We start from the raw sequence: 72,089 nt of genomic DNA, 5'->3' as shown, positions 1-72,089 counted from the left end.
TGTCTTTTTTTGTTTTCATTTGGTTCATTATTGCAGAAGGTTCATTATAATGAAGGGAGCTACAGTGAGAGTGTACTGTATAGATATATCCTTGCAGCACTGATACAGTGTATGCCGACTCCACAGGGCGGTGTCCTTTTCAGGCTTATGTTTAATAAGAGCAAATATTCTTCCTGGAAAATTCCCGATAGGCAAATTCAGAACATTCAATAATTCATTAATTATTAGTTTTCCTTTTCTTCAATGACAATCCCAGTAAATGGATCTCTTTCTAAGTCCTTAAACAATATTTGAGTTTTCTTCCAAGTTTGTTGCATCATTTAGGGAGTTTTCAGATGTTACTGGTAGCTAGCAGTTCCAGATGTTAAACGCTGCTCTCCATTTCTCTGACTGACTTGACAAAACAAAGAAAAGCATTTTTCCTTGTAACCTTGACTTGTTTTTTCAAACCTACAAACATATATCATTACTAAATAGTTAGATGGAAGAGCCAGTACAATGCTTAATGTTATTCCTTGTATTTATAGACTGTCACTTCTTCAAATCCCTTAAATGCTATTTATAGAGATCCAGTCAGGTTATAATTTTGCTTTCATTGAATAGTACTCCAGTCTTTCACCATTCATTATTGTGTTATTAATGCTACATGGAAAAGGCCGCTGTTGTCTTATTTAGCTTTTTGTCTCTTTGCATAACAAACGTGATGTTTTGCAGATTCAGAGAAATGTATATATACTCAGTAGGTTCAAAAGGGGATTTTGCTGGACTATGTAGTGAATTATAAACATTTTCTGTTGAGTGTTGTTCTGCGCTATAACCAAATAAATCCCCACTTAGGATGCAATGGATTGCACAATGGCATGAACCGGGTAATTTTTTAATTATTACGTTGAGTATTGTGCATTCTGTTTACAGATGACTGGGTGGTGTATTTTAGTTTCTATAATGTACTCTGTCCTTACTATAATCTTGTGATAGGAGAACAGGGTCTTCTGGTGTTATTCAGCCTCCCGACAACAGAGGGCACTAGGCCAAGCCATGGATCCCCTCACAAAGATCACGTGACCGTGACAGAAGTCACATTTTTCCGGGACGCCATCTTTGTGTGTGGCAACAGTGTAGATATGCTAAACCCAGTCACATAGGTCATTGTTAAAAACACCTGCTGTTCGCGGATGGGTGTTTTACTGATCTCAGGACATATATTACAGAAGGGTCCTGCAAGTAAGAAATGGAAGGATGGCAGACGAGCTGTGGCGTCCCTGTCCCTAACCAGATTGTGTTTTGATTTTGATTAAATCCTCACATCTTGACCCTGCACGTTTTGTTAACATTTTTAATTTATTTTGTAAATAAAATGTCCCCTATCCTGGACGAGCAAGCAGGGTTTAGGAAAAACAGAGGCACGAGGGACCACATTTGCAACATGAGGTGGATCATCGAAACCAGCAGAGAAAGAAATGGAAAAGTTCACATGTGCTTCATTGATTATGCCAAAGCATTTGATTGTGTAGACTGGGCACTCCTCTGGGAAATCTTGAAGGGGATGGGAGCCCCGGCGCATGTGATCGGTCTACTAAGTGAGCTTTACAGAGACCAGGAAGCGACTATAAGAACATCAGACCTGGTAACAGAGAAATTCAAAATCGGCAAAGGCGTCAGACAGGGCTGTGTCCTGTCTCCGGCCCTGTTCAATCTATATGCGGAAGAAATCATCAGACAATCCTTAGAGGGTCTGGACTTCGGAATAAGGATTGGCGGGATGAAAATAAACAATCTCCACTATGCAGATGACCCTACCCTGCGAGCAGACAACATCGAAGACCTGGAGAAAGCTTTAACAGGCTTGCGCAGAGAAAGCGCAAAGAAAGGTCTTCTTCTGAATACGAAGAAAACTGTATTCATGTCCACAGTGCCTGACGTTGATCTGAGAATAGAAGGCGAAAGGGTCGAAAGGGTGGCACAATTCGAATTCCTCGGCTCAGTGTTAATGGACAATGGTGATATCAAACCCGAGATCACCAGGAGGTTGGCCAAGGGGAGACAAGTCATGTCAGGCTTGCCGAAACTCTGGATGGACAAAAATATATCCACACAGACAAAAGCAAGGCTAGTGAGATCCCTAGTTCACCCAGTAGTAACCTACGCGAGCGAGAGTTGGACAACAACCAAGACTCTAAGAAGGAAAATCCAGGCATTCGAAATGTGGTGCTGGAGGAGAATGCTCAGAGTCCCGTGGACCAAAAGGAGATCCAACGTAGAAATTCTTCAGCAAGTAGGAAATCCGATACCTCTGGATGGAACAATCATAAGACAGAAGCTGGTCTACCTTGGGCATATTACAAGGGGCAATCAACCCTAAAAAGTTGTCATGACAGGCATGGCCAGTGAGAAAAGAGGGCGTGGAAGGCCCAAAACGAGATGGCTACAGGAAGCCAAGGAAGCCCTGAATATGAGTCTCCAAGAAATCCTACAAGCCACGAGGAATAGAGAAAGGTGGTGTGGACTCTGTCATAAGGTCGCTATGAGTCGCCCGCGACTCGACAGACGAACATCCTGGATTAGTTACACCTGAAAATCTGTTTTGATTCTGTCATTTCTCCACTTGGTCACATTTGGTGGCTGAAGTGGGATTCCAAAACCCCGGAATGGATCCAGAAACCATTCTTCAGATGTTTCGTAATCAGTGAGCTCAGCTGGAGGAACCAGAGGCCAGCCGACAGAAACAGCTAGCACAGTTCTTTGGCCAGCTGGTGAAGAAATTATCACCTGCTATAGGATTTGAGACAGCGATTGTCCGGGTGTTCGTGGTCCAACCGAAGCTATAGAAGATGGCACCAGGCGATGATCCCCTGTTGTTTTTGGTCACCTTAGAGAGGGAGGTGAATCAGCAATGTGGCCCAAGGAGAACTGGGCCACCAAACTGGCACCATGTCTGACAAGAGAGTCGCAAGTGGCTTATCGGGCCCTTCTGTCCGTCATCCTCCAGCGCCTCTGGATTACAGAGGACACCTACCATCGCCACTTCAGAGTCTACCAGATTCCGATGGGTACACAGCCCCGGGTACCTGGCCAATATTTGATAGATCAGGCTACTTGATGGTTGTGTCCAGAAGAAAGGACGGCCGAAGAACTGATGCACACATAGTCATGGAGCAACTCACCGCTAATTTGCTGGCAGGGAAAAGGGAATGGTTGAAGAAACTTCATCCCACCACCTTGGAGGAAGCCAGTTGCCCACGACCTGGCCCCTGCTCACAAACCATTGAACACCAGCCCCGAAGTACAGTGCAGTTCCCTTTGTACTCGCAACACTACCCTGAGATCAGTGAAACCCCAATCCGTGAACAGCAGGTGTTTTTAATAAACACTTGACCTAAGTGACCGGGTTTAGCGTACCTACACTGTTGCCCCACACAAAGATGGCATCCTGGAAAAAAGGGACTTCCGTCATAGTCACGTGATCTTTGTGAGGGGATCCTTAGCTTGGCCCAGCACCCTCTGTTGTCGGGAGGCTGAATAACAACACAAGAGCCTTTTCTCCTATCACAAATGTAATAAAAGACAACCAATGGCAATGTTTAGTTTGACTGCAGTAGAACAGTACAACTTTAAGTTAAGATGTTTTATTTATTTTTTTTGTATTTTGTTACGGTCAGTATCAATTTGGTGACATTATTATTATTATTATTATTATTATTATTATTATTATTATTATTATTATTATTATTATTTTATTTAGCTGATGCCTTTATCCAAAGCGACTTACAAAAAAATAAACAAAATATAAAAGTATATGCATTACAGACAATAAAATATAAATAAAGGAAAAATACAAAAAGATATATAAATAGGAATTTACAAATTATTAACTATATAGTATCTACTAAATCATTGCATTTGAATGCATAAAACTTAATTAGTGATACGTTCAGATCAAGTATTAATGGACAATGGAATTGGGATAACATTTGTAAAGTGTTTTTCAAAAGCAGGATTTTATTTGAATTTGTGCACATTACTACTAGCAAAAGGTCAATCATTTTTCTTCAAATCTGATCATTTTTAGTCTGCCAAAATAATATCTGGCCACTTAGGTCCCAAATAGCCAAACCTATTATTGCTAGATATTGCCATATGAAGTTTTCCACAAATTCCACAAAGAATGACACTTTGTATCAAATATAAACCAATGACCATAAACTGCTAAATAAGCACCACATTCCTGTGAATTGTGAAAAGTAGACATATTTAGCAAAATTTTAAATAACATGTTTACACAGATAATCACGAATAAACAAAAATAAAACAGTGGAAAATTTATCATCACCAGCCTGTACTTGTCTAATGCTTTTGTTTGTTGGGTTAACTCGCAATAACCAAAATATCTTTCAACTTCCTATCCACAGTAGCTGTATGCAGATATGTTTTGACCCTTTTTAGTGCACAAAAAAGAATCTTTAATTTGTTGAACTAAACCAACATTTGGGTACGGCAAAAATCTGCTAGAAAAATAAATCCATTGATTTTCATTTATAATATTGCCTAAACATTTCTTTCTATATAAATGCATACTTAAGAAATGTGACATTTTGAAGCAGTAATTATAGGAGTACATTTCAACCAGAGTGTATCTAGTACTGTAGTGTACCCCCTTTAATTTAAATGTAATGTTCCGGCGATCCACTGTGAAAAAGACATTATAGAGCAGCTATGCATTTCGGTACAAAACCAGAAAATGGACAGAATAGCCCTACACGTGAGCCTAAATCAAATTTAAATCTATGGTACTTTTTCTTTAGAGCAAGTATAAATAATGTTACCTGGGCATCAGCAATATTAATAGTTTCTTCCCCAAGTGAATCCTTCATTGTTGTTTCGCTGTGTCTAATTTCTTTTGTTTTCCACCTGCTGTGGCAAACATAGCCGACATTTTCCTTATGTTATATTATAGAAACAATAAAATGCAGTGCCATTCTGCATTGTCGATTATAATCACTGGACAACAATGGACTGTCAATCAAAATGAATGAATACAGCCAACGCCTTGAGACTGAGCCTGCAAGAGCAATTACATCACCATGGCAACCGTGGCCAACTTCATTCCAGATCCGGGTTAGATTAGAAAATAATTATATTTGAAAAACGTATTTTATTTGTTTGAGAAAAAAACTTTGACCAACTTATATGTGATTATATTAGGTGTCTGGGGTGGTCACAAAGTGGATGACATAACATCATGTAGATTGTCTGGGAGGGGCAACTGCTCCCCTGCCCTATAACAAATAACTGCCATGATGATAGACTTATACAGATTTGTCGGACACCTCGTCTATTTCAGCAAAAACATTACTTGGGAATGACTCTATAATGTTCATATGTGAATTAACCTATGAAGAACTGCTGACATGGGCATAAATATCGACATGCATTTGCTTCCAGTTTTCTCGCTCTTAGTACAATATTTTTTATTGTTATGCTTTTTTTTTTTTTCTTTTTTAAGGTAAACTTCCCACATGGACATGTATCCCTTATTAATTCCAATTATTCAAAATATTCAGATGTTATGCCTCAGCTATATTTAAATATATTTAAATATATATATTTAAACTTAGCTATCATTTTTTAAAACAGACCTTCAATATACCAATAAACAAAATATTGATCCACAAAATGCATTAGCCATCAGTAATGTCAGGTATTTGAGCAATATTTGATTTTCTTTTCTAGTTACCTGGCCCTGCAAAGCAGTCGCTCTTGTAGATATTGTTACAGTTGTTTGTTTCCACAAAGGGACAGCTAAAGTTGTTTAAACTATTTGATTGCCAGCCATCCAAGAAGTGAGTGCTGTGTATATTGTACTATTATTACAGCTGCGACCGGATGTCTGCTTATTTATTTAGCATAAGAAATGACTACATGTGGCTGTGGTTTTCTTTGCTGAACCCAAAATATATGCTATGAAGACATCATTTATACATGTTTCATTAAGTCATTCATCCATTTATTCGTAACACTTTTTTGCTCTTTCACAAAGAACATTCTTTTTCAGTTGACGTTCTGTCTGGCTGAACAAATATCATGACAGTTAATGACAGTGGGCTTTGTGGCAGATGAAAAGACTGTCAATTCAGTTGTGCTTTTGTCATAAAGATTCACTCCACAGTTAGTATCTATTTTGACCTTTCTTTGAAGAAATGTACTGTGGATTATAAACCTCATTTGAACATGTCAGCCAATCCCGTTTCAGGTGGAATGTCATTACTGAACTGCTGGATGATGTCTAAAAAAGACTTCTTGACGCTTTAACAGACCATTAGACCATATTTCAAGGAGAATTCAATGTGATCCAGTCTATAATATAAACTTCAAAAGCAAAAACAGTTTATAAGATAGATAGATAGATAGATAGAGAGAGAGAGAGAGAGAGAGAGAGAGAGAGAGAGAATTATTGTTCCTGTTGCACTCTATGACTGTATAGTATAGTCTTCCACACCCTACCAGGGGTACGTTTAAATAACAAACACCGACAACAGTAGAACAGTTACCCTCCGTCGGTTGTATTTATTTTTGAAAACAAAATCAAACAATACCTAACCCTAGGTAACCCTAATGAACAAACAATACCTAACTCTTTCTTGGGTCCTAAACAAAACATTTATTTTTCCCTCTAAACTAACAGGAGCAGGCTAATTCTGCTTAACCTGAAACAAACGATTCATTCAGTTTTAAAGTCCTTTTTACCTCAGTGTTTGGTCACTTCTCTTTGTTCTCCCCTCCCCCCTGGTTCTTCCATGTGCTTATTTTATTCAAGTCCCACAGTTGCCCTTCATTACCCAATCAATAAAACCATTAACCCATTTTGTAAGACCTTTAGCAATATGGCTGCTGGTTCCACCAGTTCCTTCACCAAGATGGCGTATAGATTGCTCAACCCCAGGATCCTAATGCCTTGAATTAATTGTTAGGAATGTATACTCCATAACTATATATATATATATATATATATATATATATATATATATATATATATATATATATATATATATATATATATTATATTATTATTAAAATATCTTCTACAGCAGTGTAAGGATATCTATAAACTCTGTGACGTACGTCGGCAGATTAAATGTACTTATTTTTATCATACCACAATTGAGTAGACAAAGTGAATTATAATTGACAAATCACACTGCTTTGGTAAAACAATTACCATATTCAGTTATGTTTCTGTAAGAGTTTGGGAGGCTTGATATTTCTGTGTCCTCTGAGAATGACCATTATCTTGGCATTGTGGACAATGTTGTTCACCTTGGTAATGCATCTGTTGGCATGGTAGCATCACTGAAATTCTGCCCACTGTCGTCCAACTTGAACACTATTGATGCTTCATGGGATGTTTTAATTGAATTACAAAGTTCTGTGTAGTGTGAAAGGTATATTTGTATTTGGACTGGTTTAAATTGTAATAATAAAATACCTTGTTTTGAATTTAAGTCATGTAGAACCCAACCTCTATCGAAATAATCAGACCAGACAACGTTTCTACTGAATACAATGGAAGTTTTATTAGAAATAAAACTAAATAAACGAAATTAACTAAAATAAGAAGAACACATTAATTAAACTAAGCAGTACAGAAAAGTAAATATAAACCATGACACCCCACTCCCACTGGTTGATTAGCGATCCAACACAATCTATGGGAGATTCCCTTAAGGTTACAGCTGCATTCCTGACAGCTGTTTAAGACAAAGGTTAGTCTTAACAGGGGTATCGTTAGTAAGACAAATATTTACTTTCATTAATTTTTGACAGTCAAAGCATTGTTAAATCAGTTTCATATATATAGTTTTGGTTCCGAAGGCAATTCTCACTCTTGCGAGATAAAGATGCTGTTTGCGTCCAGACAACCGATAGAGAATTATCTATTATCAAGACAGCTAAATTTGGATTCTAGCTTCTAACACAGAATGACAATTGGCTTGTAAAAACCACATCAATTTGTATAAATCACATACAAACAAATGCTATAGTGTTCATTAACTTAAAGCATGAATTGAAAGCAATAATACTTTTCTTACATTCCACTTAAAAAACAAACATTAATTTTACTTTAAGGTCTGCTTATTCTCAAGATCATAAGAGGATTAAAACACTACTCTTTGAATAATTAATGGACTTGGGCAGCCTCCTCCAGCTGTTCCGTGTCTTCAACAAAACAGGCGCTCGAAGGCTCTCCTGCTGTCAAGGAAAAGGTCCAGATTCTAGATTCTGCCTTCTTTGCCTTTTATCTCCACTTCAGGATACAAAATAAATGTCTTTGAAATGAACTAGAGTCATTAACTATTTAGGTATTCCACTGCACTCTTCGTCGGTTATGTCTGGGATATTCCACTGCAACCTCCGGCCCTGCTAGCTCAATAAATTCAGTGTATTTAAATTTATGTCGACTTCAAATGTTCATCCAACTCCGGTGATCAATCAGGGCTAAGTTAGAGATTTAATCACAAGTACTTTTATGATTTTAGACGTCTTACGTAGCAGACTCCGACACCAAGGCAAACACTATAGAATAGTTATCTTGTATTAGAGTGTCCGAAAACGGTATCTCTGTTCCAGCTGGTCACAGGCTGGATCTCCAGATTGTCACAGTTCAAAGACTGGTTTGTGTATTGGAACCTTGGATTTCGTGTTCGGAGCCCTGTTTGAGTGTCAACCCTGTGATTGGATAGTTTGGTTATTTTGGGTGCTGCCTGAGGAAAAACGTGGAGTGTTTTTCATTGGTTGTTCTCATTCCGACACAGTCCCTTGTTCTCCATTGGTCCTCTATTCCGCTCCTGTCGGCTGGATTTATGTGATGGACTGGTTCTTGTCTAAGGTGTCAAAGCACTCAGAACTGTCTGGGTTGTGGCACCGAAAGTGTCATTTAGCCATCGTGAAGATAAACCATGTGTCCAACATTTAGTTTATGACTCTTTTTAAAAGCCTTTTTTGTCAGTGGGGGAGTTTGTGACCAGAAACCAAGTAGACACAGAGAATGGTTTAAGATTCCGCCTCTGTATCTTTCAATTCTATTACTTTCACACACAGAATGATATTATGACCCACTCTGATGCTACACCTGTACCAATATGAGTTTGGAGCACGCCTTTCAAGAGAAATGCAACCACAGACCAGAAGCCAATACTTTTATTAAATCTCTCAGATGGGTTTCTTGGTTTTTTTTGTGTTTCTTAAGATGTAGTTTATTAGCATTTAAAATTCCAAGTGCAATCTCGTTGTTTAAAAAATAGTCTACACTGATAATTAGCTGTAATTTATGGCCGGTGAAAACAAAACGTCAAGAAAATCACAGTGAGCAATCACAATTCACTTTAATGTTTCTGCGCTCTATTTACAGGTATACAGGTGAAAGGAATATTGCATGCAGGTGGCTTTACAGGCACTAATGACAATTTACTTGCATGGTTTAAAGTAGTTGCTTTATAATTGCTTAGGTAATTATTGCAATTACCATACAATTAATGTCACAGAAAGAGTAACCCTGACACAATTAAATGAATAGCCAAGGACAGAGTAAGTGTGTAAGAGTAAAAAAAGAATATATGGAAATGACCCTTTTTCCAGTCTGTCACTTTAAATGCAACTAGTACAAACTGCTACCATTAGTTAAACATTTAAAACTTGTCATTAATAATCATTCTTAATAAATCCATGTTGTATGGTAAGATAAAACTATAAGTCAAATCGGCAAACAGTTTGGCTGATTTCTTTTTAAAAATTAGTTATAGTCTTACCTTATGTTCATGTTTAAAATGTTGTTCAAAAAATAAATAAATAACAGATTGTGTCAGATAGCAATTACATTTTATATGTTCTGTTGAAATGCTTTGCAATACTGGTACAATAGGTATAAATTCAATCAAAAAACATCTCTCGACGATGCAATGAATCAAAGAACCCCTTACCAACTTTTACAATCTGCTGGATTCAGTATGAACTGTAGGGGGTCCCTTCAAGGTCTAAACTTAATCTTTCATTATGGCACAATTATTTCAGATCTTTTCCTTTTGAAAATTTGCCTACCATGACACACACCCTCAAAAAAATGCTGCTGGTAAACAAAACATTTTATAGTCTTGGATATTTTTGTTATCAGAAGAGTCTGCTTCCCTGGCTTTTGGAATCGTTAACAAAACTCCACCAAAGGAATGTGAATTTGAAAAGAAACATTGGGAGTGGGTGTCCTTGTGTTTTTAATAAATTCAGCTCATAAACATTGATTACAATGTCCTCAATGTCATTGATTATTTAAATAATATATGCCTTGGACTGTTGGCTTGTATAAAAGTTTTCCATAGTAAAAGCATAGCAAAGTGTAATAAAGTACAGTGAAAGCATGGTAAAGCATACAGTAGGTAAGCATGTAAAGTCCTGAAAGGTACAGTTAAGCATAGGTAAACTTTTATAAGGGGAACACTGGAACTTCCTCCAAAGGCCATACTTTATATGTTTTGGGTGGTTATATTGGAAGTTAAAGGACAGTATTTGATGTACCACTGTAGTTGTGAGATGGACTAAAAAGCAAATAGCAGCCTGTATTCTGGACTTATTTTTTTATAGAAATACATGTTACTGAATACAGTTGTTAATTTTTATTCTTCACCAACTCTTTTATGTGTTCTTGAATTATATATAAGTTTGATAAGACTTGAGAAGTTTAGTAGATTTGTCTATGAATCTATCAGCAAAAATAATGTCTGATGTCCCTCCAGGAACTCCACTAAACCAAGGTGTTATATCACATGCAAGATTCAAATAGTACATACATACATACTGGATGTTAGAGTATTCTATCTTTAAACAACTTTACCCCCTTTTACTGTGGTAAGTTATAAAGGCATAGTTTTTAAAGGTTTTCAGCCTTATATCACTGACAGTGCTGAAGGCTTTAAAATCAGTTTCCAGTTCTGTGTAAATTCGTTTCCAGTGCTGTGTAAACCCTAAGCATCTGCCAGTAAAACTACTGAGGGTGAGGTTTCCCCTGGGCTATAACCAAATCTCACAAAAGAGAAAGCTTGAGAGTGAATGTTCCTAAAAATCTTGTCATTCTTGTTTAGGCATAAATGTTTAACACTAATAATATAATCTTTTGTATTTTTCCACAGTGCTGACAATGAGAAATACATGTCTATACTTACAATATATGAGCATAAAAGTGCATGTGATTGGAAAAGCAACCTTTAATGAACACAGTATGAACTTTAGTCAATGTAACACCAATCAAGACAATTTTTGAGTCTGGTGTGGTAAACCAGAACGTCAAACAGATTTTAGGTGCGTCTATGCTGACATCTGGTGGTCTGAAGCATACTGTAGTTTTTTTTTTTAATTATTATTTTTTTTTATTTTTTTTTTAATATTGAACAAACTATAGTTTTCAAAATTTTTCAATATGATTTATGATACTGCTGCCCATTTAAAAAGGTGACCTTGTATTTTAAAGACACCGAAACAGCAGTTTTAAGCAGCTTAATGAATATTAAACTTGATTTAATCCATAGACTTCAATACCATTCTTTAAATAACTGGATATTTGAAAATAAATATTTGTGCATATATATATATATATATATATATATATATATATATATATATATATATATATATATATATATATATATATATATATATATATGAACATACAAACCTGTACAACTGAAATGATGTAAATATCTTTATTTTTTTAATTTTTTTTAAATAAATGGGTTTATGTTGCCTACATAACAAAGCACATCTACAGTACGCAGCCAAAGCTATGCATTTATACACAGACATACTATAATCAAAATGGCATGAATAAACATTTGAACAGAATGAGCTTCATTTACAATGGTTTACAAAGTCTGAGTGCTGGCATGAATCATACAGATCCTGTGCTTTTCTAAATATATAGTGCACTCACTGCAGACTTACAGCTATCAACAGTAACCCAGGCTTCTGGCACCAAATGCTCCACAGGCATATAGTAGTGCAATGAAAGCATCTAATTCCTCCAAGGGCATTGACCAGGAATCATCTTGTAGTTGTCAGTGGGCTTCTGCTTCAGTGCAATGTTGTATGTGGTGAAGTGTATGCATGTCAATCAATAGACAAAAAGCACTCAATGCACCCTCATCAGTGTTGTGCTTTGCATATGCCGTGGGCCCTGGAACTTCCCTCAAAATATTATGCCGACCATTTCAACCTGCAGCTTCAACATCTATATTTATAGTGTTCCAAACAGTGCCATCATTACCAGCCTCTCTAGTGCCAGGTGGTGCTGGCTGTACCACTGGAGAAGTGACTGCCTCAGATGAAGTAGCGGCTGGATCAGGTGCAGGGGCTGATGCAGGTGGAGTGGCTTGCATCCTTGCAGGGAGTGCCACAGGATTGCGTCTTCTCCCACGGGATCTTCTGCGCCCTCTTCACACACTCGGTCCTGGCTCCATATGTTAAACACACGCACCACGATTTAAATTTAGATTCCAAAAATGGTTAAAATGACTGCCTTGGTCGTTCTAGTGTTATTAGTAACATGCTTATCGACCTGAACATAGCGCTTGTGTATATGCTTCACAGGACTGTCAATTATACAATTTGAAAAATAAAGATGCAAGCTTGTGGAAGTGTAATCAATTTAAATGTATAGGCTATATTTTTTAATCTGTATGAACATAAGTGCCGTGATGCGAATACAGTGCTCCCTCACTATAACACAGGTCTCAGGGAACACACAATATGAGCGATATACCCGAAGAGTGTTAGAAACGGGGGAGAGTGGAAAAGCACAGCTTTTCTTCAGTTCAGATACTGTATCAAAAAGGAGAGAGAAACGGAAGTTAGACTGAGAAGTTGTTTACAGTTTGAACAACACCGGTACTGTATTTACTGTAGAAATATTGCATGAATCACTAGTATAGGGAATTGGGGGACATGCTGTAGGAGTGTTATATCTGAGGTGCGTTATAACCGAGAGCCTTCTAGCGAGGGAGCACTGTATGTATAAGGCACTAACTTCAGAAAAGGAAGCTCTTTACTTTTAAACAAAGGACTATATTCACCTCAGAAATCTTATGAGAGGCTTTATTTTTTAAATTGTGTCATCAATAGTACTGTGATGCATTGTTGGTATATTGTGAATAAACTTGAGTTCTGGGGGAGGGGTATAAAACAGGAGTTGTTCTTTACATTTACTTACAAAAGTGACCTGTTTCTTCATACCACTGAAGAAGACATTTTGGAAGAGGACTTTTAAAGTCACAGGTGTTATTTACATATAGGAATCTGACAAATAAACAGTACCAATATGGAAGTTTTAAATGCTTTGCTCAATTTAAAAAAATAAAATATTAAAAAGCATGGAATGACCACATCGAAGTAGAAACGCACAAGTGACACAAATCACAGGCTTCTTGTTGATTTAAACACTTCAGTCTCTGTGTTTTGATAAGAATCTTTTAATTCGATCGACCCTAAACCAGTTCAGGCCTGAGTTGTGTGTATAAATGCACCTTATAAAACACCAAGTGCGCAACCAGCTGCTATTGCATGCTAATCACAGATCCTCGTTTATGTGGTCAAGCTAAAATTGGCAATTAGTTAACCAATTTAGCTTGACCACATTAGCATATATTTTTTATGTTCCCCTCTAACCAGGTCAGACTAACCAATTACACATAGCTGGCTTGTCTGACTGTTGGAGGAGACCCAGACAACAATGCAGAGATGTAATATAAATCCCCTGCTTTAAACACCAATATATACAGTACAATATTTACATCCAATACCACACAAACACAAAATATAGACACACTTACTGTGCATGTGTAGGATGGGGATATTTGTTCACAACGGTTAATGCAGAGATGTCAATTGTGCATACTGTGGAGGTTTTATGGTTTCCAATTTACCAGATTAAAACCCAGGCCTCAAGATGTGAAAGCTACTGTAAAATGGGTTAATGAGTTATCCCTCTACACCACAAAGCTCTTAGCACATTGTTGTTTTTTTAATACACAAATCACATAACTTTAAGCAAATTCATGATCACCCAATAATGGCATTGGCACTTGCAAGGAAATTAATTTGGTCACAGTTTCTTAGAAGATGACCAGCCCTTTAGATGCTTAAAAGCTTTTTAGCAATCCATAGAACATTTTTTCTCATTCTTGGTATTCATGCATATTTTAGAAATGTTTAGAATATTTTCAAGATAAAACAGTTTAATGTGCAATGCATAAACCCAAACTTTAATCCCTCTTTTCATCTCAGATATTTCAGTTTGGCTAACTCAATTCATCCAATTCTTTGAAATCCCATAACCATCTTTCTAAGCTTTTATGTTCCTTTATTTATATATTGTTTCTACAAAAATCAGTATCCCTTGGGATGATGTCATACACATTCTTTCAAAACATCTAAAATATATACTGTTAAACATGCCAATTTGATTAAAAAGCCTGTCCTAGATGCATCCAATTTTACACAAAAAACAACTAAAAGTTGGGACTGTTTCTTTCAGCTTCACTGACAGATCTGTTTCAAATATGCCAGAATTGGCTTTTGAGGTTTTGACAGCTCAGACAGCTGCTTAAGTTGATAAAGTGAAATGTCTTTAAACTGGTTCAGTAAAACAAAGAAAAAAAAAAGTTTCCTTAGAATTATGCGCCTTGTAGCTGTGTATCACAAACCATACTTGTGAAAACAAAACTACAAATGTGATATTTAGCTTGAATAAATTCACAGCTGAATCATAAAGCCATGGAATGCCTGCCAGGCTGGATTTGGATGCCAGAGCTTCCAAGCCAGGGAGGATGAGACATCAACTTTGTGAAAGACACTTTAATGAAGCTGTCATTGAAAAGTTGCTTTGCAATCCCAGGACATCCCCTGTATTTAATCAAACCTTTTGAATGCAGATTTCACAGATTTTGCAATTAGAAACATTGCAGGATTGATTTTTACATGGTTTAAATGTAGAAAATCAATGGCTTTTAGTTCAAGTCTCTTGGGGGAGGAGCGAGCTCTTATTTCTCCTTTGGTCCCTTCCTCAAAAATCATGCCTTGTGGGTTGTTGTTTCCACAGAGGATAGTTGACAGCAGATAGCCTACTGGTAAAGATCTCTTGTCACCACTGTGTTCCATCATAGCAACATAAATACAGACTTGACTATATAAATACAGAAAAAAACAACATATGAATCCAAATTAACATGTATTTATACTAAAGTAATACAAAAATGACTACAAAAGATTTAGAAGTGAGTAGTTTTTTGAGATTTACGATTATACTGTAAATTTACAGTATAATCGTAAATCTCGAAAAACTACTCACTTAAATCTTTTGTAGTCATTTTTGTATTACTTTAGTATAAATACATGTTAATTTGGATTCATATGTTGTTTTTTTCTGATTTTCTGTGAACAAAGTTTTCTGTTTTCCCATTGGAAATAGCGATATTTTGAAATATCACTGTCCTGGTCACAAAAGCAAAGTTTGTGGGGAATAATAGCCATTTTCTATACTTTTGAGGCATAAACAATTAGGAAATAACACTTACTACCCAGGAACAAAAATTGTGTTACATAGTGTTATTGTAGTAAGAATCTGCTTTCTTCCAAAAGCAAGACGTATGGCTGTTGCATATCCCAATTTAAAGCAACCAAACTGAGTACAGAGCCACTGCACTGCTCGCTATAAATTGCCTTTTCCCTCATCCATTATTGTAGAGAAGATGTATACCAGATTTTAAAAAAATCACAAAACATTTTACATACATGAAATAATTAACTATACAGTAGTTCATATTGCAGCTGCCCAACATGCCTTGTGTGTTAAAACTATTGTTGATCATGATTTTTAGTAACATTATTAACACTGTTATTGCTTAGTAACTACTTAGTAATACCAACTGCATTCATATGCAGTAGACATGAATTACTGACTCCATACTTATTCACACTGAATTCCAAACCCAACATGAATTCCTCATGAACAGTTATAGTGCTAATATGGAAAGACACAGGGTCAATAATAGTAAGGTATGAACATAGAAAATCCTGTGTTAGGTCACTTGGGAATGAATAATGTAATCAAGGTTAGGGTTTACCTTTCAGCTAACTGTGTAGACTTCAAGGAGTGAAGTCGCTGATTTCAAATTCCAAGGTCTCAGGATCAAAACCTTGATTCAGGCATAATCTGAAATATAATTGATTTTCCCTGACTATGTGTATCTGTCAGAAAACATGTATAATGACAACACATTTAGTGCTATTAATGATGCTTATTGCATATACTTGTGCATTGTTGTAGGAGACATCAGCAACTACATTTCTGTGATGAGGCTGTTGTGGAAGTTCTTGGATAAAATGAGGTGTTTTCGGAAGCGCTTGACTATCCCTTTTTTGGGGATCCTTATTACATGTCTCCTTTTTGTAAACCTGTATATGGAGGATGGGTATGTTTTGGTAAGTAACAACAGGTTTGATGTAAATGTAAATATAATTTTATTTTTACAAGTGTAGCAGGGGGAGATCTGTGCTGACTCTGCTGGTGTGTTCACAGTACTGCAGGAAGAGGGCGGCAGTCGTCCAACAACTGCCTGTGAGTCATGGCAGTGACATGGGGAGGTGGGAAAGTGGGTGTGTGGACTTTCCCCCTCTCTGAATGGCTGAGAGGCGAGTCTTGGGAGATTGCTAGCCCTATAAAAAAAATGCTCTGCTGTTTCCTCAGGTCTGCCCTTTTAAACGCGCAGAGAGTGCGGAAGCGCTGGTCCAGGACCGGGAATCAGCAGGGAGAAAAAAAAAAGAAAGAGTCTAACAACGAGACAGTGAGAGCGGGGAATCCTTGGGCAGACCCCGAAGCACTGTAAAAGAGTTTTTTTTTTTTTTTATAGGGCTAGTAATCTCCCAAGACTCGCCTCTCAGCCATTCAGAGAGGGGGAAAGTCCACACACCCACTTTCCCACCTCCCCGTGTCACTGCCATGACTCACAGGCGGTTGTTGGACGACTGCCGCCATCTTTCTGCAGTACTGTGAACACGCCAGCAGAGTCAGCACAGCTCTCCCCCTGCTACAACAAGCTATGTAAATAAAATTAAAAAAAACAAAACTAAAGGGCATAATCTCAGACTCATTTACTAACAGCTGACACAATATTCACTTCTGGTTTCTATGGAAACAAGCAAGAGTGCAGGCAACAGGACAGAAACAAATATTGAGTAAATAGCATGAATGTAGGACACCTGTTATAAGTGTTTAGATCTTTTAAGTTCATTAGCATAATATCATATTTTGTTGCAAAATAGATTCTGATATTGTTACAGGTGTGAAGAAAGCACATGTGCAATGTCAAGTAACATGTTCAAGAATATCAGTTTGATAAATTACTTAAAGTAATTTATCTCTTGCTTGATTGAGGCTAAATGTTTAGCTTGTCTGTGGACAATGTGATAAAATTAACATTTGTATCTTTGTATTTAGGAAGAGGATAAGAGGCAGCTGCGGGAAACACCAATACATCAGCTTAACTCAGAAAAATATGTCCACACATTTAAAGATTTGTGCAACTTCTCAGGTGCAATAAATGTTACCTATCGCTATCTTGCTGGTTCACCTTTACCTAGAAAAAGTGAGTAAAGTATGATTTACAGGCTTCATATCATATTGTGCTCTATTTGTATCCATAACTTTATTAATGAAACTTAAATCAAACTATATATCAAACACTGAAATTATTCAAAAAGAACATAATGTTTAATGTGTGAAACTATGTTATTGCATATGGAATACATCACTGATAAAAAATTAAAAAAATAAAAGCTGGAAACATCTCTTTAAACATTAGGCATTTTAGAATTACAGCAATCTGTCGCACATCCGACTGTCACATACCTACCCTAACTGTTTATCCACCATGATCAAGCTCTTCAGCAACGTCAGTTTATTATTGAACAGAGAAGATTAGCTCAGAGATTGTAAATCTTACCAAAGTTTTCATACACTGTGTTGTATGTGCTGAGTGCACTGCCTTTGCTGGTAGTGTCACATAAGCTGTTCAGTGTGTTGATTGTAAATAAATCCTGTTCACCTGCGGGGCATATCAACTTCAACCTCTGTCTCAAGTTCCTGCCTGTCACTCAGCAGTGAATGCACACACCCACACAGCAGATGGCTACTCTGTCACAAGCATTAGTACCTGTATCTTTCTAAACACGGGCTTTAGGGGAGCTCCTTAATAAAAGCTGAGTCTCAAAAACAATAATTGTGTGAATATAGTAATTGTTACAGCTGTGTATAATGGTATTTAAAACAAGATTTATTAATCTGACTGTTTAAATATCCACCCTTACTGTGGTCCATTTGTAATAAATTGCTTTTATTCCAATATGCATTCTTTTTATTATACTGTCGCTATCTTTTTTTTTTTTTTTTTTTTTTTTTTTTTTTTGCAGGATACCTAACAATAGGGTTGTCATCTGTCAAAAGGAAAAGAGGAAATTATCTACTAGAAACAATCAAATCTATCTTTGATCAGTCCAGCTATGAGGAACTGAAGGAGATTGTTGTGGTTGTTCATCTTGCAGAGTTTGATCTGGCTTGGTGTGAAAGCTTAGTCCAGGATATCACCAGAAAGTTTGCCCACCACGTTATAGCCGGGAGGCTACTGGTTATCCATGCTCCAGAGGAGTACTATCCAGTTTTAGATGGGCTTAAGAGAAACTACAATGACCCAGAGGATCGTGTCAGGTTTAGATCAAAACAAAATGTAGACTATGCTTTCCTTTTAAACTTTTGCAGCAATCTCTCGGATTACTACATGATGCTTGAGGATGACATCCGTTGCTCAAAAAACTTTTTAACTGCCATGAAAAAAGTTGTTACCTCAAGAGAAGGATCATACTGGGTGACCCTAGAGTTTTCTAAGCTGGGATACATTGGAAAACTTTATCACTCCAATGATCTTCCTCGACTGGCCCGCTTCCTGTTGATGTTCTACCAAGAGATGCCTTGCGACTGGCTTCTCATCCATTTCCGGGGACTTCTCGCACAGAAGGATGTCATTCGTTTCAAGCCATCTCTGTTTCAACATATGGGGTACTATTCCTCTTACAAAGGAGCTGAAAATAAATTAAAGGATGATGATTTTGAAGAAGACTCCTTTGATATTCCTGATAACCCACCTGCCAGTCTGTATACAAATATCAATGTTTTTGAAAACTATGATGCCACCAAAGCTTATAGTAGTGTGGACGAGTACTTCTGGGGCAAATCACTTTCCACTGGAGACTTCTTCATAATTGTGTTTGATAAATCAGCAAAAATCACCAAGATAAAAATTATCACCGGAACGGATGAACGGCAAAATGATATTTTGCATCATGGAGTGTTAGAAGTTGGAGAGAAAGTGATTGGGACCAAAAAAGGCAAGAAATGTTCCACTTACATAACCTTAGGAGAATTTAAGAATGGGCAAGTTGAAGCCCAGGAAATACAACATAAAATTACATTTGACATTGAATGTGTAAGAATTGTTGTCACAGCCAGTCAAAAAGAGTGGTTGATAATAAAAAGTATAAGCCTCTGGACTACACAGCCGCCAAATCAATAAGCACACATGACTGACTGCAATCATTTCAGTCGTTCTCTCTTATATATATATATATATATATATATATATATATATATATATATATATATATATATATATATATATATATATATATATATATATATTTATTTTATTTTAAGTATGGGAGACCTCTGTTTTTTTTTTTGACCTATAAATCATATTGATTTTGACTGGATTAACTCAAATTGTGTTTTGCAGAATCAATGACAATTTAGTAAACCTAAAAGAAAAGTACAACTAAGAATTTGACAGGGTTTCTAGAAATATTGTTGCATATTCTTCCATTGAGTGTTTTCTGTGACTGGACCATCAACAGTGGCATAAATACTTTAAGCTAATTAAACACAAATGTTATCATTACATACCTCATCAGGTGTTATAGTTATTAAAGACCACTTTACATACCGGAATGGTATTTAAAAAAAAAATAAACACATTGCTCTATTGAGTGACAATATAAAGAAACATCCATAGAACACACACACACTAACATGTACATAACCATGTTCAGATAAAGCCCTGGACCAATATTATGCTTGATACCTAAATACTTTGCAGCATAAAATGGCACTATGGGCCTATCATTATTATGTCCATATCCAAACTACTGACTATCACGCTTGCTTTCAGTGCAATAATCATGCAACATGTTAAGTACATTGATTCCCCTGGTGCTAAATGACATCTGTTGAGTCAACAAGTGTAATGTTAAAACACAGAAATTATCACACGTTTAGATTGATGATTTACAACTTCTTTTGACCCTTAACTACAAGTGGTACATGAGTGCAAATACTGCTGCATAACTCATTTTGCTCCAGCATCCACACAAATAATCTTATAGTTTTATTTCTGTAGTTCCTGTCATTTGAGTAATCCTGTGTATTGCCATAAACAAGTCCAAACAGTGGACAGAAGCATCATTATGGTATGTTATTTATTGCTATGAAAATCGGGTTTATGGTCTTCTGTACTAGAATATAGAGTGTGCTCAACTTTTGCACCTTATACCACACCATGAACTGCTCGGAAGGTTACGTAGAACTGTAGTCATTGCAGATAGAACCCCATTCATCGGGTTGAGCAACAGTGTCTGCTTTTTTAATTGAGGCTGCTTTTTTAACAGATGGATTTTTTATTTGATTAACTTCAATGAGATAGTGCAGAGTTCATTGCATTGTACAGCACTTTTTGCTTGAATTTGTTGGCTAACTGCTTGTTACTGTTTGTTATAGGGTCATATTATATAAGTAATAGCATTGTTAGGATGAGAAGAATAAACTGTTATGGATTATATTTTCTTAATAAAGGCATAATAATAATAATAATAATAATAATAATAATAATAATAATAAATAAATAATAATAATAATAATATACACCCAACTATGCATAATAAGGCTGTACAGAGTGTTTCTGGTGACATTTAAATCATAATTTATTCATGTCACCAGGAACCTAAGTTACAATTATAGCCATATATGCACAGTTTTGGTGTATGTTATTTGTCGTAATTTGGCTTGCTACTTTTCGATATTAATTTCAAGCGTCGAATTGCCAAAAAAAAATTTGACTGAAATATTTATATAGGATAAACATTGGTAAAACCACTTGCTATTTTTAATTTTCTTGCCAAAAATAATCATTTAGAAATCATCTCTAGTCTGTGTAGTTTTTATATACTTACTGTCTGTCCCATCTCCCTTCTGCTCTGAATGGCTAGGAGTCGCTATCAGTCATCTCAGTGGTCCCTTAGTACTGTGGTTTCACTGTCACTGTCATTTCACCTTGTTCTGAGAGATCTCGTTCACTGAAGCAGTGCTAGAATGCTCTCATTTGTTTAAATACCTGTCAATCATCAAGACCGGCACCGACTGTGCACTTTCATTTGCCAGCTGCAGTGCCTGTCTTTCAATGTAATGACTTTGAAATTAGCGTGTAAGGTGTAGGTAAGGTCTTAATATATATACAATGGCAGTTACTTGTTAGATTTAAAAATGTGGTGCAAGAGGAAAACATTAAATGAGTATTGTGTAGAATACTCTGACTTTTAAATGAAAACTGTAAAGAAACGTGAGACAGGAGATGAAGAAAATATCCTGGTATATAAACTGTGCAAAGCAGAAGTCACAGCAAAGGCAAACAGAATGGTTGAACTCATGCAGTCACAAGGTCATAATATGGCTAGAGCTCAGAATTGTACAATGGAATACAATGGAAGCTTGCTTGGTGAAAATGCAGGAAAAAACAAGAATCTGGTGCTGGTTTCCCTCATGATTTAATGCATGCTCTGTGTTTTGATACGATTTCGCTCAATGCTACTCATGGAGGGAGGTGTCCTGGAAACACGGAATCTGAGTCCACCTGTGCTGAAGCAGGAAAAGGAATATAATACAAATAATACATAATGTTTACAAATAATAATAAAAGGTGTATTATACATTATGTGCAAATAATATATATATATAATATATATATTATATATATATAATTATCTATATATATATATATTATCTATACTAGTTATGTTTTTAAAAAAAATTTGAAATAAACTTTGTAAAAAAAAAATTTAACACATCTTAGAAATAGATATGTTCGATATCGAGGTGAAAACAATATAATTTTACAAAGTGGAACTGATTATTTCCCCGAACCGTTACAGTCAGTGTGTTACAAAAAAAATTTTCGTGTTTCAACTAAGGTTGATTTCACCCATTCTCTGCTTGAATAGAAAATTAAAGATAAAAAAAATTGTAAATTCTTTAAAAAATAAATGTCAATATTAATGATCGATTTTCCAAAAATTGAATAGTAGCAAGCCTAGTTATAATACATGGTTTTATTATAGAAATTGTATTAATAGCAGTGTTTATTATTAACAAATGAAGAATATTTTAAACTTCAGTCTTTTTTATTAACATTTTTTGGTGAAGGTGGGCGGGTAAACCACACATTATTACTTAGAAAATTCATTTTTGCGAGGATGAAGTTGTATGATTTCCTTGTCATTAAAGAACCTCTAACTTTCTGACATCATACAGTGGGCATGTGGTTGAGGTAATTTCTTACTAAATGTATGTCACTTATTGTTTCGAGGGCTTGCATTTTTCTGGTCTTTTTTATACATTTCTCTCTGTCTTCTGCTGATAAAACTTTTAATTGTAGGTCACAGTTGTTTGTTTTGATATTGACAGTTTGGAGTCTTGTGCCACCACTGTGTATAATAAGAGTGTAAAACACTGAAGGTCATAGGAAAATGATTGTTCACCGTGTATAGTAATAATAATAATAATAATAACAGTAGCCATAACTTGGATACCACTATTGAAGACAGTTTGTGAATTAAAGTGATTTTGATAGCATGATGTATTACTATCATTTTTACAATTTCCATTTGAAGGTGAATCAGTATCCTATTTTAACAGATAAATTCCACACTAGAAATACAATGAAACATTACTACATATCTGATTACTAACAAATGTGTGTAAATAACTGGGACATTTTGTATAAATTTCAATTTGCGCATACAAATGTTTATGAATTGATTAAAAAATATCCTGTTACCTCATAAAAGAGATTGGTTAAGTAAAATACTATTCTAAATGTATCCTTATCTAATAATAATGTGTAAGTGGCTGTTATTGTCTATGTATTTCATTTGTACCTTGTTTAACTTTCATTTGTTGTCTTATTAGGCAGTGGCTTTTGAAAAATAAAGGTAATTTTGCAGATAGTGAATATGTTCAGTTAACACATGGGCTCTATTTCAACATGAATGCAAAGATTTCCACCATATTTTATACAACCGTTGAATGTTAAAAACTAGAAAGAAGAAAACGATAGGTTGCGGATGCAATCCCAGTTCCCTGAAAGAGAAAATAACCATCAAGGTATGGGATATTGCCGTCAGGCAGTAGGGATTGGCTGAGCTTTATAGCAAAGCTGCCGATAGGCCTCTGCGAGGGCTGACGTGTAAGCCAACCCCCCTTGGAGCTTACTATATGCAGCGCACAGAGACTCTCTTCCTCTTTTGCTCTTCAGGCTGTGAAGGCTTTCGGAGCGACCTCGCGGCTTGATGGTTATTTTCTCTTTCAGGGAACCGGGGTTGCATCCGCAACCTATCGTTCCCTTTCAAGTAGAAAATAACCATCAAGGGATGGGAACAGTGTACCCAAGTCGTCGCGAGGGAGGATTCTCGGCAGTAAGACAGACTTACGTCATAACGCAACTGCCTATGCAATACATCTAGACATATGCGGAGCTGCGCCTCAGCGTCTATGCTCGCAATGACACCTGTCCTAAGGTGGAATAGTGAACACCATATTGACATCCTGAGGTGCCATAGAGTGTAGTACAGATGCTCCAAATAGTGGACCAGAGGAATCCAGTACGTTTAATCGGTAAAACCTCATAAAAGCATGCAGTGTAGCCCAACTGGCTGCCGGGCAAATGTCAGACACCGGCACCCCTCTAAAGAGGGCCCAGGATGTCGCCATACCCCTAGTGGAGTGCGCCTTCAACTGCCCTGGTGGCGGAAGGCCTGCACATTCATAAGCTAACTTAATAGCATCCACTATCCAATGGGAAAGGCATTGTTTAGACAACGGCTGACCCAAAGTCTTAGAACCACGGCATATGAACAATTGTTCTGTTTGCCTCACAGTCATTGTAAGGTCAATATAACACCTCAATGCCCGCACGGGGCAGAGCATGTGTAACCATTCTTCCTCTGGGGAAGAAAAAGGAGGAGGATGGAATGCCATCAACTTGACTAGTTGGTTCATATGAAACGGGGATATGACCTTTGGTAAAAAGGCTGGATTTGGACGCATGTAGAACCGTCTCCTGCGAAACGAGTACATGATGGACACACTGACAGTGCATGTAACTTTGGCTGATACCACTGACAGCATAAACGCAGTTTTAATAGACATGAACTTCATATCCACAGTGTGAAGAGGCTCGAATGGTGCCTTGGTAAGGGCTTCTAGCACCAAGTCAAAGCTCCATGACGGTAAACTGGTCATTCTTGGAGGTTGCAAACGTCTTGCGCCCTTGAGGAACTGGGATGCCAGAAAATGGCAACCTGGTGATAACCCGTCAATGGTAAGCTGATATGGCGTCTAAATACACTAAGTGTAGAGAGAGATTTCCCTTCATTTAACAGTTTCTGTAGAAACTGTAATATCACTGCCACAGGACAAGATATTGGGTCATGGCCCCCCGCCAGACACCAATCTTGGAACAACTGTCACTTGTACGTGTACTGCTACCAAGTAGAGGGCGCTGTAGCACTCTGAATGGTCGAAATCACCGCCGTCGAGAGCCCTAAGGATGACAGGCAGTCCCATTCAGGGGCCAAGCCCATAGCTGCATGAGCTTGGGGTTCGAGTGCCAAAGCCGTCCTTCGGCCTGGGACAATAGGTCTGCTCGCAGGGGAAACTCCCGCAGTTGACCATGCAGCAACTGAACCAAGCTCGGAAACCATATCCTCTGAGGCCACCGAGGAAAGACCAGGATCACTGTCGCTTGCTCTACCCTGACCTTCTCTAAGAAGGCGGGCAGCATAGGAATCGGTGGAAACGCATATAGGAGCCCTGGCGGCCATTCGTGAGCCAGTGCATCGACTCCTAGGGGGCTGTCGGGGTCCTTCACCGAGAACCACAGGGGGAAATGCGTGGTCTCTCGCGAAGTGAAGAGATCTACTTGCGCTATGCTAAACCATTCTCAGGCACACTCTACCACCTGAGGGTGGAGAAGCCATTCACCTGCAAGAGGGCCTCCTTTGGATAGGAGATCCGCTGCATAATTGACTCTGCCCAGTAGGTGAACCACGCATAGAGAGGTCAAACGCGACTGTGCCCATAGCAACAGCCGTGCTATCATCCTGTGAGGACGTGGGGACCATAGGCCGCCCTGTTAGTTGATATACGCCACAACCGTGGTTTTGTCTGACCGCACCAACACGTGCTTGTCTAGAAGCACTGGCAAAAACTGCCAAAGGGCGAGGTCCACTGCTCTGAGTTCCAGAGCATTGATGTGGGCTGACCTCCAGAGTCCTGACCACACTCCGCAGGTCCCTGAGCCATTCCAGACTGCTCCCCAACCTTGGTTGGAAGCGTCAGATGTGACAACCTCCCTTCAGTAGATGGGACCCACATGCACACCCTGGCGGACGTTTGGCGGAACTTTCCACCAGCGCAGTGCCTTCCAGCAGGTTCGGGATACCGTCAACCTGCGGTGTTTGTCTTTCCGTGGATGCAACGCGAAGGCATTGAACCAGGCCTGTAGAGGTCTCTGGTGTAATAAGCCCAATGGAAGGGCTTGCGAGGCGGCAGCCATCAACCCCAGCATGCGCTGACACAGCTCCATGCTGACTGTTTCTCTCAACCTGAATAGGGAGAGACACAGCTCCAGGGAGGCAACTCTTTGTGTCGACAGGGTCGCTTTCATGGACACTGAGCCCAAATGCAGATGCAACAATTCAGTCTGTTGGCTTGGCATGAGGCAGCTCTTTTCTGAATTGATCTTCATACCTAGCAGCTGAAGATGGTCTGTAGCCATCACTGTGTGCTGTGCCAACTGCTCCTTCGATTGCGCGCAGACAAGCCAGTCATCCAGATAGTTCAGCAGTCGGACACCTTGAGCCCGCAAGGAGCTAGAGTAGCATCCATACATTTCGAAAAGCTTCGAGGAGCTAGTGACAGGCCAAATGGGAGGACACAAAACTCATACACCCTGCTCTGAAACGCGAAACACAGATACTTCCTGTGACCCAGGCAGAAGGGGACGAGAAAGTATGCATCTGTCAGGTCCACGGTGGTGAACCAGTCGCCATGTCGGACAGGCTGGATGACATGCCTGTGCGTAACATCCTGAACGAAAACACCCACAGGTATTTATTCAGTACTCGCAGATCTAAAATAGGGCGGAGCCTGCCGTCCTTCTTGGGCACCAGGAAGTATTTGGAATAGAACCCCTGGTCGAACAGAGCAGGGTCTACTTGTTGAATGGCACGCTTCCTGAGCAATGCCTGTATTTCCACATTCAGTGCTGAGGACTGAACCGAGTCCTTCACTGCAGTAATACTACCCCCCGGAAGGGGGGAGGCTTTAACCGGAACTGAAGGGTGTACCCGATGGATATTGTTTTGCGCACCCAGATGTCGTCGGTGCATAGTTGCCAGAACTAGAGCTGTGGGACAGTGTAGGGGTGGGTTAACAGCTGCCTGAAGATTTCAGGGATGTTTTGGCTACGCTCGTTCGCGAGGAGACTGGCCAGAGCCACGAGGGCGTGGCCTGCCACCTCCCCTAGGGTGCCACCCTCAGCGCTGCGGTCCTGCAAATGGAAGCTGACCTTGTGCTGCTGCAGCTGAAGGAGGTGTCTTAGCACCCTGTGGCCGTGGCAGGTGCTGTGGTGGTGTTCTACGCCACTGGTGCGCCTGTTGGCGCTTAGGCTGGAAGGGCTTATGCGGCCACATCTTCGCTATTTGCTGAGATGCCTCCCGGGCTTTAGTAGAGTGCTGTAGCATCTCCTCCACCGCTGGGCCAAACGCATGCCCCGGAGTGATGGAAGCATCTAATAATGGGGCCTTGTCAGGCTCTTGAACTTGAGCTAGAGCTGCCTTCTGGCAAATACCAAGGATGCGATACTCCTGCCCTGGGCCCGTGCATTTAGCTGGGCTATCTTTACAAGGAACTGAGCGACCAACGTCAATTCTGCCCTCAGAGACACCAAAAGGTGCTCCGGGAGATCTTTCACCAGCGACGCCTGGTAAACTGAAAGGAGGATCCTCCACGTTGGACTGCCTCTGTAGCTGCTAAATAGCCCTTCTTTAAATGAACCTCCGTGGTCCTGCACTGTCTGTTAGGACATGCAGGGTCTTTAGTTAGGCCCGAGAGCATTGGCGTTTTAACTAAGGCCACGAAGGCGACATCAACTGGTGGGAAGGACGCCAGTCCTGCCTCACTCTCTCCCTGCATGGCAAACGCGGAAGCCTTCCGCGAAGTTGCCGGTGAAGAAACTGGGGCCCCCAGGTGGATTGCACCTCCTTAATAAAATCAGGGAAGGCTGGGAGAGTCCTGAGCTGTGGAGACCGCACAGACGGCACAGCGCGTGTACTGAGCGTGAAGACGCTATGCACTAGACGCTGAAATGTCAGCTGACCCGCAGAGTGGAGATGCTAAGTGCTAGTACAGTGTCTTAGTCTAAAAGGCAATGGTGTTGGGCTACACTTACCTGTTTGATAAAGGGGCAACTGAAAGTGTCGTTGGCGGTAGTCTTCCTAATATGTTGTATTATTTTAGAGGAACTGCAGCCGCACTAAAGTGCAGATATTCCTAGCGTAGCTACAGAAAACAGCAACCACGTGGTGTGATGTTACAATCCACAGGTGGTATTATAGGCGTGGCTGCTAGTAGCAGGCTGAACTCCGCGCCTGGAGGAGGCGAGACCGAGGCTGCAAAAAAGGTGCATGGCCTTACAGGTGCACAACGTGTCCGCTAAACTCTATTCTACACCTGGGGGAAGAATAGACTATATATATATATATATATATAATATATATATATATATATATATATATATATATATATATATATATATATATATATATATGAAAAATATTAATATGAAGGAAGACGGAGATCCAACACGGAAAGAACGCAATGCCAAAATATGAAAGTGAAAAAGAGTATTTATATATATAAAGAGCGAACACTGAAATAAACTCAGAGAAGGGGCGGTAGCCAGCTTCTCAAGCTCAAGGCTGTCGAGTACAATCAGTGAAGTAAATCTCTCAGAGAGAACTTACCAGCTCAATGTCTTACAAAGGCTGAAGGCAAAAGAGAAAGAGAGTCTCCATAGGCTGCGTATAGTAAGCTCCCAGCGGGGCGGGCTTACACGTCAATTCGCGTAGAGGCCTATCGGCAGCTTTGCTATAAAGCTCAGCCAATACCCAGTGCCAGATGGCAATATCCCATACCTTGATGGTTATTTTCAACTTGAAAGGGAACAACAATCTTATTGTTCTCTAAAAATATGTTTTAATGAATAATGATAAACTTATAATCAGGTTGCATGTTATATGAGGTGAAAGTATACTTGGGTATTGGTATTCTACATGGCATTCTTTTGATTGGGTATTATATAAGAGATATGCATTATACAAAATATGTAACCCAAAGCAGCTCTGTCATATACTGTTTGAATATACAAGCAAACTTGCAACTTATTTAGGACTTGTGGTTATTGTATTGTTTACCATATCATATCATGCAGTTGCTCTAACCAAGGCTGGCTCCCAGCAACAACGACTGTAATGCTACACGATCTCTGTGTTAGTCAGCCTCTAAATTTCCATTTCTTCTTTAGCATCTGGGTTGGGTACCCAATCATTAGTAATAGGCACATGCTTCTTAAGCTACCACACAAAAAATCTGTTAAATGCCTTCAAGTTAAATTACAACCCTGGAATTTGAACTCTGACATACAGCATGGTAACAAAAGGTACTAGCAGATGATTAAACCACACAGAGACTGCAGGTTGACATGTTTTTACATTAACAACTGTTCAGAAGATATTTTCATGCCAAAGTCTATGTCTAACACATAGGAGTATTTTCAAATGATATAGACAATGGCAGATTGATAAAAATGAAACTCTGGCCCTCACATGTTCTTCTAAAAAGTACACTAAGTGTCCTATTAGATCTAATTTTGTACAGAATTTTTTTAGATCAACTGAGTAGGCAAGCATAATGTGTCCTTCTAGTTACAAATTCAAAATTCTATAAAAGTAAACCATGTAGATACATTAATTCTGTTAAATTGGTGTTTACATAAGGCTTAATTGTAACATTTAGCACAGTATTATTCTATAATATACATTTTTTGCTTACACTTGACATTTCATTCTGTTTCCAGTTTACATTGATTATTTTGTAAAGAAATCTGTATACAATTTGTCAGTTATTGCTCTGGCACAAATGTTGATTGTAAATGTATTGATGTGTCTACCCTGGAGTTTTGTAAAAAAACAATAAACAAAAGTTAAATGTTTTGCACTTTGTTTCACAAATGGAATTCATGATCTGTTTTGCCAATACAATGTCATAATAAAACAATTTGTCATTTTCTTTTTTGAATTCAGTGTTTTGGAGGATGCAGGATGTTCAAAAAATAATAATGAAATGAAAATATCCATTTAAAATCAAACATTAGCTTGTCTGTGATACAGCAAAATCAAATGTTAAGTTCTCTGTCATACTTGCTAGGCTTGGGGTTGCATCACCCACTTATTTTTAGGTGTAATCCCTGGATTGATGGTTGATGCTATCTAGGGTTATCTGTCCTAAAAGAGTTAAGCAATATAAATTATTTAACATGTAAATTGACTGCTGCTGAATCAGGTTGATGTGGACCGAACTAAGTGGATGGTGGTTCACAGATGATATTGCCAGTGACCAACACTTGTTGTGCTGAGGAATTCATTCTTGTTACCATCATATGGTCCTGATCTTTTGACTCAGTGAACAGAATGAAAACAGTTTAGGAAGGGATACCTCTGGGGAACCATAGCCATAGATTGCACTCTAATGCAACATCTCAAGGTCAATCTGGAAGTAGTAATCTCCTGGCAAAGTGCATTTGAATTTGAGCAGCCTGAAAAAACAACTCATTTAAGATGTCAGTAACACAAGAGAAAGTAGAGAGTCAAATAATGGCATGTCAATAACATACATAGGTTCAAAAAAGCAAGTTAGGGAGAGGGCTCTGGACCATGAAGACTATAATTGTGCCCCCTTGTTAAGTAGAGCTTAAAGCTGGTAGTGTTTGAGGCAGGACACTCTAAATTCACCTGCAGCTATTATCATTTTCTTGAGAGGAAAATCCATGCAACCATCACCAATTCAAGCTGATATTGTCTGTTAACTTCCAATCAATCTATGTTATGCTTTGGGTTTACCTCCTCCTCCTCCCCAACATACACCTAATTTTGGTAGGGAGGCTGGTAGCCGAACTGCGCCCTGTCTATCTGTCAGCATCGACTGAGGGTTAGGCAGCAATGATTGTCAACTGTTTTTGTTTTCAAATAGAAATATTTTTAAATGGTGAGAGTTGTCCTGACTGAAACAAAAAGATGCATATGGAGATCCAAAATCAAGCTCCCAAGTTATTTATTTAGAGCTTTGGCACATCAAATTTTTGTTTTCATTTTAGAACAAAAGCAGGTTTTTGCTGAACACAGTGGAAAAGGTTTTGTGAATATGGTCCAGCATGTCCAACTGAAATGTTAACTGATTTTTAGAAATGAAGAACATGAGAACACTAATTGTTGTATTACTTAGTGCAGTGCACAATGAGCTGTCCAATAAGTTCCTAATTATAAGTGGCATATATATAAAACATTTACATTGAAAAATCCAGGTCCGACATTACAATTTTCCCTTTCTGGTCCGACAGCATCAAAAAGACGTCAAAACCGAGAAAAGCTTTCAATGGCCGAGTGAGACCGATAGGAGCTGAGAGATGCCGAAAAAAAGGTGTGTGTCTGAGCAATACACAGAGGCCCAGCACCACAGAGATAACACTGACACAAACAAAGAAGATAGCTTCTTCTGCATCCAGCGCTCAAAGACATTTGCAGAGCTTTTTGAGATGTTATAGTAATAAAATGATGACTTGGAACACATTATTGAGTAGTTTGGTGATAAAACGAGTGATTAGGAGAGGATTTTTCAGTATAGGATTTATCAGTATGCATGACTATGAAAAGGTATGTGAAAAATACAGTGAACAAGGGGTGGAGCTTGGTTGGAGAGACAGTGTTCTTTTGCAATGCAGTACCTTTTAAACCTATTTTACTGTGAAAAAAAAAAAAAATTAAACAGCGCATGTAAAATAAACAGCGCGTGTGAAAATAAATTGGACTTGATCGCCTGACAAGCGCTGAATAAATGGACCGCTAAGGGTTAACCTAAATACAATAAATAAATAAATAATAAATGAACAAAATGAATAATGTTAATAATCCCAAACAGTCAGAAACAGCACGGCCAATCCAGCAGCAAAATAACAAGGAGGCAGGGGCTCTCCCTCAGCTCTTCCTCTGCCCTTTCGCACTTGGAGCTCTAGTTAGGAAATGAAGACAAAAGGGAGGTTTTGGGAAAATAATTGGATTAGATGCCGCCATTGCTCATCAGGGTAAAAAGAATAGTTGTATTCCATGAATAATTGAATTTGATCCGTTTTTTTTGATAACTGGGTGCTTTCAGACTGGAAAAATGGTAGATTACAATAACAGTTGTATTTCTAACAAACAAAACAAGTAAGACTTCTCTATCTCCCCTTAGCAAAAGCACCGCTCTCTTCCAAACACTCTGCTCCAAAAAAAACACAAACCAAAAAACCCACACCCTCTAAGGAAGCAATCGCCTTACTTGAAAATCTCACAATTATGGTACTTGTCGCAGTAATGATAACGATTAATCCCAATAAGCCCTTTGCAAAATCAGTTAGAAAACACCTGAAACTAATCAGAATTTCAGTGTGAAAGTTAAGCAAAGGTTCACTCTGTTAAGCAGAGAGAGAAACCAGTGCAGACATGCAGAACGATATATATATATATTGACACTAAATTGATAAAGCTTCATCTAATTTTACCTTATGAATCTAAAAAGCACACCTTATCAACTTGGACAAAATTGCTTATTTAGCAATTGAATAGCAATATACTTTAACCTGGCCAGGTATTCTGATCCTCTTATTAAGATCAGCAAACAGTAAATTACTTAAGCTGCATTAAAGTAGCCGGGGCTACACTATGAAACACATATGGGCTCTATCCAAAAATTACCTTATCATTAACCTATGACCTATGAAGTTTGTTAAAAGTAAAGTTGGTACATCCAAACCTAAATTCAGCATATATTGTGCTATATTGTGCTATTAATCTACTATAGATATTAGTACAATCTTCAAAATTCAAAGATGAGTAGCGGCAAATGGGGTGCTATGCAACAGGGGAAATACAGCCATAGGTCACATGATCTGAAAATGACAAATGAAAATGACTCAAATGACACACTCATACACAGAAGAGGAGGTTTGTGTTGCTGTAAGAGCAGGGGGCGGGAGACGGGAGGCGTCATTAGGGCAAAATTTCATAATTTAATATTTACTAATTAGCACCAGTAGGCTCTCTGGTGCTAAACTTTCGAAACAGTTTATCACAAATTTTCAAAATGATTTGCACCCCAAAATGCACCCCAATTTTCAAAATGATTTGCATCAAGGATGCTGGGTTCAGGATCAAATGTTTCGGGGTCATCTTAAACATATGAATATGCATCAGGGCAGAATGGAGTGAGGCAGATAGTGGAATTGATTTTTTTTTTTTTTAAATTGACATGTGAAAACCCACGTTCACAAGCAACATTGCTTAACCCTTTAAGGGCCCAGTGTTTTTTAAAGTGGAATGCTCCTCCAGGACCAGGGTTTTTGGCTGCAGTTGACACCCTCCTATTAAAAATTCACAAAAAATATATATTTTTTACAATAGCAGGTTGATGTCCTTTTTTCAGAACACTCTGGGGAACATTATAAAGTACTTTACAAACCATACAAGGTTTTCCCTTTTTTTTCAACACTAATATATATATATATATATATATATATATATATATATATATATATATATATATATATATATAAAGGATGTATTCTGCTTAGAGATATATGTATAAAACAGGTTATTTTATGACCTTGAGGGACCTTACAATACTTTCTGAAAGTTTTGTGGAAAAGTATTGATGTTTGGGTAAATAGTAATTGCAACGACATAATACACATTTATTCTCAGGGTCTTTAAAGTAATAATGGATTATTCGATTATTTTGTCAAAAGAAATATTTATAAATAAAATAATAGTTTTTCACTCCATTATTATCAGTAATAAGTAAGAAAAAAAAAAGTACCTGATCAACTTAGTTCCTGAAACATGATCTGCTTATATCCACTTGTTTGTTGATATTCATAAATGTTGTAAAACAAATATATTAAAACTAGGTCTGCTCCGATTAACAGATTAATCGGACCAATTCTTCAATTAATATCGCAGATCTTTTTTTTTTTTTTTGGACAATTTAATTGTGCTGAATTTTATTTTTGTATATAAAATAAAATCAGGCAATGGAAGATCTGCATGATTTGCAGTCCAATCATAAGTGAGCAGAGATGGTACCTAAACAGTTGTAGGTCTTTAGTAGGTTTAACCAATGGGAGAGTCAAAGATCTGCCCCTTTTTATGCAAGTGTCCAATCATGAGTGAGCAGAGGAGGGACATAATTGGGAGTTTAACCAATGGGAAAGTCAAACATTTGCCCTGGTTTTGCATCTGTCCAATCATTAGTGAGCACAGGCAGGACATAAAAATGCTAGGGTAAGAATAGTTGAAGTTCGCACGATATTGCTTATTATAGAGACCGTTATTGAGAATTATATTGAGAACTTTGAAGTAATGTATTTAATTGCTTTTTACAAAAAAAAAAAAAAAAATCTAAACCGACAACAGAGACATCATAGTTGATTTGGTTATAAAAAAATTATCACGAAGAACTTTCTGAGAAAAAAATTAAGTATACATCACAAATACCCGAACTGACACAGGAAAGGAAGGGATATACTTGCCACTTCCAAAATTCAAATGAGGTATCCGTGGCTTACCAGTAGCTGTCAATTAAAAAAAAGGACACTACTGGAACTGTATTTTGTTCACTACAGAAAAGGTTATATGGAACAGCACCGGCTACAGAAATCTAAGATGTCTAACAAAGTCAGTACAAAAACATGAGCATTCCCAAAGTCACTTGCGATCCACTATTACATTCAAAACCTTTGGACAAACCCAGATTGGTGTTCAAGTGGATGAGCAGAAGTGTACAGAGTACAATACATCACAATGAGCAAGTAAGACAAAAATTGTGAGGTTATTAAATGCTTCATTGATTCTGCTGTTTGCCTTGGCAAGCAAAAACTGGCATTCAGAGGGCACAATGAAGGCACCAATTCCTCAAATAGAGGTAGTTATGTGGAATTACTTTTTCTGATATCTGACTAATACAGCATGTTAAGCAATCACTTGTCAATAGCCACAGTATTCTTTGGTACCTCTAAAAAGATTGAGAATGGCTTAATCTCTTCGGTGCCTCAGGTTCTGCTAGATGAAACCAGGTATGTAGCTGTAATGGTAGATTAAAGAACCGATGTTGGAAACGAAGCTCAGCTGGGTTGTGTTTTCAAATATGTGACTGACAGCAGCCCGAAAGAATGATTGTTCTGTGAAAAGTTGAAATACAAAAAATGCTCTTATAAAGACCAGATTTCCATTGGGCTTGTTTATTTTTTTAGATTCTTTTGATTTGTTAGTATTACTATGCAGGACAGCTGCTTTAATATTGTTACCTTTATTAAAAATGTGCCCAGATTAATCTACCTATTAATCAACTAATGCCCATAAAGTAACCGATCAAAAATGTTAACTGATTGACAGCACTACTTAAAACACGAGACAGAATAAATGTTCTAATTTAACTATAAGTCAAATACATTGGATCTACAGTGTTTCCCCATTTTTTTCTTAGCTGTAAACAAGTTAAACTGTGTCATGATTTGTCTTTGTGTGCTGCTGTGAAATGTCTCTGCCCTTTAAAAATGAAATGTCCATCTGTGACAGAGAGAGAACAATTCTGAGCTCCCACCCGACCAGAAATTGCGCTGTGTGAGGTTGTTGGTATGCTTTCCCATAGACAGAGCGAATTGAAGTCGGCCATTTTGGAAAAAGCACATAGCTGCAAGTTTGCTAAAAAAATCCATTGTGAACAGCTGCAGGGCATGCAGTGATTGGATAGACTGTGGTGCCAGGCTGGCCACAGGAGAAAGTTTGGCATAACGTGCCAGTGCACGATGCTTTTGTTTTGTTTTATTTTGTATTGCAGAGGACTAGGAGACAGGAGCTGCAGTCACAGAGCCAGCACAAACCCCTGAGCACTCTCCTCACTGCACAGCCAGCAAAGAATGTTGCAACTGGGGACACTCGTGCAGCAATCCGATGCATTTTCTGACATTACAGCGGCTCATATCAGGTTTGTTATTTTGAACCTGTAAAGACCTCTACCTTGAACTCTCTGACAAAACTATGAAACAGCGGTTTGGGTAACACCAAGTCTAGATAGAAGTATGGAAATCATGAAGAGGAATGGTTGCAAGTATCTCCTGCTAGAGCGGAGTACAGTGTTTGTCAGATAATTAATTCAAATATTCAAATATCAAATCAGTGGTTGAATCCTGATCTCACATTCCTAAAGTTAAATGCTTTGTCCTGTTTCACATTTAATCTCAATACCAACGGACATGATATAAATCTAGATATAAAAATACATTTAAAATACAATATTAGTAAACCTCTTCATCATGCCAAATGTATTGCAGATGTTTTTGATGACAGTAGTTATACTGAAGTTGTTTTTCCAATAGTACAACAGCAAAAGAACATTCAAAGAGGAGATTAAATGTTTAAAAGATACAAATGGCAAAATCGTAGATGAAGAAAAAAAAATAGCAAATATATTAAATGATTACTTTTCACAAGTTTTTACAAAGGAAGATACTGACAACATGCCCCACATGTCATCCAGTTCCTATCCAGTTTTAAATAACTTTAGCATAACTGAGGCAGAAGTGTTAAAGGGACTAGGAGCTCTTAAAATAAACAAATCCTCTGGGCCGGATGAGATCCTCCCAGTAGTACTCAAAGACATGAAAGAAGTAATTTACAAACCGCTAACCAAGATCATGCAGCAGTCTCTTGACACAGGGGTGGTACCGACAGACTGGAAAATTGCAAACGTAATACCGATCCACAAAATGGGAAACAAAACTGAACCAGGTAACTACAGACCAGTAAGCCTGACTTCTATTATATGCAAACTTATGGAAACTATAATAGATCCAAAATGGAAAATTACCTATATGGTAACAGGGTCCTGGGAGACAGTCAACATGGTTTTAGGAAAGGGAGATCGTGTCTAACTAACTTGCTTGATTTTTTTGAGAATGCAACATCGATAATGGATAATTGCAAAGCATATGACATGGTTTATTTAGATTTCCAGAAAGCTTTTGACAAAGTCCCGCACAAAAGATTAATTCTCAAACTGAACGCAGTTGGGATTCAAGGAAACACATGTACATGGATTAGGGAGTGGTTAACATGTAGAAAACAGACAGTACTGATTAGAGGAAAAACCTCAGAGTGGAGTGTGGTAACCAGTGGTGTACCACAGGGATCAGTATTAGGTCCTCTGCTATTCCTAATCTACATTAATGATTTAGATTCTGGTATAGTAAGCAAACTTGTTAAATTTGCAGACGACACAAAAGTAGGAAGGAGTGGCAAACACTGTTGTAGCAGCAAAGGTCATTCAAAATGATCTAGACAAGATTCAGAACTGGGCAGACACATGGCAAATGAACTGCACGCAGGAAATAAAAATGTACATTATAAATATCATATGGGAGATACTGAAATTGGAGAAGGAATCTATGAAAAAGACCTGGGAGTTTTTGTTGACTCAGAAATGTCTTCATTTAAACAATGTGGGGAAGCTATAAAAAAGGCTAACAAGATGCTCGGATACATTGTGAAAAGTGTTGAATTTAAATCAAGGGAAGTAATGTTAAAACTGTACAATGCACTAGTAAGACCTCATCTTGAATATTGTGTGCAGTTCTGGTCACCTCGCTATAAAAAAAGATATTGCTGCTCTAGAAAGAGTGCAAAGAAGAGCGACCAGAATTATTCCTGGCTTAAAAGGCATGTCATAGGCAGACAGGCTAAAAGAATTGAATCTGTTCAGTCTTGAACAAAGAAGACTACGTGGCGACCTAATTCAAGCATTCAAAATTCTAAAAGGTATTGACAGTGTTGACCCAAGGGACTTTTTCAGCTTGAAAAAAGAAACAAGGACCAGGGGTCACTAATGGAAATTAGACAAAGGGGCATTCAGAACAGAAAATAGGAGGCACTTTTTACACAGGGAATTGTGAGGGTCTGGAATCAATTACCCAGTAATGTTGTTGAAGCTGACACCCTGGGATCCTTCAAGAAGCTGCTTGATGAGATTCTGGGATCAATAAGCTACTAACAGCCAAACGAGCAAGATGGGCCTAATGGCCTCATCTCGTTTGTAAACTTTCTTATGTTCTTTTGTTCTTAAGTGAAGATAGAGCACTGAGGTATAAAGAAGCATTGGCGTTAACATGCTTAAGACTCAACAGACTTTTTAAAAGCTACCACAGCTTTAAAAGAGAGTAATTTCCCTAACAGTAGTGTGCTGAACTAACAAATTGTCATTGATATTTCTGTCATATACACTCCTGCATAAGTACTGCAATCTTGTATTAAGTTCAATACAAGATTGAACTTAAATAAGTAATGCATACAACACATGCAGTCAGCTTTACATTTGTTCTCTGTCAATTGCTTGTATGACACAACAGAACACTTGATATTTTATTGTAATACAGCAATAACAATCCATGATGTGGTATGGAACAGAAAAGCCAGAGCACTTCTTGTTATGTTTTTTTTTTTTATCATTCTTCCTGCAGTGATTTAGAGGACAGATCTCAAACCCCAGGGCAATAGAGAGGCCATTTTGAAAATGTGAAGAATAGTTAATTAATCTTGTCCCCGAGTGGCTCACCTGGTAGAAACAGAACTATCTGGTGCGCATATTGAGTCATAGAGTGCAGGTTCGCGGCCTGGCTTGGCGGAGTATGTCGGTCTTCGCTGGGGGCTCTGAAGGGACGGTCGCAATGGCCCAGGCACACCCATGGGTTAGGGAGGGACGGTCTTTCCTAATCGCTCTGCAGTGCACCCTGCTGAACAGGCGCCCAGTGAGCTCAGAGCAGACACCTGCAGGCTGACCTTTGTCCTCCAGAGGTCGATAGCTTGCTGACATCCGCTCTTTCCTGGGTGAAAAGAAGTTGGCTTGGACGTGAGATCGGAGGACGCTTACAGAATCTTTAGGTCTCCTGAGCCATGTGGGAAATTGCAATATACATACTGAGGTTCCTCATAATAGAACAGTATGTGAAAGGTAAAAATATTTGCACAAAATAGAGAGTTTATCAAATTATTGCCAAATACATTTCAAGATGTCTATAGCAGGCTTGGCGCACTGTGTGATAAACGTTTGGTAAAGAACCATATTTTCAAACAGCAATTTATACTTTCATCATTATTTAGTGTTTTGTTTTCTTGGCTACATAAAAGAGTGAGCTAGGGAAGTTGCTGACCTTGCCAGTATGTGATTTTCCACACATGCTTTAAGGTTTTGATAAATAAAAAAGAAAATAGGAAAATAGATTAAAAGAGATGAAATACATTTGAGAAGATTTAGCTGAGAAATCTGCAAAGCTGCCCATGGGTTTTAGCCAGAATCATTTCAGAATGCAATATATTGTTCAGATCATGGACTCATACCTAAAAAAGTTAATTTATTCTTTGACAATATGTATATTTGTTGATGCATTTGTGCAACTATTTGTATTTACAGGACTTTAATCATGATTTCCAAATTTCAATGGTTTAATAATGAATGACATTGAATTATTATTATAGAGTTCATATCTTGGGTCAAGAAATGAGAGGAATAATTTAGATGTGTCAACAACAGACCTTAAGTGGATCGAATAAAGCTCTCAAGTTCATTTACAAAATCAATGTTTTATAATGGAAAATACACAGTTCATACCATTATTCCAGAAAACACAAAACAAGTAATAAATACCAAGTGTATAATAAATACAGCCACATATTCGCAAAATGTATAATGTCTTTCCTCAAGGCAAAAGATCAGTAGAATGCTTTTAACTTCAAAATGTATGGTCTTCTGGGTTTGTCAATATGCAACTGTCTTTTCAAAATGTAAGGTGATTTCCTCTTTAGTATCTCCTCGTTCTTATAGTTTAAATGATCCTGATCCTGGTCTTGGATTTTCTGAAGTAACTAGAAACAAAAAACAAACACATATAAATATTAATACTTTTCAAGTCCATGTAAATAACAATATACAATTTGTATAATTTAGTGTACAAATAACTAGTTCTAGGCTATATAAAAAGTTTTATATAAAGACTGGTTTGTGTTATGGAAAGCAATACAAATGTTAAGGTTGTCTTTTATTTCTTGGGGTTTATGATACATTAGGGAGAAAACAAAACCCCCCCAAAAAAACAATTGATTTTATGTTAAGTAACTACACAATTCTCCTAGTCTGTATTGACCTGTAACAACATATTAAATGTTAAATTTGTCAGGCAACCTGTGGGAAATTGGTGGCATTTTAAACTCACGGCACAATGCATATTTAGAAAGCAGTTAGATAATACCCAACACTCAACCTATTTAAATCAATACAGGACATTAGATGTCCATGTGGTCACCCTGAGTGGGTTTTAAAAAAAGTTCTAAATATATACAGTGTTGTATCTATATATCTATATATAGAGCTATATATATAGATATATATATATATATAATTGTTAATTCGGTGACAATTGATATAGTTCGAGAGGAGGGTCATACACCAATCTTTGCATCACACATTGAATCATTCAGTTTACACATTAGCTAATTAAGATTGTTAGCACTATAAATACCCTCTTCACTTTCCTCTCAGTTGCGTTTCGATTTCATCGTAAATGCACACATCACAGTCAATATTCTGGATTATTCCGTTTCGTCAGATGATGATCTGATGAGATCCACTCAACCAGTTCAACCAACCCTTCCCGGGCCAACTCCATGACAACTTAATTCGGCGGTATTTACCACTCCAAACTTCTCCGCCCAGATGTCTGCTTCTCCTGTCTGCCATGGCTCCCGCCTGGACACTCACTCCTCCTCCTGACATCAGAGACTGGACGATCCCAAGACTCCAGCATTCTCTTCGTAGCAACAACATCACTTTTAAATCTACAGCACGTAAGAAGAGTTTGTTTGCTTTATTTCTCTCCACTCTGCAGCATCATTCCTGTCACAGGTGCTATGACGTAAGCACAAATCATTGCTTTACAGCTCGCTCCCAGTGTTGCCAAGTTTCACGACAAAACAAGCCCAACCCATCCCAGTATGAGTGTTTCTACAAATTCCAACCCATGACTCTCAAGAAACAAGCCCAATTCTGCTTATTAAGCAGTCTTGAAACACCTCGCCCCGCAACGACTGCATCTCCACGAAGCGCATCTACGTCCGAAAAACTCTGAAGGCGGGACCACAGTACCTGTCAATCAAAGGCTAATTCAGCAGTTACTGAGCATTCTGGCTCCAACTATAACCATTCAGGTTATCTCCCCTCACTGCAGGCGTCCAGCAGGCCCCTGCACTGATCTCCCGGGCCACTATGGGCATCCAGCAGGCCCCCATAGTGGTCCCTTCTCCTCCAACTATAACCTTTCAGCTTCCCTCCCCTCACTGCAGGCATCCAGCAGGCCCCATAGTGGTCCCTTATCTGTGAGATGTCTTTTTTTTTCTTTCAGCTCATCAGCAATTTATTCAAGACACTCTCCATTTCCAAGTTCATTCTAGTTCTCAACCATTTCATGGACATCATATGCGAGTTCTATCTCGACCGCCAGTGCAAGTTGATTATTGTATGGCAATCATTTTAGACTTCTCAGTTAGATTCAGAGGTTCCCATTTCCTTGAATACTACAAAGTATTTTTCAGCCTAAGCTGCTGGCCATCTTCAACAATGGAACCAGAGCATCTATTGGGGTGCACTGGACCAATGCATATTCTCCTGTTTTCCCCAGGTCTTTGGCTTCTAGTAAGCTTGACATGTGGTTCAACTGCTCACCCCACTGACCCTCCACCCTGTCCCCTCATGTCCCTCCCTCGCAATCCTCCTCATCTTTTCATCCCCTTCAGATCAAAGGATGTTCAGGGCTCTGGAGGCTATCAGATTTGTAATAACTTCAACAAACGAACCTGTACTATTCCACCTGTAACTTCCTTCATTTCTGCTCACCATAACTCCACCACACCCAGCATCAATAGTTTTAATCCCTCTCGAAGATTTCTCTCACATTTTTTAATCATGCCCATTGAGCCTGCCCTCAGGCACATCTTCTGAGTACAGTGGCTTTTTAAATTTTATTTTTCTGTTCGCCTGACGTTCGGCTGCAAAAGCAGCCCATAGATATTCAATACCCTGTCAGAAGCACTGTGCTGGATCCTCCTTAATAACTACCGCATTCCTTTTGTGCTGAATCTCCTGGATGATTTTCTTCAATTAGATTTTCCCCACACTTCCCTGCCCAGAAAATAACAATCCTCATATCATTATTTTCAAAGCTTAGCATCCCCCTAGCATCAGAAAAGATCTTGGGTCCTCTCACTTCCATTGAGTATCTAGGCTTCACCCTGGATTCCCAATCTTTTTCAGCCTTGGGGAGCAATCGTATTGTTTCTATTTCCACTTTTCTGTCCGGTCGCCCTCCTACCAAACGCAATCTTCTGTCTCTCCTAGGCCATTTAAAACTAAGCAATGAGGATAATTCCTCAAGAAAGAGCTTTCATCTCTTACATTCTCTTGATCCCTTCTGTTGATTCCCTCAACAATGTCATACTCATAGATCATTTTTGCCTGTAGGAGCTCCTACTAAAAAGTCTGGAACGGTATTACTTTTACGTCGCTTGTCTCCTGCTGCATGAAGACATTTAGCTGTTCACAGATGCAGCTCCCTCTCTCAGCTTGGGCGGATACTACAAGGGAAAATGGTTTTCTGCTCCATGGCCTGAAGAATTCATCAGCATTCCTATCCCCAATCACTCCTCGTCATTGAACGAAATGTATCCAGTTGTTGTAGCCACATTCCTTTTGGGGGTCTTCCTGGGCCCAAAAATCCATTCTTCTCCACTCAGAATTCAGCTACAGTCCAAATTAACAAAGGTCATTCACCTCCCACCATATAATAATAATATTCAGAAGGATTATTTGGTTACCTGTTACTCATCAGTTCATTCTCAGAGTTCTACACATTCTCGGCCACCTGAATGTAATTGACGATTCTATTTCTTGTTTCCAAATGCAGAGATGCAGAGCATTATCTCCAGAAGACGACCTCCTGCCAACTCAGTTTCCTCCCTTTTCAGACCTGACATTCATGTCATCCACCCGCTGCATTCTCTAATTCTGCAGGCTCAAGAAACAATGCTTCTCAGCATCACTCCCCGCTCACTGCAAATATATTTGTCATCTTGGAATTGTATTCCGTTCCTTTCATTTTCAATTCCTGTAGAATCGTCCTATATTATGTCCCTTAAGAATGGAGCTATGAGAGTTTCTTCCATCAATATTTCAATTTCCAGCATTCAGTTTTTCTACAAACTTATTTTTGGCATCCCAGCTCTACACTCGGCAACTTACACATTTCTCTAATCCTGAAAGGGCTTCAATGACCAGAATCTCTTTCTCCCCCTGCTGCTTACCTATCACCATCAACGTACTCTCTTGGTGACTCTTATCCGCTCCGGCTAATCCTCCCATTAGCCAATTGAGACTCCAATTGAACGATTGATTAGCAATGGAGTCTCGGTACAGCTGCATAAAAGCAACATGTTTTCACTCACACTGGGTTGTGTGTTTGGTGAGTGGAGAACGGGTTGGAGAAGGAAAGTAAACAAAGTAAAATAAAGTAAATAGAACTGTCTTGACTCACCTTGTTTGTTTGTTTGTTAGTCCACTGTTTCCGTTTTGTTTGTCTCTATTTTGGCTAAAGTGCCATGTCCTGTGTTTTGTTTGTCTTGCAGCCTTTTATTTTCTGTTTGTTCATTTATTAAATGCTAAGCGCAACCAAGTGCTCAGCTTCACCAAACTCCACCGCTCTGTTTATTCTGTGTTGGTTCCTGGTTCTGGTCTGATGTCACCCACTACAGCCGTCTTTCTGGCAGACATGCATTAGATTTATCATATATGATAAGCTTGGAATGCATTTGCAGTAGATCATTTAATCTAAAGCACCAGTTTGTTTTCCATCTGTTTAGAAATGATCCATTTTGATATATCTATAAACAATGACTCAGAATACCTCTTCTAAATGTTCCGTTATACTCACATATGAAAACTTGGTAATGTTTTTTTTTTTTTTTTTTTTTCTATTATTATAAACTTCTAAAGAGATGGTTTAAAGAAACAAAGTAAACATGTTCAAATAAACATGTTATATATATATTTATATATATATATTATATATATATATATATATCAATATATTATAGATATTATATAAATATATATATACTATGAGAAGAAATAGAAGTCATTTATTTATACGTATTTTCACTTAAGTTATAATTTTCTGAAAGATTCCTTAATTTTAAACTCTGCCATTTTTTCACTATAAGTAGCGAATTTCAAATATTTATCTATGTCAATATTATATATTAGTAAAATGAAGTCCCCCCAAACAGACTTTTGCTTCTGACAGGAAAGCCAATTTAAAAACTTAACTGTGTCAGAAAAAAATAGATGACAAACTGAAACTGGTATACAATCTTAAAAGCATGAGGTAGATTACATTTATCAATAGGATATTGGAAGGTGTCAGAATATCAGTAAAGGATTAGTCCATGTTCAATTCATACAGAGTAATGTGGCATTACAATAACAGTACAAATCAGTCAAGACTGGGCCTGATATTGAGGAAAAGTGGTAAAAATGCAAACAAGTGCAAAGTGCTTCATGTTTGTGTTAGATTGTGCAGTCCATTTCATGTTGTGATTTTGAAGGGAGTTTGAGCTGGGCAACTGATGTTCCCTTTAAGAAAACGATATCCCTAACATTTGCCTTTGCAAAAAGTTACCCGATTGCCATAGCACCATTTGTTAATGGATTATTTTGAAATATTTGCAGTGATTGAACAATTTGGGCAGTTTCGTTAGTAACTTCAGAACTGCTTTAAAAAAATTAAGATTTGTATGAAAAACAAAGAAAAAATACGTATGACTACACTTTATCATTTCCGGAAGTAATTTTGTCCATCATGTTTTAAATTTGAATAGGCACTTATTGTTTTGCTGTCGGTCTTCTGAATAACCGAGTACATGTTTCAAGCTAGACACACAAAGAAAAGGTGCATATAAAAATATGAAATTATCTGGAATACATTACTAAACACAGGTATGAAATATGGGCTTCATATTATTTAAGAAAACTGTTTTTGTTTTTTTTAGAAACCTTTAAAGTTTCAAATCACAAAAGTTTATGAAGCCTGGGTGTAGGGGCAAAACCAAGTACCACAGCTCTCCTAAAAATAAAATATTGCACATTGTAAACAGTTAACGTTTTCAACATTTTATGGGTATTTAAATTTAAATCGAAATGCACATACTAACTAATGTTTACTAGCACTTTAACTATCAAAAAACATACATTAATTCAGGTGGGATAGTTACTTCAATTATAATAATAACACATTTCCCGTTGTTTTGCACTTAACATTTTCCTCGTAAGAAATCCAAAAGTTATAATCCAACGTGTATCCAAAAGCAAACGGCAGCCTCTTTTTTCAGACTTCTGCCCAGTGTAAAATACAAATGAGCATATGAGCGTAGCCAGAAAATAGTGGGGGTTTTTTTCAGTGTATATTAAATAAATTGCTTTATGTACACCTGTGTTTATGAAAGTCATTGTTAATAGTACATATCATGAATAATGGACGCAATCACTGGTAGGCTACAGTAGGCTTCTTCATATCATTGGATACAAAATAAACATTTTTCACAGCTTGTGCATTTCTGTGCACCGTATATAAAAAAATAAAAGCTTTGCCCAATAGCCAGTACTGTATTACTGAGGCATAGGCACAGTGAGCTGTATGATAGTGAGTGACAACAGGAAATGTACCTTTGGTGAGTGTGAGTTGGGACCATGATCCATGTAAAGTGTATGTATTAATAAAATACAAATAGCAAAATAAAATGTTCACTTTATATAATATGTAAGTGGGAGAGTGGTGCCCAACAACCCCCCCCCCCCCCAACAAAAAAAAAAAAAAAAAAAAAAAAAAGCAATGATGCCTCAGTCTACTCCGGCCGCACTACGCCCCCTGGTAGCCTGTTTCATACAGCAGAGCATTGTCTACGGTACATTCTATACAGAATGAGTCCAATCAGTCATTTACACTGATTTGGAAGTACTTATAACATTGTTTTTGACATAGTATGCTGAAATGTAAGTTAGGTCATACCAGTTCATCAAATGCAAGAGAAACAGAAAATGAATACGTGGCAGAACATTTATTTTGATTGCAGCTATCCTACCTTGCAAGGAGAACTGCAAAGCAAACCACCCTGAAAGATCAGCCTTGACCGTCTGCATCAATTAATTAAAATTATGCCTAGAAACCTAATGTAAAGAGGGATTTATTTGTATTCCTAGATATGTAAAACTTGTATCTATAGGGATGATGTGAGGTAATATAACGCTCCTAGCAGGATAATTCAAAGGAAACAAAGTTGATTTGGTCGAGTTAATTTTGTAAACTGACATCTATCCAAAAGTCTTAAACAATGTTAAAATATGTGGTATAGATTCTGAAATGTTGGCGATGTACAAAAGGACATCATCAGCATAGAGAGAAATGGCTTGTTTTGAACCTTTAATTTCAATGGGAGTAATAAGAGTGTTTAGTCTAATGGCTTGTGCTAAATGTTCCAGAGAGAATGCAAATAGAAAGGGAGACAGCCTTGTCGTGTTCTCCTCCCCAGAGAGAAGGGGTATGATTGAGTGCCACCTGTGAGATCTGAGGCCAAAGGAGTGCTATACAAGGCTTTCACCGTACCAAGTAAGCCAGAGCCAAATTCAAAGTGTTCCAAAACTAGACAGAGGTAATCCCATTCCACCCAATCAAAGGCCTTTTCAGCATCCATGGAGAGAACTGCACAATTAGCAGTGTGAGGATCAGACACATGGATTACATGAAGCAGACATAGAATATTTTCCGAAGCCAAACGTCCTTTCATAAAAAAAATATGAGCTTTCCTATGTATGATTCTAGTCTGGTAATGAGCACCTTTGCATATAATTTAAGATCACTGCAAATGAGAGAAATAGGTTTATAGCTTGGGCATGGAAGGGGATTGTGAGGCGAGAGTGTATTAAATGGAATGTCCAGACAGTAATTTATGTGTACAGAAATAAAATAATTTATTTTTATTATCTATACACAACAAAATAATAAAACAACGAAAGAAAACAAAACAGCGTGAGGGAAGGAGTGCAGGGGTGAAATCCAAAACAGATCATGAGGACTCGTCTTTAATCGTCTTCGTGGCGAACCATACATAAACAAAAAAAAGACAAAAGAAATGTTAGTGTTTTCAAAAAATCCCGCTGCACCAAACTAGTCTCACCCTCCACCCGTTACTCCGCCTATTTTACTTTCGGACCAACCCCGAACACAGTAGTACGTTCCCTTTAGTATGTAATGTCCCGCCTCTGTAGTCAGTGGAACACCAATCCCCAACTGACAAGTGTCCTTATCCTTCACTTGACTCCAGTGGCTGGAATTTACATACTCGTACTTCCACCCCTCACCAAGGTGCCACCCGTCAAAAAGATGACTTTTGCCATGGTCACGAGATCTTGGTAAGGGAAGTCCCGAGTTGGTTTGATGCCATCTACTGTCGGGAGGCTGAATCACAGACCGAAATCCCTTTGACTCATCATAGGGATTTTTACCTTTCATTAGTAATATAGATATCAGGGCAGTTTTCTGATCGCTATGAAATGATCAACTTTTAATTGCAAAATTTATGGAGTCTAGAATCAAAGGGCTGACTGTGTTCCAAAATTCTAGTAATAGTTTGGGAGGAATGCCATCTAAGCCAGGGGCCTTTTCACTGATTTAATAGACATTTTAAGTTCATCTAATGTTATTGGAGCATCAAGCCTTCTACTGTCTACCTTATATACACAATGGCTCAGAATACCTCTCCTAAATGTTCCGTCATACTCAAAAATTAAACCCACATATGAATAGCTTTAAAAAAACATCACATGATTGAAAATAAAAAATGAAAACAAAGGGCTGTAATTATAAGGTAGTCTGGTTTAAACTCAACTAAACCAACAGTGTACAACTGGGACATATTTCAAAGTGCTACAACAATCTGGCATGGACAATCCAGCTTCCTGAAAATGATAAACTCAACAACAATGCAAAAAGAGGAGAAAGCAGGGAGGAAAAAGCAAGCTAAAAACTGAAGCAATGATAAAAAGCCTTAGGTTAGTTTTAAGTGAACATAGCTGTGTAAGACTTGTTTTTTCATTTGTATTTTCAATGATAAATTCTAGTAACTGAATGAAACTTGCAGAAAAACATAAAGAAAAGGACGTGCAGTTACCTCTCAAGAAGCATTTAGTAACCTCCCAGAGTGTCTGTGGATTATCTGAAGAATCAATGTTAAACTGTAGAAATTCAATCAAGTTTGTGTTAAATTGTGTTTAGAATTCTGAGTTTTGTATCAGATAAGTATTAAAGCGCCATCTACAGGCGTGTGAGGTTTTATTGCTACAATTAGTGTATAGCATTGGAGAATGATCTGAGCGCAATTGGAAGGATGTCAGTTTTAAACACAGAATTATTAAGCTCTGAAGAAACTAAAATGTAATTGATCCAGGAATATGACTTGTCTTCAGAAAAAAAAGTAAAGTCTTTAACATTAATATTCCTCATATGCCACAGATCCATTATATTCAGGTTGTTTATAAGGTTGCACAGGGCCCGTGATGAAACAGTTGTAACAGGATCAGAAATAGATTTATCTAAACTGGGGTTGATCTTCTGCCAGTTTCAATGCAGCTTCCAGGGTGTCAGGATTGTGGCGCCGTATCCATGCCTGGATTTTGGAGCTGACCACATAGCAGAACTGCTCGGTGACAATGGCCTTGCCCATCTGTACCCCTGATTTCGGGGGCAGAGCCAGTGTACCATGTGGTCACACAAGTGTTTTGCGACTACCTTGGGGCGTGTATCTGATGGTCTCTGGTATTCCCTGAAAGTGCACTGTGTTTCCCCCATGATGTTCAGATGTCGGAGAATGGCCTGCTTTACTAGGTCGTATTGGGCGGCTTCATCATGAGACATGGCCTGGTAAGCTGCCTGGGCCTCCCTGATCAAACAGGCTAGTCCGGGTCATCCTCCACCATCATTTTCTGTGCCCTCGCCTTCAGGGCCATCATCACGGGTCCTGTCGGTGCGCTTGGCATCATCGTAATCCAGACCCTCTCAGAGGCATGTACCTCTCCTCTCTTCTTCTCTACTCGATCTCCCATCTACTATACAGCGCATCCAGCAGCGCTGTTAGTGTAGTGCGGTCCATCCCACCCTGACACCACGTGTGACAAAGTGGTTTGCAGTGCGCAGGTATAATTGTGATGCAGTGCTTAAACAGATGACAGATAACAAAGTCCAAACAATCCTTTATTTGTTTTTATAATCTGGGTTTTTTGGCGACCATAAATAATAATCCCTGGCAATACACAGCAATGTGTACTGCACAGTGAAAACTCAGGGTTCAGTCCCGAAATAATACACACAGTATAAACACGCATAGAACACAAACACAATCAAGTCCAGAGTGAGTGGTAATGTGCACGTGATCAAATACAATTTATTAGTGAACAATAGTTCAGTGCTGTCCGGGTTGGTGCTGGCCTTTGGCGACAGCTCCCGGTACGTGTTAGCCATCTAACAAGAACAAACAAGTACAATTAGACAAAAAAAACACAAACAGAAAACACTCACGGTTACTCTACAGTCCTTCAGCGGTTCTCTTGCAACCATAATAAAGGAACAGTTTGCTTTACCACATCCCCCCTTTGTACCTTCAGCAATCCCCCTTGGTTAGCGAGTGCAATCGCTTTTCCTCCAAACCGCGATTGTCATATCGCCTCCCGTCTGTGGCAATGACTTGGGGTACTGTGGCTCCGCCCCCTTTCTAGATGGCCGACTTCCACCTTTCCCTGGAATGAATTGCCAAACCATCCAGTCCAGGGCACACTGTTCCCTTTACACAGCGCCCTCACGGGTCAGGAGGGAGATTTATAAACAAGATTCATTCTTTCTCTGTCACAGGTGGCCTTAGTATGCCCCTACTATTATGCCCTTTGAATTTTTGTCCATTCTGGCCCATATTGATTCTGTGGAAATGGAAATGCAGTATGTGCATTCCCGTGTAAAAAATTACATGGCAAAAATTTACATTGCCATGTAAAAACATTATTTGTATATTAAGCATACATATAAGAACATAAGAAAGTTTACAAACAAGAGGAAATCATTCGGCCAATCTTGCTCGTTTGGTTGTTAGTAGCTTATTGATCCCAGAATCTCATCAAGCAGCTTCTTGAAGGATCCCAGGGTGTCAGCTTCAACAACATTACTGGGGAGTTGATTCCGGACCCTCACGATTCTCTGTGTAAAAAAAGTGCCTCCTATTTTCTGTTCTGAATGCCCCTTTGTCTAATCTCCATTTGTGTCCCCTGGTCCTTATTTCTTTTTTCAGGTCGAAAAAGTACCTTGGGTCGACATTGTCAATACCTTTTAGAATTTTGAATGCTTGAATTAGGTCGCCGCGTAGTCTTCTTTGTTCAAGACTGATTCAATTCTTTTAGGCTGTCTGCATATGACATGCCTTTTAAGCTCGGAATAATTCTGGTCACTCTTCTTTGCACTCTTTCTAGAGCAGCAATATATTTTTTATAGCGAGGTGACCAGAACTGAACACAATATTCAAGATGAGGTCTTACTAGTGCATTGTACAGTTTTAACATTACTTCCCTTGATTTAAAGTCAAAACTTTTCACAATGTGTGTATTTACAGTATAATCGTAAATCTCGAAAAACTACTCACTTCTAAATCTTTTGTAGTCATTTTTGTATTACTTTAGTATAAATACATGTTAATTTGGAGTCATATGTTGTTTTTTTCTGACTATGTGAACGAAAATATACACATTTGCCCGTTTTCCCATTGGAAATAGTAATATTTTGAAATATCACTGTCCTGGTCACAAAAGCAAAGTTTGGGGGGAATAATAGCCATTTTCTATACTTTTGAGGTATAAGCAATTAGGAAATAACACTTACTACCCAGGAACAAAACTTGTGTTACATAGTGTAATTGTCCAAGTGGAAACAAGATTCCACAAAATTAATTTGTGTATAGCATTCAGGTTAGGAAAACAATATAGATGCAACCAAAAACAGTTTATTTTTAAAAGACTTAAGAAAACTACTGGTTCATGTGTTATTAATATGAATATTCACCATAATCAATTGTATTTATTCATATACACTCTGATGGTGTACATTATGTATGTTTAAGCTGTATAACAGACAAATAAATCAATCAAAGTCAATTTAACGATGTTATCTTCAAGGAAATTATATTATTTGACTGGATTTATAGTAAACATAGTACCTAAGGCAACCAATGTCAAGTAACCTGGAGTGTTGCCTAAACAATAAAATGAAAGTGACCCCTAGACAAGTGAGAGTTCTCATTAATTAAAATCAGACAATTTCATGATGTAAATTGTTGACAAAAAAGGTCTACGATTTGTAAACAAAATCTATTTTCTGGTTATTATTTTAACACAAGTTTAAATGAACAAGGCCAATCTTTGAGCACATGTTTGACATTTAAATAAGGGCATACTGCTTAATATACCTGTTTTTACTGCAGAATTATTGTGCTATAAACTACAGAACAAAAATAAGTAAAAACAAAATCTGCATTGTCATTGACAAGACAGTGCTTTTTATTAGTGGGGGGGCATATATATATATATATATATATATATATATATATATATATATATATATGAAAATGTCTCTCTCATACTGTACAAGTCCTGGTGTTTCATGTATTTCAATACATTAGATTAAATATGCAACAGTCAAGTGATGACATTCATTACATTTGCTTTTAGAGCAATTTAGGCCAAATGACAGCTTCTATGTAGCATTTTGAGAGTAATAAATATCTAGTAGCAGTCACATCATATACATAATGAAACTTGAATATTATATTTAATGTCAACTGTTGTTTTGTCCTCAAAATACATATTAACTGGTGCTTAACCCCTCTATGTATTAATATTAATATTTTTTTAGTACTGTTTGCAAACATGTGATAATATGCCTACATCATCATTCATGTCTTTCTCTTTGGAAGCCATCTGGGTACAAGAAAACCAAGCACTTTACTATAAGATAAACATGTGTAGTGCATTTCTGAGGGGAATGTCAGTACCACAAACATAAAAGTGGAAAGATCATTTCATAATCAGGAGCTTTAATAAAAAACAATCTTTATATAGTGCCTTTCACATGGAACCACCATCACAAAGCACTTTACAAGATACAAGACTAGGGTCTGTGAACTGTGCATCAGCTGCACATACACTTACAAGACAGAGCACAAGGAAGTTAAGTGACTTGCTTGGGGTCACACAATGAGTCAGTGGCTGAACTGGGGTTTGAACCGGTTCCTCCTGGTTACAAGCTTGTTTCTTTAACCACTGCACCACACAGATCACCAAGCTAGACTGAAGCCCTGTGACTGCCAATATATTGAGCAATTACTTAGCCAGAATAAATAATTCCATATGCAACAAAAGTGTGCCAGAGGGAATTTAGTTCTGAAATTTCTTAAAACAAGATTCATATGTAGCATTGCCTGTCAACTGGGTGTCATCCTCAAAAGATCCAGCATAGCATGTGATCAATTGATATATTAATTAAGACTGGGCTTTGTTACTATAGCTTTGTATATCTAATTAATATAATCATTGTAAAGTAACTGTCAGTTGGACTAATTAGTTATTTTGGCATGCACAAATGTTCTTCTAGACATGTTTTGCTCAGTTAAGCTATTAAATACTAAAATTAACCTTTCATTGTTGGAATAGTGTATCCCTGTAAGAGTTTATACTTAGCTACAGTAAGCTTGTTTGATATATCCCCACTCAAGTTGCAAGCAGAGTCCAAGATCTAGTTTGCTGGGGAATCATTAGTAATGACGGAGGGATCTTTGGCATGTACTGTGAGCTCTCACCTAATACTATAGCAGTATATTGATTCATTTAAATAATACAAACAATTTAAAGAAGCTACAATTATACTTAGTCAAGAATAAATGTAAATCATGTTTATATCAATCCTTTTCCTTATTATGGGTTACAGAATTGTCACCTCAAACTAACTGTGACCATGTAACATCTCCTGCTTTTAGCAAAAATCTTTGAATCATATCATCCTTGTCTTGTCACTAGAAATTTGGTTATTATTATTAAAGCAATAATACAGTATTATATCACAGGTTGAATGAAACCCTGAAATACATTATATGTATGGGAAATAATGAATAAAATACACTATTATCAAGGTACCAGAAGAAAATAATAACATGCAACAATTAATACATTCATGCCATGCATTTTAAAATGATTGTCAAAGTTTTAAAAGGTGTGGTATTTCATTTAAAAAATGTCTTATCAATTATTTATTTTGCAAGTACACCATTCAGGTTATACAGATATGTTGTTTATTCATTAAAATGCTATTTTTTCTATCTATAATATTTTTGGTAAAACATTCAATACAACTGAAGAGGTGACATATATTCACAAATATTCTGACCAAATATACTGGAATGAAAAGTAACAGGTGCACAAGGTACAGTGAAATGGTAGAAGCACAGCAATCCATTACTTGATTAATACCCATTCTAAAAAAAAAAATAAAAAAAAAAATAAACCAGAATACATGAAAAAAAATCTAAATAATGATTAAACTTTTCATCTTCCAATAAATATCTTAGTTCAGTAGTACTTACCTGAGCACACCCTATCATAAGATAAAAGGAGGAGCACTAAACAAATAAGCTGACTTCTCATTTTGTAAACTCCAAGTTATTGCAAGTCTAGATAATGATCAAGAAAAGGATTAGAAAGGAAGCAACAAATGTTAACTGCTTCCTTGGTCACTCTCTTTGTGCCTAGGTGTAGAATAGGGAGAACTGGATTCCATCCCCTCAATATATAGGGAACAGTGTGATGTCATTAAGACACTCCACCCCCTCTCACTTCCCAACTTCAAGAAAATCTTAGAGTGAATATGACGTCATTTAAGACTTATTCTACTCAATACCTCTTAGGTGAAGAAACATTTCAGTCAAGTCACTTGATGAGCTGAACTGCTGAACAGGATAAACACCTTTAAAATATTACACCTCTTGGTTTTAAAAGGATGGTCTATTCATATTCATATTATTAGACCTGTCAGTTTAATAACACTATCATGAAAGTAGAATTGGTATCTAATTTGCATACTAGTTTAGTATGGAGCTGCATACTAACCACGGTATTATCCCCAGTTAATACGTTGCTTTCACTTCATTGCAATTGATGCATTTGGACTGTGCTTCTGCTAAATTTGGCAAGGATGGGGTAAAAATCCCATCTCTGCCAAATTCAGGTACAGAATGTGGGCTTAAATGAATAATTTGTGATTAATTAAGCCTATCCACATGCTATAAAAGAGGGGCCAGATCCTTTGTTTAAAAAGGGATGGTTCAGCGAAGGCGTTGCCCAGTCTGAACAGAAGGTTAAGGAAAGGTTTGGTCAAGCACTGTGATAGCTGTGCTTGGGTGCTGTATTTATGTAGGAGTATTTCAGATTTGTTTGTTTTTTAAAACGTTTTATTTGTTCCTGTATTTCTTTGGTTTTGAGGAATAAAAGTGCACCGAGGTGCAGAATTGCAGTTTTCCAGGTCTGTTCGAGAAATAAATATATAGTGTGTGTTTTCCTTAGTTTAAGTTTGTTTTATTGATTTACAATACAATTACAAAATGAGAAGCGCTTTGTAGATTGTAAAGTGATTAGGAGACATTTATTCCAAAGCATATATTAATTTTAATTTACTAATTTAATGTCACTGAAAGTATTGTGGTGATTTTATGATTTAATGTATATAATTTCTAACAGTTTGTGACTGATGTATGGACCAGCAGATCCGTTGTAATTAACCTTTTTTGTAAGACAGCAATTTTAAAATAAACACATGCAATACACAACATACATCCAGCAATAATGCACCTTAGATGGATTTAAACAGTTAGCTAACTCATCAAATGCAAAGGTTTCTTAATTCTGCACAATATCGAACCTCCACTAGATGTCTCCCAAGAGCGTGTAGAAGTTGGAACTCAGAAACCCCAACACCTGAACCGAGTTTGTGTTCTTGATTCACTGAAAACAAACGACCTCATTGATATGATGCACATTGAAAGTGAATTTGTGACAGTAGTGCTCTAAAACAAAACAAAGTGCAGGTAGTTACCTTCTAACTAGTTACTTTGTTATTCTTAGTATTTACATGCATACGCACAGTATATGTTGATGATAACAAACACACATGTTTTAGGCCTTTAAACAGTGTAAATGTCAGGTAGTCAAGTATTTCATTTGCAGTGACGTTCTCTAATTTTTCTCGTTCTAATTTTTTTGGAACTGGCTGAGCAGGTAAACAGCGCTACCATAATAATGCATTTAATTGGAACGACTCCAAAAGCTTCAGTGCTGCCTGTAGGGAGGGACGGAGGGAGGGGGGAGAGAGTTCAAAGTTGGCCGTTGCTCAACTTTATTTTCCTTCACTTTACTGTATAGGTTATGAGTTAGAGCGGCTGGATATTATTTTGTTAACTCGCTGAAGTTGTCATGGCACCCTTTGGAAGGATTTTTTTAAAAGCGCGTCTGAAAAATAGGTAACTAATTTACTTCTTTCGGGATCATTCTTTTCTGTTTTTTTTTATTTATTTTTTTGTTTGTTTTTTGTTTTTTTCGCTTTCTAATTTTGCTGATGTGGATGCTTGGAATGCACCGACGGAAATATTGCGATGCTTATTGCAATGGAATAGTGACAGATGTTTTCCAAAATAGTTACTATACAGATACTGTAATAAAAGAACACTAAGACGCTCGTCCACTGTAACAGCTGAAGGTAAATGTAATGGTTTCGTTTATACATTTGGCAAATTACAGTGATTTTTATTTATTTAGAGTTACAAAATTACCACGGTTGTATAGTATTTACCAAGGCAACAATTATTCTGAAGGGTAAAAAAAAAAAGTTTTAGCGGCATTTCACTACAATACAAAAATTATTAAAAAGGGGAAAATATGTTTTTGTGCTTGCTTTAAAACATGTCTCATTGTGTGTTTGTGCTTAGAATACACCGTTTTTTAAAATGATCTAATTCTGTGTGTGTATGTTTTACACATTCCTAATTTAAAGGCAACAATGTTTATTTTTATACAACCCAGGAAACAACTGTTGGCATTGGATTTGCTTCCTAGATATTTTTACTTCCAGTATAGGCTGTTCACTTAGAGGCAGTACACATCCTTGTGGACATGTGTAAAATGTATTTGAAATGCAGGTCTACATACATGTGTTCAGGTTAAGTGAATTTTCTGCATCACGTGGAGTCATTAGCAAGACAACGCTAAAATATTTCGGGGTTGTAAAAATTGTAATTAGCCTGGATGTGGTCGGCCTGATCTAGGTGGGGGTGTATTTCGGTTTGGGGTCCTAACATACATATATATATATATATATATATATATATATATATATATATATATATATATATATATATATATATATATATATATATATATTTTTTTTTTTTTTTTTTTTTTTCATACGAAATCTGATAATTGGGAAATTGGGAACTAATAGGGTATTGAAAATTATGAATTGAACAAAATAGCCCATTAGCCAGCCTTTATTGTGTTTTTGAATCCCAGGGACATTTTCTGATCTCTTATCTCAGCCTTGTTGTTTATCAAAGTATTTTTGTGCTTGGCATTATTCACGTTACCCTTCTTAATCTACAACACAAGCATTGTACTGTTTAACATTAATGACAACACTTATACACAACACCGTACCCACTAGAGAAGTTATAGTACATGGTGAAGCGATAAAACTGTGGAAGACAACTGTGTGTGGTTTTAACGTTTCTGTTTTATGTCAAAGGGACTTGGGCTGGTCCAGCTGGTTTTCGTTTTAGTATAAGACAACACAGAACAAAGTCACTTCACTTTGTGACTTGCTAAAGGATGCTTATTAAAAAATACCTACTTATGGCTGTGCTTACTTACAGTGTCTGCCAGTGTTTATTTTCCTATGATTAGATTAAGTGAGACCAGTCAAGTATAAAATACATTATACACATTTATTTTACTGGTAACCTTAACATCCAACCATTTTGTTTATATGAGAGTCCCAGTAGTGAATCCTGCCAAGTTCTAGTAAGTGGAGTAATTGCTGTGACGCTTCTTATAAATGTAGGGTATCAGACTAGACGTATCTCATTTATTCCAACTGTTTGAATGGAGAGACAAAAACCTTGCTCCTTGTAATTCTTTTTCTTCCTGTTCTGCTTGTAGAAGAATCAAAGAGGAAGATTGCACCTGATTAAACTCTTGTGAGGATTGGGATGAACTAGGAATACAATTGAACTGTATCTCTTATTAGTCATTTAAAAAAAAAAAAAAAAAAATTCACATATTTAACATATATTTGTAATTATCATTGCCATTTGGTGGTTAGGTTATCCAACTCTGGATGAAATAATAAGACATTGGGGAAGTGAACACAGCTAGTGCAGTGGTCCTCAGAGTAATTTTGGCACGGGCATAAAGTGATCTTACTAAAATACAGTATAATTGTAAATCTCGAAAAACTACTCGCTTCTAAATCTTTTGTAGTCATCTTTGTATTACTTTAGTATAAATACATGTTAATTTGGATTCATATGTTGTTTTTTTCTGACTTATGTGAACGAAAAGACACACATTTGCCCATTTTCCCACTGGAAATAGTGATATTTTGAAATCTCACTGTCTTGGTCACAAAAGCAAAGTTTGTGGGGAATAATTGCCATTTTCTATACTTTTGAGGCATAAGCAATTAGGAAATAACACTTACTACCCAGGAACAAAAATTGTGTTACATAGTGTTATTGCATAGATTCTTATCTTACACAGTGCCTTCTCGTGAGATATATATAATACAGTAGCAGTCAAAATTTTGAGTACACCTGCTTGAAACCAGGTTTTTCATGATTATCTATGCTTTTAACTGTATAAACTTGTCTATAAAAACTTAGTATTTCATTATATGATATGTGTACTTATATAAGCTCATAATCGTAAGTGAATTGCATCCAAAAATTTTATTTTTAAATGAAAATGTAAATTTTGTCAATTTCAATGACATGGTCACCCAAAGCAAGGGGATTTCAGTCTGAAGCCCAAGTCAGTTAAAATCTGAAATGTGTATAACACGGTGTTAGAACACTGGTCTAAGTATAAAAGTGTATTTGTTAGATGTTGAGTTAACTAGCATGTTACCTAATTAACCTTTTGTCACCAATTATTGTTAACAGGCGAGGGTCCATGATTACTATAAATATAGGTAGCATAGGCACAAGTTTGTCATTCCTGAATGTAAGGGAGCAGAAAATGGCAAAATGCACTCAGTCAAAATACAATGCCCCTGAAATACAAACTCAGTTAAATGCTACTAGAAGTACAGATGTTTCAACATCAACTGTTCAGAGGAGATTGCGTGAAGCAAAGAAACCATTGTTAAGACTGCAGAATAAGAGGAAGAGACTTGTCTAGGCCAAAAAATACAGAAACTAGACGTTTGAAGAGTGGAAGTCGGTCTTGTGGGTCGATGAGTCCAAATTTGAAATATTTGCGTCGAATCGCCGACTATTTGTAAGATGCAGAGAGGGTGAGCGCATGAGTTCTGCATGTGTGGTTCCCACTGTCAAGCATGGAAGAGGCAGTGTCATGGTCTGGGGTTGCTTTGCTGGTGACAGAGTTGGTGATCTTTACCAAGTCCATGGCAAGCTGAACCAGCATGGCTATCATAGCATACTTCAGAGGCATGCCATTCCATCAGGATTACGGCTAGTTGGGCAGTCCTTCATTCTTCAGCAAGATAATGACCCAAAACACACCTCAAAGTTGTGCAAGAACTATCTGGCGAAGAAGGAAAGTGAAGGACAACTCAATCTAATGACCTGGCCTGCCCAATCTCCAGACCTCAATCCCATAGAACTTGTACGGGACGAACTGGACAGAAGAGTCAAAGCAAAGCTACCCACAAGTGCCCTACATCTCCGGGAATTGTTGCAGAAGAGCTGGGAAGACATGTCGGGTTAACATGTCGGGAAACTTGTTAACCGAATGCCACATGTTTGTGAGACTATTATTAAAGGCAAAGGATGGATATTTTGAGGAATCCAAGATTTAGAGACAATTTTCAATTTTCTTGAACATTGTTTTGATACTCCTTATGTTTTGTTTTGTATATTGTAACATGTGTTTTCATTTTCAAGTATTTACAGAAATGTATACGACATAAACCATTGTCAAATGTGAAAAAAAAAAACCTAGTTTCCAGCAAGTGTACTCAAACTTTTGACTGGGTGCGTGTGTGTGTGTGTGTGTGTGTGTGTGTGTGTGTGTGTGTGTGTGTGTGTATATATATATATATATATATATATATATATATATATATATATATATATATATATATATACATATACACATACACACACACATTTTCCTTTAAGGAGTTTTAGTGAGGTTATTATACGCAATGCAAATATTTGTAAATAGCATGTTTACACAGATAACCGTGAATAAAAGTGTTCATAGCGTCTCGCTTTGTTTCAATATGACAATTTGTAAACACTTCTCTTTTTAAAGATTGCTCATCTCCATTACAATTATTGAGAGAAAGTGGATTCATATCTAAATATACTAAGGTGTTCTCTTGTCTGGTGAAATAAAAAAAAGGAGATAGAAAATAAAATTCTAAATACTGAAATGTATTATTTTTCTCAATAGCAGTCAGCAAAATTCAGTGCTTACCCGGCATATTAACACCCCGCCTCTGTTCACGAATGATTGGACAGCGGTCAGATCTTTTACTTTCCCATTGGCTACTCAGTCGTCTTCAATTTTCTTGCAGAATACCGTGAACGGCCCCTGCTTGCTTATGGTTGGACAGCTGCGTAAAACTTGGCAGATATTTGACTCTCCTACTGGTTAAACTTCCAGTTGATCGTATCGCAAAAGCCATTCGGGGAAAAAGAGGGGATATATTAATATATATATATATATTATATATATATATATATATATATATATATATATATATATATATATATATATATATATATATATAATATATATTTTCCCATGCTACGACCCGCCAGAACCATAATTTAAGAACAGCTGCCGCGGGCACGACTTTGAGGACCAGTGGCCTAGTGGCCCAAACCACTGTTAGTCACTCCCAGAGGCATTGATTACAGGTTTTATATATATATATATATTTTTAACGAATGGTCTCATTTTGCAGAAATCACATAGTTATAAGAATGATCACTTTTTTCTAACTTGGCTGATTCGGTATATGTGAATACAACCGTATAAACAAAAATGATTTCCATTCCAAGTTCCATTTTTTTTTTTTTTTTTTTTTTTAATTATTATTTTGTGTTAAAAAAATGTTACAGGATACTACAGATTACTTGTCAATGTGATTGATGAATTTGCAAAATGCACATCGTTCAACTTCAATCAACCAAAACTTAATTGCCAGTTAAACCATGAAATCGCTTGGTTTAAAAAAGTACAAACATGAATGTAAGTATTTATCCCTGAGGCTGAATGTAATGTATGTGTATGGGAAAACAGTCTGCTCTGCTAATTTAGAAGACTTAGATGTCATGCATCTAGTTCCTGTACCTCACACCTCACAATTTGAACCCAAAGAAATTGGATGTTATTTATATCTGTATAAAATTAAAAGCAAATGATAGTTGAATATTATGTCAGACAGAAGAGGCATTTGATTACATACAAAAGTGCCTTAAGTCCCTGGCATATAAAAAAATGAAACTAATGTCATCACTTTAGGGAGAATTCTGATGCATAGAGCTGTGCAGATAGCTGTTGTAGACACCAGAATTTAAAGCCTTTCCATCTGTTGACACTTCGGGACACAACCTGTAAGAATCAGTTATCCTGATTTGAGTAGATATGGAAGTAAAAATTACTCACATTCCAGAAGATCAATTTAAGTCATAAAACTGCCTCAGTGTTCTCTACCTCAGTGAGTTCCTAGACTAGAATGTAAAGGTTCTATGTGCTTTGGCTGCAGGTATTACTTTCTTCAGCTGTAACTCACACGTACATATGTGCGACTGCACAATTCCCCTTGTAGTGTTGCTCGTAGCTATGTTTCCTGTAACCAGCAAGGAGTACAAAGGCAAGCGTTACGTAATTTGTGTAACACTTTCACCTACTCTGTCCAAAAAGCAAGAGCAAAAAATATTGGTTTCAAGTTAGTATTCTGCTCAGTTCTATTTATTTTTGCTGAAAATAAAAATACTTTGAGGCAAGTCTCATTTTCAAATTTTTAATGGTGCCCTAACTGGACAGCAATTTTAGTCGCACGGATCACATTGTCATTATGGAGGGGAATTCACTCCAGTGTCATTAGCATTTTTTTTTTTTTTTTTTTTTTTTTTTTTTTTTAAAAGAGAAAAACATTGATGTTGAAAAATTTAAAAACATAGCTGCTTATTAATTTAATTACAATGCTTTCAAAGGTTTAGCGCATGTATTATTTTAAATATGTTTTTGAAGTGTCAAGATCTCTCTCCTGTATATCACTAGCTAATGATTGCACCGTTAACACCCAAAGTGCAGTTTTAATATTCATGATATTCTTCTAGCTAACCATCTAAAACCAGTTTCATGAATATTAAACTTGATATGATCAAAATACAGACTTTAAAAACTTAAACAATTTTTTGCCAACACGAATACCTTAACGTAAAGTAGCAATTTCAAACATTGTAAACATTCAATACTAACTTTATGAATTATTAGACTTAAAAAAATAAATAAAAATAAAACAAGCACAATGCTAACAGTTGATCTTAAAATGGTAAAAGTAGATTCGGGCTTATAAGTTTAAAGAAAATACCAACATGCAGTAGCTCCAAAATATGTATTGAATTTTAATACCTCATTAAACGCACTGTACGAGTGAGTAGCAGGTGCCGCTTATAACTGGAGGGTAAGATTTAAAATCTGGCACAGGCTGTGGAAAGTTGATATAGCGTTCAGTTTTTTACAGAAAGGGTTCTAATGAAAGCAGCCAAAATGGAATCGTTAAAATTATCTTTAAAGCACGATTCCTAACAGTCCAGGTTTTCTCAAAGCTACGGGATACTCCCTGTGGTGTTGACTATTGTATAGTTTAAATCCAGGTGCTTCCTCTTCAGTTACTGATATTTTTGTTACTGTGTTTAGATGTAGGGATGGTATCTAACTTTTGAAGTTTTAAGAACATTTTAGCAATAATATTTGCTGCAGCGGATATTGATTTATTTGGCTTGAGAAACCTAACTTGCTATTGTTTGAAACAAATAGTGTATATGAATACAGAAGAGTAAGAGTTTATAAAATGATATCCTGCTGTTTTTGACACATTGTACTGCCCAGTGTTGAGGATCTGTACTCCAAAGTGCAATTTGCACCATACAACTGTTAATACAAGACCCAAAAGGTTGATTTAAGTACAGTACCGAAATGGTTGGATCGGTTAATCTTCCCTTCACAAAATTACTACAAATTGTACTGTGACACAAATACTGTCCTACTGTATGTCACACTTACATTTTTGCATGTGGCTCTACAATACCTGGCCACTTTATTAGGACTTATTTACTTGACTGGATTTGGCAATGACCTGCCGTGGGGCATGCTCTCCTGGTTTACCCTGGTTGCTTGATTACTGTGGATGGATGAAAGAATGTGGTGGGTTTCTTAAGCATCGTTTCAGATCAACTCCACCCAACAATGCTGCAATTGTGCCTCGATAGTTGAGACACCTTTCAGCGCCTTAGGGAGTCTTTACCACCTTGTGTCAAGGCTGATATCAGGGAAAGTGATAGTCCAACCTGATATAAGGTATAGGTCCTAATAAAGTGGCCTTACAGTCAAGTGATTGTGTTTTTCATGTTACTTTTGTAGATCTCAACAATAGTTCTATGTACTGTATGTACTTGTAGGGCATTGCTTTGTTTGTCTTTTGCATAGTTTATACATGTGTTAGATTCAGTTCTTAGCACTCAAAGATTAACTAACCTGCTAAATTCCTATTGCATTCCTAAGAGGCCATGTATTACTGTAGTGACTAGCATATCCAGACTGTGGTTTCATAACCTTTAATCTCTTATTGAGAGTGTTCAATGCTGCCAGCTATTAAGCCATTAAGGATATCTTTTTACAAACTGCAAGTCAACTTACAATTACAGCTTTTATATAGCTGTTCCTGCCAACACTTTAATTCCAGCAGCTTCTGTTGAAAATTATTTAGTAGTTCATCACAGTTAACACCACAAGACATTTGAATATCAGTATTATTTATTGATGATTATGCTATAAAACCATGAAACATAGATCCCCCTAATATATTGTATCAAGGGGTGTCTACAAGGGCAGAGACGAGGGAGGTGGAGGGATCAGAATGAATAAAACGCAATGAAGGGTTGAATTACTTGGGTATTTATATTTTTACTTTTCTTTCAAAATGTCACATTACTGAATAAAATGGTTCTTAAACAATTTTCTTTTAAAGGTATTTTCTTAAAATACCCTTAAAAACCTTATTGAAACTTGGTCTAGCAGCTCACATTCTGTGCAGTGTGGCTATTGACCTTGCTGGAAGAGCTGCGAGTAATACACTGTAGGTGTAACCAATAGGCATTGTCACGGGGGCACAGGCAATACATCATAAAATGTTAGCTTTTAATAGCACATTTTCTTAAAGGCAAAGAACATGAAACAAATATATTTAGCAGTTCTGGGGATTATTTGTTTATTTTTTGCAACAGTAAATGTTGTCTGATATACAGCTCCATTCAAAGTTCTGAGCTTTTGTTTATGCGGTTTTTGCTTCCCCTTGATTTAACACCAACTACTCTTGAGTAGCCAGAATAACAAAAAGGCTGAATCATATTTTCAGTCTCCGACTTTCTTTTCCAATAATTGTATAAAGAATTCCTTCCTTGACAAGTTAACTTGTATTACTGTCCACAAGATAACAGCCTGTCTGTTATGAAGGCTCTGTAACTGGAAAAGGGCTTAACACTGTTTTTTTTTTTTTTTTTTTTAGTTAAAGGGGGTGCCTAAAAATGAGTTAAGTTCCTGTGTTTCAGAACATTTTTTCAGTCACCCACAGCTCAAATGCCATAAGGTGTATAAACATGCCGTTCAGCATAGACACCGTCCACAGACTGGAATCAAACCTTTTGGCAATAAGAAGTGAAAATATTTTTAAAGAGATATAACGGATTAAAAATTTTATCTGGGAATGAACAGTTTGTTCAAAACCTGGCCTCTGTCAGTCATCAGTCTCTGGACTTTGTTGTGCCCGTAGCTGTACATTTGAAGTAATGCAGTGACATAAGTCTGTTGAACCGTATGTGTAAGATACTGCTATAGTGTATGATTTTGGTTTCTGCTAATTGAGCCTAATAAGCCTAAGAGGATCTGTAATCGATTAGAGCAGCCTATTCTCTAACCTGTGGGGGGAGGTGTGACTGGACTGCAGAACTAAAACAGAATAAATTTAATATTTCCCCTTTTAAGTCAGCACTGACTTTTAAATACACATTTCATACAGTTTGCATTATATATGTATGCTGTGTGTTAGAAGTATCAAGTGTATGCCGTTTAGACTTTATTAATTACTTTAATATTTGTTTTCAAAAAATATGTGCGTGACTGGTAAATTAAAGTCTATACATAATTCATTTTCACTTATGCGTTCTCTGAATTATTATTGAAAAAAACTTAAAATCGTATACATATTTACAATCGCCATCTAGAGCGTTTTGTTTATTATGGATGTTTGCCTTTTACTGTATTCAGTAACTCCGTCCACAGTATTTATGAATGTTTTCATTTCAAATGATGAAGCATTGAACTTGTGTTTTATTAAAGATATTAAAGTTATTGCAATTTTATTAAAGATATAACAAACATCAGAAAAAACACTCGTCTTACCACGCCCACTACAGAGTGCACCAATGAAGCGCCATTTCGACAGAGAATAAAACCTGCCTCACTGTCAATCTTTGTTTCACCAATTAGAAAAAGTAGAAAAAGTACTTGGAGGAAATTGCCAAGCCTCTTCCTTTTTATAATATCTGTCCTTACTGTAGCACCACAGCAGTCTAATATGCGACGGACTGCTGTATTGGATTTTTAAAAAAAACACTTATTTCGGCAATTGTGCCTTTTGTTTTTGCGTCTTTTGTTAAATAAATGTGTGCACAACACTTTAAAACTGCAGCTTCTGTCTCTGGCTTTGCTTTTCTACTGTTGACCAGCCTTGAACACATTATTATGCTGCACACAGTGGAAGCGTGGGATACGACCCAGAGAGAACTGCAGGTTCTTTTTTGCGATTTAATAACTAAAATTTTATTTGAAAGGTCAAACAACAAATAACAAAACATACAGTAACCCAAACCCGAGCAACCTTCTCACAGTCCATTTCCCCCCCACCCTTTCCCATGGACCAGAATATAATAACTGTTCTAATGATCAACATGGACACCTTAACATGGGCCTCCTTCCATATTTCAAACACAAAGAGGCATGATTGACTCTGGCAGTAGATAATTCTAACAAAATAACATAACAATAAGAGGTGCCTGGCAAATTAAAAGCAGATCTTAACTCCTAGAAGCTGAGTAGGCCATTAGCACCAAAGAGTCTTCAAATAAGCAAACTCCTTTGTCTGACCAAGCTGAAAATATAAATTATTTATTACCAGAAAGGAAGGAAAAATTATGGAAAATAGGTGTATGGTAATGCCTTGTATCTTTAATTCCTGTATATCACATAATAGCCCGCCAGGTTGCAAATTAGTTAGTTATGATAGAACCAAATTGCGTAATACATTTCTATATAGAGAGGCCATTAAATAAAATATCTTCTAATCGATGAGGAAGAAATAACACCTTTTAAATTTAATGCCTTGGGACAGATGAAACAGTATCAAAGCAGGTTTTAAGAGGGCATAGCTGAAAAGCCCAATGGTAAAGTTTAAAATTTGGTACCGCTAGTCCACCTGTAGATTTGGCACGCTGAAGCGTAGCAAAATTTAATTATGGATTGCTTCCCTTTCCAGGTAATTTTTTTTATTACATAGTATAATTTATCCCAATATATATTTGTAGGAGATAGGTGATTCATAGAACTAAGGAAATTAACACGGGGAAGGATATTCATTTTAACAACAGAGATCATTGATTGTAAGGAGGATGGGAGCAAGGCCATCTGCCCAGATCGGTTTCAATTTTCTGTAGCAATGTAAAAGAGTTTTCTTTAACAACTGAATGCAAAGTGGTGCAACAAGGATAACTGGATTGGCTGGAACCCTCGACGCGTCCCAAACCCAGTGGGATGGGATTGGATGGGATGGATGATCTCCTAGGCGACATCGAGGACTAAGGTTGGTTCCTTTGCCTGTGGGATGTTTGGACACTCAGTGGCCTCCTGCCCTCTTCAGGAATTGAAAGAGAAATAACCACTGCTATTTCCAAACGCAAGAGAGAAAAGCCCCGCTGCCTCCAGTGCCAGAGGGAAGACATCCCGCTGCCTCCAGTGCCAGAGGGAGAAGCCACGCTCTCTCCGGTGCCAGAGGGAAGAGCCCCACTGCCGTATTATCATATTTTTCATTGTGAAAATGCATGTTTATTTTTAATATAATGCATTTTACAGAAATGACTTTTTTCAGTTTAGAACACTAAGAGTTTTGAGCATATGCAGCTAATGTAGTTCATGCATCTGTGTGGTTTGAGGAAGCACTCTGATAATGAACCTCATCACACAAAATTAATTTACCTGTAAAGGGTTAAAGGCACTCTGCTGCGTGTTGTGTCTCATAACACCTTTAAGGTTGTGATAATCTCATATTAAATCACACCCCCTGACATGCTTAAATATCACTTTTCAGGGGTGTAACAATAAGAACATGAATTAAATGTTAAGTTACGGTCGAGGGGGGGGGGGGGGGTCTGGTGTCTATTTACTTTAATCAACACAATAGTTTAAGTACAAAAAACAAATGTACTTGTAGAATAATAAGTAATAAAGCTTCTGCTGTAAGTTTGGAGTGCAGTCTTTTCATATAACTTCCTATAGTAGATGTGATTTCAACCCTATATAGAAAACCAAGTGTAAATGTACACAGAGAGGAAAACAGGAACCTCTTTATATCCCAAATAATTATCAATAATCTGTGCTAAAAAATACTTAAAGACGTTTCATCACAGCACAGCATAAGCAGTTATGTAGCGAAACATAAAACATGAAGTGCAATGTGTGCATCTCAACAGGTAATATTAATAGAATTACATAAAGCAAGCAGCTCATGCTGATAAGGCAGTGTAGTTACAACAGAAAGCAAAATAATGAAGAACAGGGTCTTCGTTATGGGCCTAAGGCAAACTTTCCACAGGTTACACTGTAGTTAGGTTAAACCCAGAAGGTGAACTGCCCTTTCAAAAATCATGGAAATTCATTGCAAAAAACTGTTAAGATAAGGTCAAGTTTGCAACACAAACCTATATAACTAGGGAAATTGGAGTTATGTTTTTACAATACAGCAATGTTAACTCCCCTGGTACCTACATGTATAATTGTTGGCTTGTTTATTGAGCTACCTTCTACCTACTACCAAATAAAAAGTTATATGTGTGTGCTTCTGTAAAACTGGGTTGTGGGTTATCCACTGACAGACAGGAGACAGACACGGAGGTTGATGTTGACACGCCACTCAGGCATGCAGGATTTATTTACAACATTTACACAATTCTTATTGCTGTTGCAGGTGGCTGGCACTAGGGTACTAGCAATGGTAAGACCTGGACATACACACAACTGTTAACAATAGAAATGCAAAGAATGCAAAATAAAAAACTCAGCGGGTAAAAGTGAACAAAGAAAAACTGGCAAAAGACCATTCAACACTACACTAACTATAATGGGTGGGGATAAACCCCCCTAAATGAATCCCTGTTCTATATGCACCCAGGATCCTGGTGTACATGTGGTGATCCCTTGTTGTTGGTTTCTTTTGCTCACCCTGGTTATACATGCAGTCGTGAGGATTGCCAGCCAATTTACCTCCAGCTAGCTGAGAACAAAGAACTGGCTTTAAACCTCCTTTTAAAAGCATGAGGCCAGGGTTATTTGATAATCAGTAAATCAATTAAAGCCTGGCCACATTCCTCACTTGACCGATTATCAGGTAGGGGACTCTAACTATATTTAACACAAACTTATTTACAACACTAAACAGAAACAAAAATGCTATTTACATGTGCAGGACCTCAGCCCTACATGTTTCACTAAGATTGCCTACAGATCAAATTAAACTTCTCCGATATGATTGGGTTTTTAAAATTGCAAAACGTAGTTTAACTGGTACACAGAGCTATAGAAAAAATATCAGTTACATTTCTAGGCTGTAGATATTTTAGAGTTGCACCTGCAACCACAACACTTTAAAAGCATCTGAAAAAATTATTTATGACAAATGTTGATTTGGACAATTAAAATGACTTATTTGTGGAGTTCTAATTTTATTGAGTGGGTCAGAAGTTGGTGGTTTCGTTCAGCCAGACAGAGCAATTTAACTTTTTTTGTGTGTAGAAAAAACTGTGACCACCATAGTGGCCGATAATCTTTTGCAGTTGGATAAAAAATTAAATAAAAAAAAAAAAAAAAACACATTCCCTGGCAACTTGGCAGCAGGGGCACTGGCCCCACCAATAATCATCTCCAAAATATAGATTTCTGCTTTTCAATGTATTGCGTTTGCACTTTGTCAAGGACACTCACAAACTGAACGTATTTTCTCATAACATGTGCTCGGTTTGCATACATTCCCCCATTATGTGCAGTTAAGGACTGGCATGTGTGTCTCCTTAATGTTTGAGTCCAGCTGCAGTAGAACAATTGGTGGAAAAACACTTTTAATATAATTATGCTATTTATGCTAGCACTTGTTTGCAGAGGGAGAACATTGATTTAACCAGTGTAGTAAGTGTAAAAGTGTAAAAGTTTTGCACAGCCCGAGAACGGACAAAGTTAGTTCTAGAGTAATTTTTTTTTTTAAAGTTGAAAATTGTGCTAATGAACTGAATCTGCAAATGACAACATCCAGGAAAAGGCACACAACAAAAAACACTGGAACATTTTTATGGAACTCGCGCAGCCAGAATCCTACGCTTTTGAACCTTTACAAGAGAAATATAAAGCTGATAGTTCCCCGCCCCCCCTCCCCCCGTGTTTGTTGTAATAAGTGAGATCAACAGACAATTTAATCAACAAAGTACAGAAATACTCCAAGCCGCGTCCTATCTTAAACTGAAAACTGTTAACTGACTCATGAAGGTCTGTAAAGAACACGACCTGGGACTTCTGTAACCTGATGTATTCGACCTACTGGTGCTTTTGGCCATGCTACCTGTTACAGTTGCAACTGCAGAAAGATGTTCAGTGTTATAAAGCTCCACAGCATATGGACTTTCACTGAAACTTAAATTGGCATGCATTTGTTGGGGCTTTTTACTCATTTTGAGTTTTGATATCAGTAATTGGTAGATCATTGTTACCACAATTAAAAAAAAGAGAGAGAGCAACAAGACAGTCTTATATTAAAAGTTGTAGCTAGGGAGATTGATAGTTTTACATTGTAAGTCGTCCTAATTAAAAGTTACCCACAATGAGGAAATCAATAATATATGCCACTTCATAAAAAAAAAACAGTTTTTGTCTGAAGAGACTAGATAGAGATCATTTGTAATCCACAGACACAACGTCTTTCATTCTAAATTATGCATCTCTTTTCTAGGTCTTCCAATAAAGAAATGGAGTCTGATGAGAAAGAGATTCAAGTATGGGTTTGCCAGGAAGAGAAGGTGGTTTCTGGTCTGACTAAACGTACAACCTGTTTTGACGTGGTCCAAGCCTTGTTAGAGGAACATCAGACTACAGCTGGGGACAAGAGCCTTCTGATAGGAAGCCCGAGGGAATACTGTCTTGTAGAAAGATGGAGGGGTTTTGAAAGGGCCTTGCCTCCATTGACCAGGATCTTGAGGCTTTGGAGGGCCTGGGGGGATGAAAAAGCTTATCTACAGTTTGTTCTGGTAAGAACAGATGTATTTGTTCCCCAGCCAAGTTGGAGGTCATCTGAGGCCAAGCAAACACATACTAAAGAGATACGATGGAACCAAGGACCAGCACAATACATGAAGTCCATACCAGTGAAGAAGCAGAAGAAAATAGTGAAAAGGGCATTCAGGAAGTTAGAGAAGATGAAGCAAGGGACTACACAACAAGAGAGGGATGGTATGGACAGCCTGATCAAGCTAATTATATCTCAAGACCACACCATTAGGCAGCAAATACGAAGGATGAGAGAACTTGACCTGGAGATTAAACAAAATGAGTTGGAGCTGAGTACAGAATGGGCAGAGACTGATGTGGGAAATTTTGTAAAAGATGCTTATTTTCCAAGTCAAAACAAGGACAAAAGCAGCCAGCAACATGAGAGTCAATTTGATGCAAATCTTTACACCAGTGATGGGATTTTACAGCTAGAAGAACAACTTGAACAGCACAGGGAGCTTATCAGAACTCTGTCTGATGACATTGAAAAAGAGATCAAGAGTATTTGGTTTCAGGGTATACAGGATCCACAAGGGGCAGCAGCAAGTGCAGACTTTGATCATGAGGAAGAAGGCAATGCTACAGAATTAGAAAACATCAAAGAAGAGCTGGCAAATAGCATGTGCAATGGCTTGGCATTACACTCAGACCTTTCACATGTTCAGAAGGAACTGAAACAAAATTACGTGGTGCAACAGAACAGGAAACAGGAATGTGAGCTTTTAGCAGACCAGCTCAGTGCATTGAACACCATGGACAATGTGGAACAACCCCATTTTGTAAATTTTAAAGACCAGACAAAGAGCAATGCAATACAAAGTAAGGTTTCACAGATACTGTCCTGTACAGATGTGATTGATACAGACTCAGATACTGGAATAAGCTCTACACACAGCCAGGACTCGTCATCTCCTTGTGGGGAGATTCCTCTTCCGCCCATATAGTTTCGCAAACCATGTATCACAAATATTTGTAAACGAATGATCATTTTTTTAGACCAGTCGAGAATTACAATAATTTTAGAACACTTTTTCCCCCACCCATATACATTTCTCACATAACAGTTGAAAAAGGGTTTCATGAACAGGAAACTTGATCAAATAAAAAAGGACTGAACAAAACATTTAGTGAGTAGGACCACACATTCTTTAGGACCAGATTACAAAATAAAAATAATTTGCCTGTTTATGTATGGAGATAAACTGCATTTAAGAGTACCAAATAAAACAGGATATATACGAATGAAAAGTTATCACTTTTCTAACCACCTCCTTATAAATCAGAGCTCCTCTAGGATATCCACACTGTTTATAGCTTCATAACAATGTAGAGCAGTGGCCAAAAGTCTTGCAACACCCTATAGAATTAATTCATTTTGCTTCCAAAAGTCAAATGAAACCTGCTGAATAACGTCATGTTAACACGTTGAATTACATTCTACTTTGTAGTTTTCCATATACTTAACGAATATAAAAAACGGACACATTTAAAAATGTGACATTTCAAAGTATAACATTAAATACTGTACTACTATTATGACTTCTGGTAGACTTGTGATGTCATATTGTAATTTCTTTGATTCAATTATATTCAGGATTTTTTTATTTTAAATTATGTCTGCATCCTAAAATTCTAGGTGATGCTAAACTTTTGGCCATAGATTAAAGTCATATTTGTGATCTGGTTTGTGAGGCTTACAGAAGAATTCATTTGGGCTAAAACATTACGGCTTGATGCTTGGTGATGTGAAACATTGGCAATAATGTGATTTAACGTTTACATAAATTGCTGCTAAACACAACGGAGCAGGCAGTTATGAAAGACATCTTTTAAAATGTGATGAAGATTGTATTTGTTTAAATATGCTTTTAATTTAGCACCTTGCTTAAGTGTGTTTATGCTTTAACACCCAATT

At 37.3% G+C, this 72,089-nt stretch overlaps 2 protein-coding genes and 1 pseudogene across 2 annotated transcripts; 2 read left to right on the top strand and 1 right to left on the bottom strand.

The window, feature by feature from the left end:
• Positions 1 to 16,383: 16,383 nt before the first annotated feature.
• On the top strand, positions 16,384 to 19,658 carry LOC121320295 (alpha-1,3-mannosyl-glycoprotein 4-beta-N-acetylglucosaminyltransferase C-like). The gene is made up of 3 exons (XM_041258548.1): positions 16,384 to 16,515; positions 17,531 to 17,678; positions 18,502 to 19,658. Exons 1-3 carry the CDS (start codon positions 16,387 to 16,389, stop codon positions 19,656 to 19,658), a joined length of 1,434 nt encoding a protein of 477 aa, XP_041114482.1. The 5' UTR covers positions 16,384 to 16,386.
• Positions 19,659 to 24,720: 5,062 nt separating this feature from the next.
• LOC121319102 lies at positions 24,721 to 38,577 on the bottom strand (annotated as a pseudogene).
• A 17,099-nt stretch (positions 38,578 to 55,676) lies between these two features.
• Positions 55,677 to 71,650, top strand: LOC121319600 (ras association domain-containing protein 9-like). Its single transcript, XM_041257199.1, has 2 exons — positions 55,677 to 55,820; positions 69,858 to 71,650. The coding sequence occupies exon 2, from the start codon at positions 69,874 to 69,876 to the stop codon at positions 71,116 to 71,118; it is 1,245 nt and encodes a 414-aa protein (XP_041113133.1). The 5' UTR covers positions 55,677 to 55,820; positions 69,858 to 69,873; the 3' UTR covers positions 71,119 to 71,650.
• The last annotated feature ends 439 nt before the right edge of the window (positions 71,651 to 72,089 follow it).

Source organism: Polyodon spathula, chromosome 8 (assembly GCF_017654505.1).
Source record: "Polyodon spathula isolate WHYD16114869_AA chromosome 8, ASM1765450v1, whole genome shotgun sequence".
Lineage (NCBI taxonomy): Eukaryota > Metazoa > Chordata > Actinopteri > Acipenseriformes > Polyodontidae > Polyodon > Polyodon spathula.
The sequence above is the reverse complement of the archived record's forward strand: the minus strand, read 5'-3'. Positions and strand labels throughout refer to the sequence as shown.

Bases quoted from the DNA above. Each gene is read 5' to 3' on its own strand.
- LOC121320295 (XM_041258548.1), top strand. From the start codon at position 16,387: ATGAGGCTGTTGTGGAAGTTCTTGGATAAAATGAGGTGTTTTCGGAAG. The intron at 16,516-17,530 runs GTAAGTAACAAC...CTTTGTATTTAG, and splicing joins TGGAGGATGGGTATGTTTTG to GAAGAGGATAAGAGGCAGCT. The intron at 17,679-18,501 runs GTGAGTAAAGTA...TTTTTTTTGCAG, and splicing joins TTCACCTTTACCTAGAAAAA to GATACCTAACAATAGGGTTG.
- LOC121319600 (XM_041257199.1), top strand. From the start codon at position 69,874: ATGGAGTCTGATGAGAAAGAGATTCAAGTATGGGTTTGCCAGGAAGAG.